We start from the raw sequence: 71,763 nt of genomic DNA, 5'->3' as shown, positions 1-71,763 counted from the left end.
TGTGTCGGGTGGGAGACATGGAGCAGGCCGGAATCCGCTGATCGGAGGGAGCAGCAGGTTGGTAGGGAGTCAGCAGGTCAGAGAGGTAGGAGGGGGCAAGGCCATGGACTTAAAGATGACGACGAGGATCTTGAACTCGATCCTCTGGGGGATGGGGAGCCAGTGGAGTTGGGCGAGGGTGCGAGTGATGGAGTCACGGAGCCTGGTGCCTGAGAGTACACGAGCTGCAGAGTTTTGGATGATCTGCAGGACAATATAACATAATAAGAACATATGAAATGTTTGACGAAAAAGGACCTAGATCCATCTAGTTCGTCTTCCACCTTGCTGGCGGTCACAGGCATATATGTCCCAAACTATGTATGTTCTATATCCTATAAGAACATAAGAAATGCTGGACGAAAAAAGACCAAGGATCATCCCTGGGACAGACAAAAATGGTGGGTCTCCTCGTATCCAGTGCAATACATTATACTTCAGCGTTATATAAGACTAACATATTCTTACTGAGAAAATGCTACTCCTTCGTGTCATATTTATATGCGGTTTTGTTGAAAGGGTATAGCTCATTATAAATTGTTGCAAAGTACCTAATTTGGACATAGCATGTGATACAACAAAACAGAAACAAACTCACAATCTACAGTAAAATAAAGGCCCAGTAAAGTGCTTCATTCACTCATTAGGCACAAACTCACTTTTCATTTCCTACAATCTCCTCAATGCGCTGCTGTGTGTCCTATATATGTACAGACCATGAGTACCTGCGATTCCAAGCAATATAATTTTCAAATGTGCACTTAGTCAATGCTAATTTTAGTCTGCTGGGGAACAGAAAAGCCCAAAATAGCCGCACTATAATTTTTCCAATCTATTTAAGGTGAGAGAGAGAGAGTGTAAAAGACCTCAATTTGCGCTAGCTTCTCTATCATCATTGTTATTGTGAATTTAGTATCCAACCCCTTCCCTCCTCCCTTACTTCCAGCCTCATCACCCAATCGAGAATTGAGGAAATGGGCATGACAGAAAGTTGAGTGAAAGGCTTCAATTGGAATGAGGGGAAGGTAAGCTGGAGTGTGGAACGGGTAAATTGGAGGAGGTCGGGGGAGGGTAATTTTTTTCCGAGCCCAGCAAGAAAAGCTTGATCCTCAGGAAGATACACAACCGTCTCGGAATTCTCAAGTGAAAAAGAAATGTTTTCTCCACTGATATGAAGTCAGTGACTGATTTAAAGAAAGCTTCTTGATCATAGTATCTTTTTACCTGCTCACTGAAAAAGTTTGAAATAAATCATGTAGCCAGGCCTATTCATCACCAGGTCAGTTTCCGTACTGCTGAGCATTTGTACCTGTGTACTGCTGATAAATGCAATTTGTACATATTCACCTTCATTTGGGATTATGAAACAACCTCAGTTATACCCTGAAACCATTTCTGAACAGCTCAAAGCTTTGGAATGTGAGAATCCGAAGGGGAAAAGATCTCAATAGCCTTTGCATCCTCTCCACATTATTAATAATGAGATCCATAAAAAAGCTCAAATGATGTAGGATTAATTTTAATGCCTTTCCCACCCACTTCTTATCTTTATAATGCATTTTAGGCTGTGTGGCATACAGTCTTATGTGGCTAGTACCGCTCATGAATTTAGCAGTAATCTAATATGTTCTGCCCGCAGTTTTCGTTGGATTAAATTAAATCTTTTTTTATATAAAAAGGTGTATATTGCTGTTCTCCAGGCTGTTCTTGTGATTAATTGAAAATACATTTTGGATGCAACGCAGTTTGGACTCCAAATCATAATTCGACCTGTCACTCTCCAAAACTGATTTGGGGCTTTTATGGGTTTAAAAGTGCGAACTGATATCCTTTTGTACATAACTGGAAGAATGTTCAGTCAGGTTGAGGGAGAGGCAAGCGATTATCCATTTTTGCTTGTTATCCAGGCAGTGCTTGGGCCTGTTCACAGCTGTCTTGTAATATTGCTTGAAGCAGCCTCAGTAGATTTTCTCTTATTCCTCTTATAAATTATAAAGTCAAATGACAGTAGAGGAAGCCTCTGGAAGCATGGAACATTCCTTTATTGGCAGAAGGGGTATATGCTCTGCTACGGCCATCTTCACGGAAGGTTTATCCAGATTCTTTCCACTTAACCAACCCATCGCGTTTGATTCAACCATTTTAGGCAGACAGCTGACTGAGGAAGAGCCCTTGGGACCTTCGGTCAGTCATCATTCGCTTCTCATTTCGGAGCCAATGATAAGCTGTCGGTCTGTGTGTAGAGAGACAAGATTCTATCATTTTATGAATGTACTGAATTCTTGTTGCTCCATGTAGCATAGTTGGTCAGACTTCTCTTGATGGGTTCATGGCCCTGTCACTGTGGAAGGGGTGAATCATTTTACTGTATCTCACAGAGATGCTGCACATGGCACAGAAGTAATATAATCATATGTAAAAAAATGATATTCTAATTTTGCCTGATGGCTCAGCACGTTTATTCAGTGAGCAGCTGAGCCATGAACAGTGGAATCATCCCAGCTTCCAGCCATGGTGCTGAGTTAGCTGATCTCAGTGGGCAGCACTAAGAATGCTACAATTGGTCTCAGGCTCCAAGTAAAGAGGGGACAATCAGCCAGGGATGATGCTGGAGGTGAGTGGGTGCAGGTATGGTGAGGGCAGGGTTGAACAAGACAACAAATTTCCTGCAGTTGAAGAGCTTCCCAACACTCACTGTGAAGACTCGCATATAAATAATTTGGCTACTTGAGCCTTTCCTGAAGGGAAAAGCAAAAATTGGCAAGTAAAATATGATACGACAAATAGAAATATTCCACTGGGCCATGGCAGAGAGGTTGGTTGAGAGCAACAGTTTAATAATAATCTGATATAGTGCTCATCAATTCGTTGAGACATATCAAAGCATTTCACAGGATTTTCTGGAAAGTGTAGTGACTGTATTTGTAGGAGAACATGGCAGCCAAAGAATGGCTCCTCGGACACTGCAATGTGCTCCCAGCACTGTACATAGGTAATAGAAAGGGAAATGCTATGCACTACAATGGGAAGGTTAGGGAGGATGGATTGATATAATCAGAACAAGGTGTGCATGTTTGTCACTGTTTAATCTCATTTTTTTTTATCATTGTGCTTTTGCAAAGGATACAGGGAAGCACCTGGGATTCTATTCATACAGAAAAAATAATGGTGACATTTAGATCACTCTTAATTCTATGACTGTAAACAAAAAGACAATATTTTGTTCATCCGTAGCTTGAACACAATCTTTCCATAGATGTTGTCTTTTCCACTACACGTTTCTGTGTACATCCTTTTTGCTTTGCATACTTATGGCCATCTATTGCAAAGCTGCAAAGCAGTATGCTAAACATCAGTCACTTTTCCACCTCCAGGCTTGTTTCTATGTGTCATCTACATTATATTTGCATTTTAAAGTTGACTCCATGTCTCCCACTTAATCAAACGATGAGTATGCATTTACAATTGCTTCTATAGAGTGGATTCTAAGTCAAGCTTTTGTCATGCGTATGCTGACTGGTCTATCGGTGTATTTCGGTATTTGTACTCCAGCCTCCGTCGTCCCTGTTATCCTAGGCCTCCTATTTGTCCCTCGTGCCCTCCATTCCACCATTGGTAACCGTGCCTTCAGCCCCTATGACTCGAAACTCTGGAACTCTCTCCCTCCCTACCTTCAAATCCTGCCTAAAGATCTTCCTTTTTGATCATGCTTACAATCACCTCCGCCTCTCCCTCTCCCCTTGGCGTGTTATCAGACTGTGAAGTTCCGGGACGCTACCCAGCATGAAGGGCGTTGTATAAATGCAAGTTGTTGTTGTAGTTACAAGAGCTTCTTAAACTTTCAAGTCATCTGTCATTGTACAATCCGGTCAAAGGCTGTTTTGCCCACAAAGTACACAGTCACTCCACTTTACAATATATTCCGTTAAGTATATTCCATCTCAACGACGTGATAAGACGCTACATCAAATGAAAGGATTATTATATTAAAGACTATATGTAGAGTTCTCACCCCTTAGAAATCTCTGAGCTTCACAAGAACCCAAACCAATTCAAAAGACCCCTCCCTGTACAATACACCTCCGGAAAGATATTTTGGAAATCTGCACTAACACACAATTCAGCCTGGGGTAGGGATGTGCGGAGAGAATTGTTTTGTATCCACATACAGTACAGCTCGGTGGGTGAGAGGGGGGTACATTACACTCATACACAGTGCAATGTGGGAGGGTATAATTTTACATGTACACACCGTACAGCTCAGTATACTAACTCACTGAATAGGTGGTAAGAGAGGGTTATAGTTCCCTTGCAGGCAGTTAACATGCTCCTGTTGTGTAGCTATATTGCTTGTATTATGCAACATCTTACAGTGACCTGCAGACTATCCTGCTATTGTTGGGTCTGTATAGCCGGAGCTATATCTCCGGCATTGCTGCAGATGCAATGGACAGACACATGGCAGATGAGTTTCAATGTAGAGAAATGCGATGTAATGCATTTTGGTAGAAAGAATGAGGGGAGGCAATACAGGCTGGTAATACAATCTTAAAGGGGGTAAAAGAACAGAGAGACCTGGAGGTGCAGGTAAATGAATCCTTGAAGGTGGCAGGAGAGGTAGATAAGGCTGCAAAAAGGGCAAATGGGATTCTAGGCTTTATAAATAAGGGCATAGAGTACAAGAGTCAGGAGGTTATGATTAACCTCTATAAAACACTGGTTAGGCCTCAGTTAGAATACTGCGCCCAGTTCTGGGCACCACACTATAGGAAGGATGTTAAGGCATTGGAAAGGGTGCAGAGGAGGTTTACGAGGATGGTACCAGGAATGATGGACCTTGATTATGAGGAAAGGCTAGAGAGGCCGGGATTATTCTCATTGGAGCAGAGAAGGTTACGAGGAGACCTAATAGAGGTCTTCAAAATCATGAGGGGATTTGATAGGTTAGAAAGGGAAAAACTGTTTCCACTGGTGGGTGTGTTGGTGACTTGAGGTCACAGATTCNAAAAAAAGTGTCTAAAAGAAGCCGAGGGGAGGTGAGAAGAAATTTTTTCACGCAGCGAGTTGTTCAAATCTGGAACGCATTGCCTGAAAGGGCGATGGAGGCCGATTCGATAACTACTTTTAAAAACACGGTGGACAGGTATTTGAGGAGGACGGGTTTGCAGGGTTATGGGGAAAGGGCTGAGGAGTGGGATTGACATTAATTGCTCTATTCAAAGAGCCGGCACAGAGCCGATGGGCCGAATGGCTTCTTTTTGTGCTGAACAAATCTATGATTCTATGATTCTATGAAAAATATAAATAGGTAGAGTATTTTAAAATAATGAGTCCTAGTGTTCAAATACCTCCCTCATCGCCCCATCTCCCCCATGACCCCCACCATCCCCCCCCGCATCCCCTCCCACCTCCCCATCCCCCCATCTCCCCCCACCCTGGCAAATTCTCTGTAATGTAAAGAACAATGTGTCATCAAATTGCTGACTTTTCTGATGAAAACCACCTTCCATAAATGCTCTTCTGGGTGATGCTAATCCAGCTGTGCTGCGAATAGACAATATTTCTGAGATTTATGGATATAACTTCAATTCATTTGCTGTGCACTGATGGGGAACAATTCCACCTGGGTCTTTACTCTATTAATGTAACATTTTAGAGATCCAGAATTAGTCAAATCTTTTAAGAACTGAAGTAAACTTCTTAGTTGAGATTAAATTGAACAATTTGACAAATTCTGGACATTCCAAAATGCTACCTTTTAGAGTGAATCTAGACAGAACTGGTGCCATTGTAAACGCCTGGCACGCTCGAAGCCTTATGCCATGGACATCTTTGAGACCCTGCAAGAAACCAGCAAGGATCAATAAGTCAATGCTTTCCATTATCATTTCTCAAGTTCCACTTCTTTGCTCAGAACAGTTCAGTGGATCATTTTCTCAATGTCTCCAAAACAGCAACAGAAAACAGAAAATGGAGCCTTGGCTCCCCGGTGTGCTTGGTGCTATCAACTGTACCTATGTACCTATTTGTGCAGCTGCTTGGTTGCAGTTTATCTCTAGGGAAAAGCTTTGATTCAATAAACGTACAGATGGCTTCCTACAGTATGTCTGTATACCGATTTCTCTGCTTCCAACCAGAACTCATTTATCTTTGTCAATTGAGAAGCAGAGGGGATAACTCAAGAAGGGTTTCTGGGCAAGAACCTATCCTACTCCTGTTGGTATCTATGTTCCAAACACTTTTAAGACCATTTTTAGCTGCTCAAGTGACAAGGTGTGATGGTCTGAAAGGTTCATCACATAAGATCTCATAAATTTGACATTTTAAAAATAGAGATTCAGACTGCTCAAGTGGAAGACTGCAGAAAGGTCTATGAATATTTTATTACTTGTTGCATCCTGTACAACATTGGTGGTGTGGTCACATTCAAAGAGGCACAAATAACAGGTGTTTATGGAAGTGTATGACTGAGATGTTATACTGTAAAACTCGCAGAGGGCATCTGTTTATAAATCGTCCAATCGCCCAATTCATACATGCACCTGAATCCCATTCAGGTTCTTACCAAAAAACATTTAGATTTCAATGCACAATCGTATTTGATAAATTGGGTAAACAGCTAAACCTTAATGGTTTCTTGGTCTCAAATAATTCTAAATCCTATGCAAATCATCTCCTGACTCGTAATGCCGCTATCTCATTTACTGGCTGCATTGAAATATGCATACGCAGTGTCTTGACCCGTCTCAAATGGGTCATGATGGTAACAAATTCACAGTAATCTTTATTCACTCATAACCCATCTTTTAATCCTTCCTAAATCTCATTTAATAGCTTCCAGTTAGTCTTCCCTGACTAGTCTCATGATGACCATTTCCCACTTCTATCTCAATTTATTTCTAATTTCCACATCATATCAGTTCTTATGATTCCTCAAATGCTGCTATCTTACCTTTGCCAGAGAACTTTTCTACAGGCTCATTTTTTTTCTCTCAAGAACATCTCAAATGTGCTTGCTGTCTCTCTGGGACTTTAAATGATGTGTGGCTGGAGAAAGGATGGTTCACATGAATCACTGTGCAGTCGATTAATAGGTAGAGATGGCATCCCACTCCTGCTATCCTGGACAATCAAATCTCTTTATCTGCTGCAGTTGGAACTAATTCAGAACCTATGGATTGCTGAAATGACAGATTTTATAAAGTAGTCGTTTGGGGGCAGGCCGTGTTGATGGTGTTGGATTGGTGGGGTGTAAAACCATTGTCACGCTCATCAATCACCCCCGATCTGCTCTGCATCATTTGTAGACCCAAAACTACACCACTCATGCATGCACACAAAAGATTAAAACATATAGGCTAGTGGCTAGGTTATACCATTTGAAAAATCAAGCTGTACTAATATCCCAGTGGAATATATGTCAAATCATTTTTAGAAAAGGTAAGAGAATAAAACCACTTGTGTATATTATAAATAATGTAGCTGACATGTGCAATATTGCAGTGTTTACTTGAAGAATTTATTTTCATGAAGAACTCACTTGGCAAATCAGAGATAATAATAATAATCCTTGCATTTGATATAGTGTGGATAATTGTTGGCTTTCTCTTCAGCAGAAGTCACACAGAATTCTGGGCAAAAGTCACATGGAAAAGATCATCAAATGATCAAAAGGTTAATACGCTTCTTGCAATTCCAAGCTGCTTGGAATAAAGTCATATCTTGGGTGCTCCTGATCTCAAATGCTTGTTGGATAGCTGGAAGGAGCTCGTGACGCACAATTAATTAATTTCCTGCAGTAACAGGTGACATTAGTGAGAGCTCTGGGCAGCTCAGATGTTTGTTCTAAATGTAGCAAATAGCACAATTGAACTGGGAGTCTCCAGAGTAAAAGAATTCCCTCTTGTGTAAAGTCATTCTAGTTGTGCAGCAGCTGCTCACCTTTGTGCATATTGCAGTGTATTGTGAAAGCTCTAACCAGCTCAGATGAAAAAACATGGCCTTCAGAGCTGAGTTCAGGTAACTCTGTCATCATGCCTCTCACTTGAGGTCAGGTGTTCCAAACCAGAAGATCACAAACTCAAGTCTCTGAACTGCCTCCTATTTCATCAGGTCTTATCTAGACTGGAGATGGAACTGTGCATAGCAAAATGGTATTCTCTCAGGTACTTGTGCATGGGGAATAACAGCAGGATTGTAATTGAAAGGCACCAAAACTCTCCTTGCATCCGAAATCCACCCACATTTTGCCAATAAAAAAATAGAATCATATAAGCTCTTAAGAATTCTGTGGAAGGAAAAGGCCAAACAGCTTATTTTCAACCCTACTTTAAATGGCTTGGGAATCTTTCGATATTTTAGTTCAAGTATTTTCACTCTCAGTGTCCATTGGGAAATGGCTCAGCATCTGAGGCTAGGAATCCAGCTCCTGAAAAACTGTTACACAAACTAGGATTGTATCTCTAGATGTCTCAGCATTTTTGGGGGGGAGGGGTGGTCAGCTGGGTATGGTTTAAGAGGTACTGTAAGCTATCCTGAAGGATGACTTTAAGCTCCCCATTTGGATGAGGTCCTCACCTGGTTCTTAGCTGAGTGTTTTGCTCGATAAACTAGCCTCCATGTAAAACAAATAAAATATTGATGAGCAAAAGACCATTTAGTAATTATAATGTGGAACCAATACGGTTTATCTCCTTCCGCTAATGCTTTGACTGCAGATAATGGGTTATTTTTATGTCATAAAATATAATAAGGCTCTGCATTTACATTAAATAATGTCGGTATTACACCATGTCTTCAATTATTGTGTGTCCCGTAATCTGCCCCCACTAGAGAATCCCATTCTATGAGTGGAATAACAACTATACTTCTATTAGCAAACCAGTGTGTGTTAGGCCCCAGCAAAACACTTGTAGCACGTTAACTGTTTACCCTCATATATGCAGCTCTTGTGTTTGAACGTTTTCAATTTGTTGCTCTTTTACAGGAATGCTAGCATTTGGATTTTTTTTTTGCAATTTATACAGTGTCTTATCACATCAAAATGTCTGAAACCCATTTATGGTCATTGCTGTTAACTGTTTTGGTAAGCAAATGTGGTCATCATTTTGCACTCAGCTAAGCTTCACAAACAGCCACGAGGAATTTTTCTGAAGAATTGTTGGCTAGAATACTGGGAGAAATTTCTTTCCCTTTTTGAATAGTACAATAGAAAATTGGATCTTAAATCTCTATCCAAAGGACATGCAGACTGGATCTTAGTTTAATATTAACGAAAAAACAATACTTCTGACAGTGCAGCTCTCTCCCAGTACTGCATTTCAGTGTCGTCCTAGACTAGAAAATCATGTCCTGACATGGATCTTGAACCCACAACCTTCACCCGCGCTCTCTCCATAGGCCTGCAAACTTGGGAAGGACAAGTTTGCAGGGCTATGGGGAAAGCGCGGGGGATAGGATTGATTTGGGTAGCTCTTTTCAAAGAGCTGGCACAGACACAATGGGCTGAATGGCCTCCTTCTGTGCTATGATTCTATAATTAGCTGAGTGTAAATAAGAAGTATGGAGGGGAGAAAATTGCAAGATCCAAGATGAAAGGGAAGGCACTCCATTAAATGTACAGGTAGCTCACACATAAAGAATAGCAATCTAGGTAAGTTCCCAAGGTCACGGTCACCAACATCCCACCATAGGTCATCACCAATAGGACAGATAGCATAAGAGGAGGAATCTGAAGGAACACTAAAGAGCTATGAGTGTCCTAATGTTTGTTTTCTGTTTCCAAGGAGAAGATTCCTAAGTCTGCTTAGCACCTCCCCACTATGGCAGAGCTGAGATACAGCACAGTATGGGTGTGACCATTGCTCTGTATTTCCCTGCACTACAGTTCCGATTTACTAAATCCATGGGTGAGGATCACAACTTCAGTTTTGACTTCTTTATGATTTAAACTCGTTGGAACGCTAATGATTAATGTTTCTGGTTCATATGACACAGAAGCAAGAGAGAAAAATGATCTTGTCAGTAAAAATGCTGTTAAGTCACACAGATAAGATAGGCATGTGTAAAAAATGCACAAATATTTCCAAACCCCAGTGTCTGCAGTTTCACAATGAAAATGCAAGAAACGTACATCAGCTCAGTCGACATCTGCAGGAAAAAGCTATGATAACATTTCAGATTAGAACCTAAACAATTATAAGGTCTGAGCTATTTAAATTACCTTTAAAATATTTTGAAGTATCGGATTATGGGGGGAGGGAGAGAAGAGAGGGGACAATGTACAAAGGTAATTAAAGGTATCATGTGAATCGGTGCTTAAATTCTTGTTGCTGTTTCCATTCATTCTCTCTCTCAGATAAAATAGGAGTGGCAGGAGGGGAATGCATGGATAATTATCTGCGTTAATCTATATTATATTGTTTTGAATGTGCACCATCTAAATTAAATTAAAATTAAAGGAAAGTGGGGAAATAAAAACAGGAAGCAGAGAACATCCTGGAGTTGTCTTGTGAATGATTCTGGGTAGGTTTGGTGATCATGCCCATGTTAAAGGAGAGCTGCTTTTTGCAGAGATTTCTCTCAGCAAGCACTGTGGAAGACATTGTAAAGCAGCCGACGGCACATCTTAATTACACGCAAGCTCCAGAAATGTAAGGCAGCCACTCCCACTGAGTAATGAAGAGAATCAGGAGGAAAAAAAGCTGCAGTTTAAAATGTATATTGTAATTCCCATCTGCTCATTTGAGCATTTTAATGGTTTGATCTCAGCTCAAGATGTATGTACCTTTTAGTATTAACTGGATGTTTAATTGAGTTTACAGATTATTACTCACTAAATTTTAATGCGTTTTCATCAGAAATCCCTTTAAAAGCTTGATTACAATTAAACTGGTACAAGATAAAATATTCTGCTCCTTTAAATATTGGAGTTCAGCCCTGAATGGGACTTGAAACATTTGCAGATAAATGCAAGATATTTCAGGTTCAAACACAGATCCAGTTCAATTAGATGTAATTATTGCACTATGACAAAAACAAACCCACGTGAACAATACTGAAACTGTGCTGGTTTTCTGTGGTCGGCCAGGTGTCTAGTACACCGGTTGACCTATTGCTATAAGAGTCTCCAAGCCAGACAGAATAGAATGGAAGCATTATCTATGCATGGAAATTTCCCTTTGCCTGACATGGAGTGTACACTCTGTCTCTGGAGGAAAACACCCTGCAATCTAAATCTAGAAAGAATTAAGCATAGGTTGGCAAAAGCCAAAACCTGAGGTCCCAGTGTGCATTGGACTTTTAAACTGCTAAAACCATGTAGCTTGCCAATATTTGTCAAGCTTTCTACTCTTTTTCAGCTAAGGATAAAGGTGTACCACTCACAAAGGAGAGAAACCAAGGTATTTAGAACGTCATATCTAGACTGTAACAGGTTATTTCAGAACTCAGATGGATTCAACTGTGATTTGAAAGATTCATAATGAATAATAATTCTTGTTGATACAGCGTCTTTCAGTCAGGAGGATGTCTCAAAGCTGTTCACAGAATATACTGTAAAGTGGAGTGACTGTGCAATCTGTGGGCAAATGCGGCAGCAAATTTACAGACAGCAATATCCCACAAACAACAGTGAAGTGAATGACCACTTTATCTGGAGAATTGATAGCAGCAGAGTGGAAGAAACTCCCTTCTCACTTCGAATAATGCCGTGGAATAATTGAGGTCCACCTGAACAGGCCGACAAGATCTCTCACTTTAATCTCATCCGAAGGACAGCAACCCCAACAATGCAGCACACTCCCAGGACTGCACTGCAGAATCAGCCAAGACTATGAGTTCTACATCCCAACCTGCGACTTGAACTCATACCATCTGACTTAGAGGTGAGAATGCTACTAACTGAGCCAGGCTGACATACTCTTTGTAAAAGATGGACTGTAAACTTGATTTGGTGTTCCATTCTGGGATATGCACTTTCAAATTAAATGTTGTACAATTGGGTGTGTAGGTTGCAGCTTCAGGTAAGGCTTTGCAGCCTGCACACTGAAAATCACCTACTCGAACGTGTTCTTTCCCACAATCTCAAGACTGTGGAACTCTTTGCTTCCTTCTGTCCTGCAACTTTTTCAAACTCAAGCTTGGTGTCACTTAAGTTGAATCCCCATGTGCTTATGAATGAACTTAATGCAATTTTAAACGTATAATTTAAATTTGCATTTGTAATGTCATGCTGTTTATAATTTAAAATTTCATTACATTTGCTTACAAGCCCTCAGGGATAAATTTACTAAACAGGCACAATGCGAGTACCCACAGAATTGCTTTGAATGTGTGCAATGCACAGAGGAAAATGACCTCCAGCAAGAGTGAATGGTGGTGGGTCTCCTCTCCCTCTCTCCCCATTCACTTCATTTCAAGTGTTATCTTCTCTCCCCCCCAACTCCCCCCACCCACCCCCCCCCACACACACGCACGTTTAGCAAACCCAAAGACAAAAAACGGCAGCACCTTCAAATAATAATATTTCGCCAAGCGTTTTGAATGTCTTGACATGCATATAATGTGCTGATGCAAACTGCTTCATTGGAGTGTAATGCTTCTCAGAAAGAAAAGTATCACTAAAACAGGGAGCGTAGCTCTCTCTAGCATAGCTGTGTGTGGAGGTCAATTGTGGAGCCACCCAGAATCATTTTGCTTTTTGTGATGTTCATTTATACCATCAGTTCAAAATCAATATTCAGATTGGGCTACACAGCCTTACAGACTGTGGAACCCCTTTAACAGAGGGTTCAAGAAATCGCCACCGTCTACAAAACGTATCACTTTATTGACTGACAAGTTATGATGGTGATGACACAATTGAGCAATTATTCACCCAGTACACAATGAAAAATGGCTTAAAGGGTGTCAGAAGATGAAGTGTTTTGATGGCTGATAAGCCATGAGCATTTCCACACAGTTGACTAGTCATAGCTGTGTTGGAACTTTGAGCGAGAATCATTAGAGGAGGCCCTCATAAACAAGGAATGTTGATTATCCAACCGCAGCAGTTGGACACGAACCAATCACAATGTAAACAGAATCTTTAGTGAGATAGTGCAACAAGATTCTTTTGACAAAATGACAGATTACTGATTAATAGGACGATTTCTCACAGTACATTTGCATTGAATCTAACTGTCCTTGAATTTCCATTGCCACTCCAGTGACTTCCCAATTCTCCCACATCCTAATCCTGCCCAGTTCTGTTGGTCGAATGTTGAAGCAAACCCACACCTGNAAAAAATACAGGAGGAATGATGGGATTGCAGTTGGATCCCAAATTCAATCATCAATCACTGGATTCTGATCTATTAACCTTAAGCCAATGCCTTGTTGACTTTTCCAGGAAATTACGTTGATTTGCATCAAAACATTAAAAGAACTCTTTGAGGGAATGTCAGTGAGGCTGACGTAAACAGGACAGTAACCGAAGTGCATTGTGTATGATCAAACATTGCATTTATACTTTGTACTGTTACTCGAGTTGCATTGCTGAAATACAAGTGGCAAACTGCCATTGGTAATGTGATGGCCAGCAGCATCCTGCAACCGCCTTCTTTATTGTGAATTACTTTGACTTATCAAGTGAGTTGCACACTTCCATCAACCAGCATTACGCTCAGACCTGAAGTCTGATTTCCTCACTGTGATCAATAGAAGGTGAGCTGTTGTTATTTTCAGCACATCTAGTAACCATTACATCACAACCTACACAGTGGAAATAAAAAAGCAATGAAACAAGAGATGGTTTTCATTCTGCCTGACAATATTCAGCTTCAAGAATATAGGGATACTCCTTACTGGAGATTTCATGTGGTGCAAACTGTTTGTGTGTGTGTTGCAAACTTGCAAACAGCAGTGAAGGGGTTGAGGACTGAGTTAACTATATGGTGATTGTTGTTCTCACAGAGGAGGAAGGTCCTGGGTTCCATCTCCAGTCTGGCAGAGTCAACTGGTCTGATCACCTGAATTTCAACAACAACAACTTGCAATTATATAGCGCCACACAAGGTAGCATCTCAGAGCGCTTAAATTAAGAACAACCGGAGGGTACCCAGGAAGCTAGAAGTGCCATTTAAGGGCATTTGGCTACAGATATAATAGTGAGAGAATGTAAGGCTGAGGAGTTGGATAAACAGGGAGCTTTCTTTAGTGCGTCTTTAGAACCTGATTCACACTGACCCTTCTCAATCCACACTGATTCCCTTCAGTTCCACCACCACTACCGACTACCCCCCCCATTGACACTGATCCCCTCCCCATACCTTATTCACTCTGACCCCTGTCCACTGGCCCATCAACAAAATAACAGTTCACAAAATGTGTTAACAAATTGCTAGTCTCACCAAATGTAGAAGCCAATAAACTGTCTAACAGTACGGTGTATAATTCACTGAACTCCTGCTGAAAACACAAAATTAATCAGCAGCAAATTTACTGCTTCTGACAACTGCTTGTAATTTGGGTCATAAAAGGTACTGTATCATCCTAATTCTGTTCAGTGTGATTCCCATAGGCTATGAATGCTGGACAGTGAAGCTTTTATGCAGTGACATCTAGTGGTTCAAAACAATTCCACATGTAGTTTTCATTTTTACATTTATTTCCCAAAGGGCTGGTGTGGGGGAAAGAGAAAGAAGGTGGAGAAGGAGTAAATTTTGCACTAGCCACAATTTTTTTTGGGGGGGCGAGGGAAGACAGTCCCACCCCTCCACTCAGTATCCGATTCAAGGCTTCCTTGAACAGGTATAGAAATAGATTAGAGGTAGAGGAAAGCTCCACTAATAATGACATGCTGAGCATTCCTCCTAAATCAGGCTTGGCACAGGTTAGAGTCATGGAAAAGCTCCATTAACACTCAGCATTCCTGAGCCAGGTAGGCCACCAGGGCCATTGCTATCGTGCTTGGACGTTTTCAGCTGGTTCCACCAGGTGTGGTGTAAACATCCATGCATTGCCTGCAGGTTAACAGAGCCTCAATAAATACAGGTAAGGACTCTCATCTGTTTGTTAGTTTTGTGTTTGAAACATGGTACTCAGGGGAAATTGTAAATTTGGAAAAGTCCCAGGTTAATGTCCGTTGACTACCTTACAGAATAGCTTGCATGAGTGCAAGAGTCCATCAGGTCATGTTGGAAATATACCAGTGTGAAGGTCTCTGGAGGCCCCATTCTACACACTGACATATACAATTTTAAAGTTATTTTCTCATATTTTCTTTATGCTTCATGTTTAACCTCTGAAGGGAACTACCCTTCATTGGAAAGACATTGTTTTGGTCAGCTGTGCGTCTGGCAAATGTGGAAACCCATTGCTATGCTTAAGAGCATCTAAACCAAGCTGCAAGGTCCACATATGTATGCCACATACACATGGAAAACCCAAGTACATTCCTGAGAATGGAATGCGCAGTCTTTCCCTGGAGGGATGCCCTCTGGTTATGTAATTTTGGAGAGTATTAAGCACATGTTGGGGAGAATGTACGTGGATATACTGCTAAAATTTAACTAGCTTGCTATTGAGAAGTGTTTGGCAAGCTGCTTGTCCAGCTGGGACCATCCCACTTATTAGGACTTTGTCTTGCACATGCAACTCCATCCCACATTCCCTTTGCCTTGCTCCCTCCCTTGCCTCCTTAAAGGCACGTCTCAAGATCCTCCTCTTTGACCGTGCCCTCAGCCACCCTCCTATCCTCTCTGCCCCCCGCACTCCCTGATCAGGTTCAAATCCCTGACTGTCCAGCGCTTTGGGACATGACATGAAATGTAATTTGAATTGCAATTATAATTGTTACAGGAGCTAAGTGGGGCGAAAGAAGGTAAGAAGCTAAACCACAGTGAGTCAGCCATATCGCTTTCAAGAGGAAGTGGTAGATTCCTGAAAGAAAATGTCTGTGGGTTGGAGGGAGATAGAAATTCATGAACTAAAGGAAGGAAATTCCATCAGGGTCTGGATTTACTTTATTTCCTTAGCATTTCAGAGCATTACGGATTTGGTAAATTGTTGAATTCAGTCTCAACTTTGAAGTTGTTTTCTGTAGATCTTAAAAGAATTTCCAGAAAACAGGTTTCAAAATATAACAACTGTATTTAAAAATGTGTTGAATTCTAATCACACTGAAATGCCAAGAAAATAAGAGTAAATCAAGATCCAGATGAAATGCCTCTCCTTAGGAGAGAAATGGTCAAGTGAAGGTTACAAGGGAAATACAACAGAATCTATGAATAACCAAGAACCAATGGTTAGAAGAAAGTGACTCACAAAGCACTGAGGTTCACATACAACTGAGAATTGTAATAAATTAAGAGGCCATTTCAACCAAGTTGTCAGCTTGATCTCTTCCCAATGAGCAATGCACCTATCAAGGGATTAATCATCTGCAATTTGATTCACATGGTCTCTCTAAGTGATTACAATAGAATCTCACTCAAGCAGATGATTGAATTTGTTGAGGTAGTTATTAGGGTTGTTGCCACTTAATAGTCACAGTACTCATCACTCAGTCAGAGACACAAATGTACTCCTCCTCTGTGCTTTCATATTCTGGTGATAAAACCGTTAACTGTGGCCAGCAAGAGCCAGCATCAGTGGGTAGGAATGTTAGATATTCCTATACAATAGTGGTACTGTATAATATCACTAGACCTTTGTAGGCCTATTTTTTCATTGATCTAAAATTGGGTCAAATTGTGTTTCTAATCATGTCAAGCGCTCTGGCATGCCTCCCTGTGTGAGGGGCGCTATATAATTGCAATTTGTTGCTGTTGTCATCACTGCTGTAAATCTGTTGACCGGTTCCTAGAGTAACATGGCAATCCTCTCACAAGCTATGCATCAGTACCTGGAAGTGGCAGTTCAGTGTAGTCTCCCAGTCTGATTTTAATCCGGCAGTCACAGAATAGTGGGTTTGGTGTATCCAGAAGTGGAGAGTGATCAGTAACTAATGATAAGAGGGTGTGTTAGGAAGGGACCTCAGTGGTTAACAGTCAGGAGGACTCCATGGAAAGCAGATTTAAGATACCTCAGAAGCCATTCCTTAAATACTATTCCTCATGTCAAAAAATAATACAGAAACATTATACGAACCTGCTTTAAATGGAGGAAGTAATGCACAATTGTCAAGGAGTTAATCTGCATTCACTGCAATGATTCTGCCCAGTCATTGATGTATAAAGTATTCAAACCAGTTTTCCCTGTGCTTTTGCCACAAAACACTGGAATGTTTCTGTCTAGTTTGAAACTGGGGTGAATTCGAAAAACAGATGAGTGCGGTAAGAATCCAGCTGGACAAGCACATTATCTATCCCTCTTTTACAGTACACCATTGGCAGAGGTTTAGCAGCCAGGGAATGCCATGTGAAAAAACAAGGAAAAGGAAAACTACTAAACAAAAGAAGAAATTATAATGAAAGGAGGATTTTGTGAGGAGATGAGCACAATTAAGTTGGAACAGAGAATAGAAAATGGAGGAAAAGCCAAATGAAAGATTCTAGGGAAACAATAGCAGCGGGGAATAGTGAAAAGTGACAGATACAGTAAGTGCCAGCATGTTGACAGCTGGGAAGGTGGTTTCTGCAGCTCAATCAAGCGTATACTATTCTAAGCACTTGGGCAAGCAGCCGATCAGACCACACCTGCACACGCATTCAGGGGGAGGAACAGCATCAGAATCCATGCTAGATCGACAATTACATCCAGCCACATTAGTTTCTCTGATAGGTCTGACTGTCCCTGACGTTCCACAAGGGTAATTCTCTCTCTCTCATTGCAAATTTTTCCTTTATTTCTCCTGTGCATATGAAGAAAATGTTGTATTCCTTCAGCCCATTCAGAAGAATCCCTTCTTTATTCTGCTCTCGTCATGGGATTTCACAGCAGTTGCAGTTTGTGCAACAATGAAATACGTTCGGTTCCCTGTTGAGCTGATGAAAAACAAGCAGTCAAAGAAAAGGCCCTCATGGAAAATGCGACATGAGCAGCTCGTCTCAACGAGAAAGCTGCCAACTGCCATCCTGCCTTCAAAGGAAATAATGAGCGTGTCGCACAGGCTGATGTGGACAGAATTGTGATATTGAACAGAACACAATCCTAACATTCACATACACTGACGGCAGGAAGGACACAAAAGCCTCACATTCGTGAGATGGCAGAATGAGATTGTGGCAGTGAGACTGAGAACTCGGGGGTGACTGGCCACATAAGGAACCACAGATGCTTTCAGAGGAACTAGCAGACTCGGGCAACAGGCTGATGTGCTTGTGCTACCATTTTATTAAACAATGGAGGATTCTTTTTGTGCTCACTCTGGCACAAATGCTTGCCTCTGGGTCAAGACTTGGAGGTTTAAGCTTCCAAATGAATTTGGTCATGCACCACCTTGATGTCAGTGGGATAGTAAATAGTAATCCTTGCATTTGATATAGCACCTTGTCACATGTGAAGAAAATATAAAACAATATAGATAGAGCCTTTCACGTCAGGAGGACATCTCAAAGCACTTGACACTGCTGGCTGGGGACCCAAACTGGAGCTGGAAGCCAAAAGGGGGTGGAGAGGAGTAAGATGACTGAAAGCCAAACAAATACGTGTCGCAATGGACTTTGAATGATGTGAGGTAGGGAGAGAGTTGGAGGGACTCCGGAATATAGTTGCAGAAACCAGGGACAGAATGATTGAAATGGCTGCCTGCTGTTCGTGTGGCAGAGAGGGCGGAGGATATTAAGCAGTCAGGTCGCTTGCTGATCAAAGGTTTAACTTTAAGACTTGAACTCAAAAAGCTTAACAAAGTTTTTCTTCTTGTGTTCAAACGGTTATTGTGTTTTGCCAACAAATACAGTCACTTCGCTTGATTATTACTTATCTGTTAAATTCTTTGAGATGCTTCCATGTGATAATACATTGTCAAAATACAAGTTCTTTCCTATTTTCCTCTAGTACAGTACTGGGGAAAGAACACTACATTGTTAGACTGGTCGCCCTTTGAATGAGATGCTAAATTAAGGATTCTGTCTGCTGTTTCAGATCGCACTCAGAGGAAGAGCAAAAAATTCTCTTGGTGTCCTGACCAATAATCATTCCTCCAAATTCACACAAAAAACAGATTAATTGGTCAATTGTCTTATTGCTGTTACTGATGCTGATTAACAGTCAAATTTTCCCACATAACTGTCACTGCACTTCAAAGTAACAGAAGATTTTGTGTTCAAGTTCCACTTTGGGACTTTGAACTCATATAATCCAATGGCGTGCTGAGGGTGTGCTGCATTGTTGGAAGTGCTGTTCTTCAGATGAGACATTAAACTGAGATCCTGTCTGTCTCTTTAGGTGGATGTTAAAGATCCCATGGCACTATTCTCTCAATTTTCTGACCAAGAATCCCCCAACCAAAGTTAGTCATTCACTTTATGGCTGAGTTAGAGAATCAATTTAGTTATGCGACATGGGCAGTCCTATACTGGGAACTGAGCTGAAGTGTCCCATTTTGTATCCATTAAAATTAAAGCCAACAGAGACTTTAGTTTCTTCATTCCAAAGGATTTATATGGGACCACTTTTAACGTTTTAACCGGCTCTTTAATAAAGTTACGAAACTTATAATATGTATATATATAAGAAAGATAGCAGATTGAATGGGGTATGGCAATAAGGCAGGACAGTGAGATTCAATGAACTTCCTCTAAAAGCCGGTGCAGAGTCAATGGGCCGAATAGCTTCCCTCTATGCTTAAATTTTGATGTCCCACCCAATATCGGACTTTTGTGCATGAATGCTAATTGTTTTACTACTGTACCTATCACTTCTACTAGCACAAAGAAGCCATTATAGAGACTGGCTAAATTCAGTACCGGGAAACCTGAAGAGGAAGATGGGTCAGTGACTCTAAGTAAGAATGTTTGGTGAACAGCATTGCCAGGGAACTTCAACGAATTTTGACCACTTGGTTGTGTGCAAAACTTGTAGTGTGCAGGATAGCAGCAAATTCCAGGCATGAAACCAAAGCTGATGAGATTTCCAGCTTCTCTTCCTCCCTGCAAAAGGTGGCTAATTATTTAACATTCATTTCCACACCACCCTCCCTTGGTACAAGGTTCAATTATAACACTCTCTTACACCTCTTGTTGCAAAACTTGGTTACATGTCTCTTTGTACAACCTATCAATTATTATAAATCTCTCATTTGTAACATTCACTCTGGTACACTACATCTTTGCTATGAGACTAGTTATAACACTACCTCTGTTGGAAATCCATTAGATGTTGGCTTCTACTTTCCATTCTACGCTTTGTGTTGCAACGATCCTGACAAGATGCATCTCATTAGAGGGTGGAGCAGAGGTCACATCTTATATGAGCTGCTCCTGTAAATTTCCTAGCCGATAATTAGACAGCAGCTTTCTCAAAGATTCCATGCCTGTACTCTCAGCTAGGAAATTCTGGATGATGCAGGACAACCTAAAGTGATGGAGGAAATAAAAATCTGTTAAAGGTGGAGTAGCATTTTCCATTTTATGTACTTGTTTGCATGATCAGGACAACACAAAATCACAATCTCTGCATCCAGTGGAAACTAGACAAGGACAGGACAAGATCATGATCCAAATAATACTGACTCACTAATGTACCAAATAGGGTGGTGATAAACTGCGAGTTTAAAAATGAACGATTATAAGATGATTTGTGATATTAACGGATTGAATCCTCTCAGCCCTTCATTCCATGTACCAGCCTAGAATTTTTGTTGTAGATAAAGTATTTGGGTAAAATATCACTGATGAATAATCATGTTGGAAATCACAAAAGAATAATCTGTTGCAAAAAAAGATCAAAATTAAGAGGAATGCTCCATTATCAAAGATCAGCTGATTATTCCATTTGCCCAAGGCTTTTAAAAGTATTAATGGTGAATTATAATCTTATGACTTTTTTTTTAAATTGATGTGCTCCAGAACTATTGTTTGCTGACTGTAATTGAAATCAGTTGATATAATAATAATCCTTGTATTTGATATAGCCCCTTATCATGTCTTCGAGACGACTCAAAGCGCTTCACTTGTAAAGTGAATTGACTCTATATATTGTGGGCAAAACACGGCAGCCAATTACGCTCAGCAGTATCCAACAAACAGTCGTGGATAGAGCGACCACATTTTTTGTAAGGAATTATTGCTGCTGGAAAAGCAATCCGCCAATCGGCTAACAACCAAGTTCCTACTTACTGCTAGGAAAACAGAGGCATGTGGAATAAGGAAACTTGGCCAACGTTTCGCCTTGCCAGGAATCAAACCCAGGTCTCTCGCTTGTGAGGCGAGTGATCTAACCACTGAGCTATAGGACTCCACAAATATACAAATATGCCCTTTGAGTGCTCCACACAAAGCTCAACCATCACCATCTAGACCTGCACCTGGCTTCCGTGAAAAGAGTTCATCGCAGCTTGGACAAGAAACAGTGTCAAAATGGAGTTTTGGCCAATCGCCAGATTACAGCACACCAATACAAGTTTCTCACTCGCCAAAGTTCATTGATTTCCAGATCACCAGGGAACCCCTTACTAGATGGTTCCTTCCATGTAAACCATGGTGAGATGTTAAAGATTCCTCATCAGTTTTGTCTTTGGAGACTTATTAGGATGCTGTTGCCCACTGGTGACCAATTCTATACTGAATCACATTTACATTCTCTTCTGACCTTCACTCGTTTGCTGGAGATCCTTGTTAGTTCCTTATTATTTTAGTGGGTTAGAGGCCACTCATTATTTCCGAGGCAGCTGACATTTTCTTTCCCGTCACTGTGCTCACTGTAACCCAGAAGCTCGCCACTTCAAATAATAGGCTTGGAATCATTTCAGTTTTGTTCCATTCTGCGAATTGTGAAACAATCTTTGCTGCTGCTGTTACTCACTCCTGTGAGCCTGCTCCACTAGAGCAAGGGTTAGATTTGTAACAGATTCAGTTATGTGTATGCTATCTGACAAGCCACATACATTAGACATTGTGAAAGCTGCAACAGCCACTTAAGAGGGTTCATCCGAGGAAGCTTCAGCGTCCTTTCACTTGATGAATACCATATTAACTGTATTAAATCCATAGCCTCCAAAAATGATTATACAAATACAATTTGCATTTATATAGCGCCCCTCATGCAGGGTAGCGTCCCAGAGCAAATGCAAAAGTGACTTACTGTAAACATTTTAGTAAATAGTATTAGGGAATAGAACAAGAAAGGATACTAATAATGTCAGACCATGTAAGGTTTCCAGACTAAAACAATGCAGGTTTCGCAGTCAATTGCCATGTTTCGATGAATTGCTGGGGTCCCTATGTTAGTTCCTTGGCATCATAGGCTGTGATCTTTCTACAAGTTGGATTTTGACACATGACTGCCCAATTGTCAAAGGCTTTGAATCAATAATTTATTACAAATGTATTTTTTTCAACCTTCTGAAATTCATGCGCTATTCAATCCACTGACAAGACAGATAACGTTTCTGCACCAAACTGTTGGATTAAACAGTCGAAGACATGCACAGGGATATTTCTCAGGTAAGAAATGTCTGTGGCCTCTAAGAGCAGGGATCTTGAGAAAGTGGAATCTTAATTGGAAAAGATTAAATCACTTAACAGGAAGAGGAATTTCACCCTCCCAACTATCATTAGCACCAGAGTACATGCTTTATCTGGCAACACTTTGTATCAGCTCTTGCACACTCCCTTTCCTCTGATTTCTCGTAGGTAAGAAACGTATCAGTGCAATTCTTTGACATTTTCCTACAGCACTTTCTCTTTAACACCCTTCAAATTCTTATCACATCCTTCTATATAACTCGTACTCCATTCTATATCACAACCCCATTCTGCTATATCCACATTCCCTATTCTATATCACACCTTTATTTTAACACTCACTCCAATCCATATCAAAATCCTCTCTAACACACTTCCAATACGTCATTGGTAAAACCTGGCTCAAGCAAATATAGAGCCAGTACAGTATTAACCCAATTGGGGCTAGTTTCAAATTATATTTGTTTACTGCCTTTCAGGACATCCCAAGGTGCTGGACAACCAGTGTTTCTGACCTGAGCTGGAGGTCGGGACCGGGAAGGTGGAGGGCAGGTGAGGGGGGGGAGGAGGGTGACCAAAGGCATAGTCGAAGAGGAGAATCTTGAGACGGGTCTTGAAGGAGTTAAGGGAGGGGGTGAGGCAGACGAACTGTGGGATGGAGTATCAGAGGGTGGGGGCAGAGTGGCTGAAGGCCCGCCCGCCAATGGTGGGGTGGGCGAGGGACATGAAGCAGACTGGAGCCCATTGAGCGGAGGGAGCGGGCAGGTTGGTAGGGGTTTAGGAGCTTGCAGAGGTAGGGGGGAGCAAGGCCATGGAAGTGAGGACCAGGATCTTGAATGGAGTCCTATGTGTGACGGGAAACCAGTGGAGTCGAGCGAGGATGGGGGTGATAGGGTCACGGAGCCTGGTGCAGGATACAGGCTGCAGAGTTCTGGATAATCCGCAGCCTACGAAGGGAGGAGTTGGAGAGGCTGACAAGCAGGGAGTTTGCAGTCAAGCCTGGATGTTATGAATGTTTGTATGAGGATCTCGGTGGCCTGCCTTGTGAGACAGTGACGGAGCCGGGCAATGTTGTGGAGGTGGGGAAGGTAAAGTGGGTCATGGCACGGATGTGGGGTAGAAAGGACAGTTGAGGGTCAAACAAGATGCCAAGGTTCTGGACTAGCTAAGTGAGGTGGTGTGTGCATCCTTGGATGTTGATGCTTTCAGCACCTGAGGTGTGGAGGCTCTGATGGGAGCCAATCGGGAGAGCCTCGGTCTTGTTGAAGTTCAACTGAAGGAAGTTAGCTCTTCTCCAGGACTTGATGTCTGACAGACATTCTGTCAGGAAGAGCAGTGGTCCTGGAGCCAAGGGTGTAGGCAGAGAGATAGTTGGGTGTCATCCCCATACATGTGGAAGTTGATCCCATGTCTGTCGATGATGTCACCAAGAGGGAGCATATAGATATTGAATAAGAGGGGACCAAGAAGAGCTATGCGGAATGCCGCACAAGATGGTGTGGGGGCTAGAGAAGCCATTTATGGAGATGCAAGTTCAGAGTTGCAAGTTGACATGAGACTGAGAAAGATGGCAAAATGGAATCGACAGAGGCGGATGCAAAGGAAAGGCAGATGAAAGATAAAGGGAAATCAGGTGTTGGATAAGCACATCAGGGAATTAGGTGGAGGGTCCAAGGAATTGGGACTGGTCACAATAAAGACCAAGGGCAGATACCTAGTACAGTTCATTAAAGTTCGCACCCGCTTCCAGTTGAACAGAGATTGCTCTTGCATCTGATCAAATGTTTATTGGAGAAGCAATATAATGATTCACAACTCGATTCTGAGCCAATACTTTAGGGACTCAAACTGCAGATGTTCAGATATTATCTGGTGTCAGTGACTGACACCTATGGAGTAAGATACAACAACATCTTAGAAAACAAAAACTCAAAGTCTGCAAATGTCTATGTATCAAAAGGTGTGTTTGAGAATTTTTGTCCGACTGTGGAAGTGCGTTTGAAGCTTAGCATGTTTGTTGGTTAGGGATTGTATACGTGTTGCAGTGTGCCGGCATCTTGTGTGTGCTTGTGCATTGACATGCAGTGTCTGTTTCTGTACGTAGCTTTGGTATGCCAGCACTCACATTTGTGTAAGCGTGAGTGGAAATGCATGAGAGCAAGGTTTTTTAGTGTGTCTGATATGTATGTGTTTAACAATGTGTTTAGTGTTAGTGCTATGATAGATCAATGGAGAAGCATAACTAAAACTGTATTATGGGAAATGACAAAGGAATGAATAGAAGGAAACAAATGTTAAATTGAATTATTTTGTTGAGACAGTTAATACAAAAAGGCCATTTGCGTTAGTAATGTACAATTCCCATCAATAATTAATACCTAATATGCACATGAATCAATTATTATTGATCATTATAAAATATTACTGCTAACATTTGTACATTTGGATTGAAATGTCTCAATCATGTGTGGTTCTTTAATGGGAAACCTGATTGTATTCAGTGTATTTTATTGATTCAGTCTGGAATCTCGTAAAAGATTGTGACTGCTATACTTTACAGAATGTTTAATGAATGGGTTCAAGCAATAATAACAATGTGTCTCTTGGGGAAGGGATGTCAAAGATACAGTACCCAGTAACCCATACAGCTTGTAAAACAAACCAAAATACCTGGACAATTATTTCTTTTGGAGGTTGTATTGTAGCCAAACACGAAGCTTCTCTGAACACACTGGCATAATGCTGTTTTTTTTAAACACTGGATATTCTGGGTGATTGCCATGATTTTCCCAGTGATTTAGCACCGAACCTGCCTGAATCATTATCCTCCATCTGAGCCAGAGGCACCAAGGCCAGTTGCTATGCTCCAATCAACACCCTCACTGAAATCAGATAACTCAGGGCAGACGAGGATCAAACCTAAGGTACCTCCTGGTTTGAATGGAAAATTCTACTACATTGCTCAATTCCTTTACCAGCTGAGTATCAGAACAGCTTTCTTTCATCCCTTCAAAAAAAAGTCCCCAATCCACGACTGTTTGTAGGACGCTGCTCTGTGCAATTGGCTGCCGCATTTCGCCTACAATATATACGTCAATTCACTTTACAGTATATTCTGCGAAGCGCTTTGAGACGTCTCGAAGACGTGATAAGGTGCTATATCAAATGCAAGGATTATTATTCTCAGTTCACTGTCCCGTTTACTATGCTAACTGTTGCAAATATTATTGTTGTAACTCTGTTAATCAGTTAAAATTTGTACCATCTGCCGTCCACGTTCTTGTTCTCTGCACTTTCCCTCTGCTGTCAGTTCCTTTGGGCTTCGTCACTTTTTATTTGCAGGATATGCATACAGGCAATAAGCTACCAGGTGACAACAGTACAACCCAATGGTCCTGATGTGTATCATTCTCTTTGCACCAGGGATACCAAATCTAAGTGGTTGAAGGCTACCAGTTTTAGACTAATTTATTTGAAACGGAAGCACGTATTGTAGCTGAATCATCTGTCAATACTACAGACAATTTGGCAACATTATCCATTTGATGTCACAGGCTGAATCTCAGCATGGCTCACAGGTCCCTGACCACATACTCCCCAGATGAAAAGACGAAAAGAATAAGTATAAGGAAATACATAAAAATTGGCTATTTTCTTTTCAAATCCCTCGGGAGGATGCAATGGGACTGTGAAGCAGTTAAAAAGTAGCATGAAAGCAAATCTATCCTCCCACCATGGATAGCATGAATGCATGAAAAAGCACATCAGTATCACACTCTTCAGTGTTGATTCTCCTGTAGATTGTCCATCCAAGATGCAGGTTAAATTTCCATCACTCATTCAAAAAGAAACTTTGTCGCTCCAGCTCTTTTGACAACAGAGCAATAAACTAGATGTCAGCATTTGTCTGTAGAATCCTGGGAAAGAAATCAGTAAACTAGGAGTATTACCATTCTATGCAGAGCACAGGTCAAAAAGTTCCACGAGGTAGAATACCTTCGTTTCAGAGTCTCCAACGCATATTGACCAGATCAGAAGCCACCTGGTTCATTCCTCATTGGTGGTCGGTCACCCAATTTCCCTGCCTTTCTTAAACACTACCTTATTCAATAATTGGAAGTTGCATACTCCCAAATGTTTTGACCTCATAATGGGAGGGCTGTGTAGTCAATGTAATTTCTGATTAAACTGAAATTACCAGTCCCCAATCTCAAAAAAACTCTTACAGATTAGAGCATTTAAAAAAAACACATTAGGTCAGAGTTGAGTTAACTCCTGTAATGGATTTGGTCGTTGCCCTTTCACGTCTATAACTCCAGAGACCTGTCCACTCCTTCCGCTCAGCGAGCACCAGCCTTCTCCATGTCCTCCACCTAGCTTGCCGCTCCATCAGAGGTCGGACCTTCAGTCCCCACCTTTGGAACTCCATCCCTCAGTCCCTTTGTCTCGAACCCACCCTTGCTCCTTCAAGACTCGTCTCAAGACTCTTCTTCAACTGCACTTTCGGTCACCTTTCAACAACAACAACAACAACATTTGTATAGCGCCTTTCACGTCGGGAGGACGTCCCAAGGCGCTGGACAGAGTACATCATTTCAGACCTGAGCTGGGGTCAGGGAAGGGAAGGGGGGGTGGCCGAGGGCATGGTTGAAGAAAAGAAAACGAAAAAATAAAAGCCCTACCCTCCACCAATCCTGATCCCAACCCCAGCTGGGTTACAAATCCCTGACTGTCCAGCACCTTGGGTGTCCTCCAGAAACTCCATGAAAGGAGCTATAGAAATGTAATTTGTAGTTATTGTGTTAATTTTAAAATACTTTCTTAAAAATGTTTTAAAACAATTCACAGCAGTACTACATAGAGCAACAAATGTGAACTACAGACACCCATAAATTACACAAGCAAATGGATTCTCAGAATAACTGCTAATGTGTCCCAACAAATCTGCAGTTGGAACAATGAAGAGGTAAAGATTCTGAAGAGATGGCATTTGTGGGGTTTAAGAGATACAGTACTTGTACTAACACAGCATGATCTGCACATCTTGGACTGCAAATCATTAAAGGAAAAATTGATGCATAACTGACATGAAAACATTACCATATAAAGTTATATGACAACAGGGTAAAGTTATTATTCAGAATATAAATGGCTTTGAAGAGTTTAAACATACAGAAGGAAGTCAACTCCCCTCAACTTACTCCAGTCAAACCGTAAAAAGACAATTAAAAAGGCAATTGCTCAGACAGAATAATTCACTTTCGCAAGGGCAGATAATATACATTTCATATGCTCCCAGACACCTTTCAGCTTCTCATCATAGTATAAAATATAGTAGTTCCTTTTCTTATATGCACTCGTCTCCCACTTAATCATTTGAGATGTTCAGTAATTTCTCTGCAATTCCAATAAGTTCATTCTCCTCCAAAGCTGCGATTAGCCGGCTCATGAAAGCTTTCTTCCCTTCGCACTGAATGAACTTGAGCAGCATCTGATACGCCTGCTCATACAATCCTTCCCGCTCAAATTCATAGGCTATGTTGTCAATGGCAGAGTACCGGAGACCTCGGCAGTTTGCTTGTAAAGAGCGACCGACCTGCTTCCAGTTCCTGCCCACGTATTTGGCAAATGAGCAATGATCATTGTGATTCAGCACATGGTCCTCTGAGGGGAAAAGCAATGAAAAGTTAACTATAAACTGTACTGTGTACAGTTCTGGTTGCCATATTACTGGAAGGATATTTGAGCATTGGAGAAAGCACAGCATTGAGATTTACAAAGATGTTACCAGGGATGAATGGATACAGCCATCAAGAAAGACCGGACAGGTTGCAGTTTTTCTGTCCAGAGTTGAGATGTTGAGGTCGAGATCTGATGGAGGTGTTTTAAGATTTGATTAATATGGACAATGATAGGCTGTTTCCACTTCATTCATGAGGGAGAAGGTAATAGAGAGATACAGAACGAGGCTTGTGTGGAGCATAAACACAAACACAGACTAGTTTGGACCAATGGTCTGTTTCCTTCATTTCAGTTTATGTAACTCAATGCAAAACCTCTTTATCAATCTTCCCCACTTACTAAATAGTGAAGTCACCATTCAGCCTTCCCTGGCTGATTCCCTGTGGAGTCCTGTAGCTCAGTGGGTAGAGCACTCACCTTGCAAGCGAGACAACTGGGTTAAATTCCAGGCAGGGCGAAACCTTGGGCAAGTTTCGTTACTCCACACGCCTAATAATAATCCCTCCAAAATCCAAAAAACAATAATAAGTTGGTCATTTTCAAACCACGACTGTTTGTGGGACACTGCTGTCGCAATTGGCTGCCGCGTTTCGTCCACTAATATACGGTCAATTCACTTTACAGCATATTCTGTGAAGAGCTTTGAGACGTCTAGAAGACGTGAAAAGTGCTTTATCAAATGCAAGGATTATTATTAATCTTCCCCCTTCTTACAAATCCCAGACCTTGAGTTTTTTAAAATGAAAAATCAGATTAGTCTGTATATAATGTCACCTCAAATACACCCGCGACTCCAATAATCTCAACTTCCGGTGGCAGCTGTACAGCAATGCCCTAGAATTGGCTTCCATTAGATGACATGTTAATATTCACATGGAAGGGCTACAAGCTTCTCTCTCACCCCCATTGTAATGTTGCTGCTCTCATTCTGTCCAGGTTCCCAGTATGATTCAGGCGTTCCCAGATCAATACAGCAGGTGGATAAACTTTTCCCAGGTTCCTGCCAATTCCATTCAAGCTGGTCTGAATACCCCACAGAAACAGCATGGACTGACTTTCCCTCGTGCCATTGAGAACTGGCTTAGATGGGGAATTAATTGCATGCGGATCAGCGAGAGTTCAAATGGGAAACTCCCTGCTGCAGCACACATCAGCATTTCCACACGCTGTGCCAAATGGCTCTCAAGAATAAGGGAAGTTCTGCTTTCTCGTTAGCACTACAAAAATACAGACCAGCATGCTCAACATTCAAGGACAAACATCCAGTCCACTAATATTCAAGTACATCAACATTCAGACCACTGATATTCAAGTACGGAACGATCCTAGACACTAATATTCAAATACACCAAAGAAGCACCAAAACCCAGTCAGTGGCCACTCACTCACCAAATAAAGTATCATGAAATTCAAAGTGATTTGGCAAGCACAACGGACTTCCATTTCCTTGACTGGGAGAGGATGAAGATGAAGACAAACATGATGGAGACATTGGTGAAGGTGTTTCTGCCGGTACGACACTATGTTGCGCTGCAATACTCGAGTAGCTTGTATTGCAGAGTACAAGACGCTTGAGATCCTCCTCCAGTTCGCTGATTTTATCATCTCGGAGGTGGTTCGGCTGAAAACGATAAAGAAAACTGATCCTGAAATGATTCAAAGTGTGAGTAAATCTGGTCAGAACAGAAACCAGGCAAGCCAGCTTAGTAACATTAAGTTCACAGTACTTTGTAGGCACTCAGGATACTGAATCCTGTATACTCCTTGGCAGTGACACAGAATGCTGGAACGTGGATACTGTTCCTTACAAAACAAATTACATTCATTAGCATCTTTTCAGTAAACAGACTTCCCCAATCTTTGCAAATAGAACTCTGATGATCAAAGGGAATGTTGCTCTTTTCCTCCAGTTAAGACTCGCCCCTCTTCCCCCATCTTACATACCATGTTCTCTTTTATATGTCTTATGCAAATCTCCTCTTGGTCCAGGAATTCATCCAGCTTCATTGTGCCAGCTTTGAGCTCTGTGCTGAAGGTTGTCATAGGTATGGACAGCTTTTCAAAATGACTCTGCAGAGCCTGCTGCAGAGCTTTATTTTTATAGCTGTGCAGGAACTTCAGACACCTGTCTTCCTTAGTAAACTTCAGCTGCATTCCAAAGGTACTTTCGTAAACTTTCAAGATTTCACAGCCTCCCCCGCTTCCCGTAGCGTCTGTAAAATGGAGAAGAAATGACACCAACCGCTCTTCATTTGCACAGCATGATGCAAATATCTGATCAAGATGAACATTTTGAGTCTTAAACCAGTCATGCTAGCCTGTAAAACCGCTCCTGGAAGCAAAGTGGATTCATTGTGTTAAGAATAAAAAGAAAGCCTGTGCATTTTAGAAATTTAAACCTAAAAATAGAAACCACATAGCAAGCTGATGGGTTTCTAACAAAGATATTGACACTTATTGAAACTGCTTTGCAATGCCCTGTGTTTTGATGTTCTGGGGGAGGGGTTGAAAGAAGCAACAGTAGCTCTTTAACAGATGATTAAAGCTTGGCTTATTCTGAAAATAGCTTGCAGCAAATCAAGACTATGGGAAGTGATTCAGCCGACCTGATCTTGATCTGAAAGCTCACTGTACTTGGATGGACACCAGCTCTACATCAGGCTTCAGCTGATTTGGATCAAAGGTGGACTCCCTGACAAGTTAAATGATGGGTTTAGGAATAGCTAATGGATTTCAACAAAGATAAATGTAAAAGACAATGCAGATTGGAAGAGGAAATGTGACATTTTTCTTTAAAACAAGGATAAATTAGGACTTTTTTTAAAAAAATGCAGTAGTTGCTGATCAGTGTTCAACCAGGTGTATCTTCTCAATAGGATTTTAAAAGTTTCAATAAATATCTCAATATTGTGAGGGCTACTGCTTCCTCAAAGAAAATTGGAGCTTTCCTCTCAGTTCCCCTGGCTTATATTCCCCCTTGATTCAAGTTCATCCCAAAATTTCTTATGAGTTGTCTACTGATTGTCACTTGTAAGATTTCACTGGCTCAAAGTAATAATAATAATTATAATACAATAATCCTTGCATTTGGTATAGCGTTTTATCATTTTGGAAGGACGTCTCAAAGCGCATCACAGAAATCAGGCAAACGCGGTAGCCCAATTGTGCCCAGCATTGACCCAAAAACAGCCATGAAATAAATTACCTATTTTATTTGGGGGATTGTTGACCAGGACACCAGGAGGAACTCTGTCTCTTTTTGAATAGCGCAATGGGATCTTTAAACAGGCAGACGGGACCTCGGTTTAATGTCTCTTCTGAAGGATAGCACCTTTGACAATGCAGCACTACGTTGGAGTGTCAGCTTGGACCATGTGAGTTCAAGTCCCGATATGGGATTTGAACCCATAAACTGAGTGTTAGTCCCTGAGATTCAATCAATTTCAGAGGCGAGAGGATACTGAGTCAAGCGGACATGCTGTTAATTAGATGTCAAATTTGCCTACATTGTAACAATCACTTAATTTCTAATTAATTGCATTCTGTGAAGTACTTTGAATCAATTTATTTAGATGAAAAGCACTGTAAAAATGTAAGTTGTTGATGTTTGGGCTGCAAAGACGTCCATTCATTGCTGTAAGAATTGAGCGTCTATCATAAACATAATGTTCTTTAACTTCCATCCAGGGCTGTGTACATGTTTCTTACTGATGTAAAACCATTATTCAGTATTTAAATGTTGATATATTGATAATAAATGAAAATATTCAGATTATACACCATCGACAGCCTTGGAGGGGGGAACTTGGACCTTCATAGTCAAACATACAATGCCGGAATAAACTGAGAGCATCTTATAGCGAGAGAAACCGAGTTGGAACATACCTGCAAGGGCAATTTTCAAAGCTTTGTAAACCTTGAGCTGCGTCTTTTCATTTTGGAAGAGAGAGGACAGGTCCACATCATCTGATTTGATGAAGAGAAACGCACTGCCCACCCAGGATGGAGCCACTGAGTCCATGCTTAGCACCTGCAAACAAGCAAAACAAGAACACTGCCTTGTATCAATATGAGCAACAGCAGACAAAATCAAAATCAAATATTGGCAAGAGGCTTTCGTGTGTTATAGAGAGACAAGTGTTGATGTTTTTTTTCTATATCAGGACAGTCAACCAAGATAACAATAAAAAGACTGGTGAAATGAGTAAGTTCTGCCGCTAGCACATTCACCCACAAAATACAGTCAATTCACTTTACAATATATTCTATGAAGTGCTTTGAGACATCTCGAAGACGTGATAAGGCGCTATATCAAATACAAGGATTACTATTATTATTCAATAAATTCTACATGGTCTATTATAAGCTGATGCAGCAATCCATTGGTGGTTTATAACAGGAAAATATAAACAAGATTGCTATTTTTTTAAGACTATGTTTTCTGCAATTCAATGCACGTGAAATGTCAGGACATCATTTCTCGCGATTCAATGCAGCAGTAAATTCAGGAGTAATGGAGGATAAGTGCATAGCATTGTGAGTTAGAGGATGATTAATATGACTAGTGCAAAGAAATCTAAGTGGTTTTGATAGGAAACTTAAAAAAGCAACCATTTCCACTGCAATATCTGCTATTGCCAAAATGTCGCCCACACCCATTTGTGTGTATTTTGTCTTTTCGAGTAGTAGATATTCTAGCTCTAGGGGGTGGAAAACTTTTTCTTTTTTAATCACCCCCATGTCTGCATCATCCAGTTAGATTCAGAGCCAAATTCTCATTAAAGCATTCTTTCAATAGGTGGTGTTCCTCAACATTCTGAATGTTAGTCCTCTTATCGTGAAAAGCACTATACCAAATGCAATGATGTTTTAACACTCCCCACCCCACAGGTATGAATTTTACCACTTTGCCAAATTGTATATAATTCATTGAAAGATAAATCCACACTTACAAAAAATTGTAACTGAGAACCTGCAGTCAAGCCTTTTAATCCTCCTGCGGTCCATTGTTCCAGAGAAACTCAGGGAGCAGAAGGCAACTTCTTTATCAAACTGTACATAACTTTGAGTGAACTTGAAAAAAAGCTTGGCAAATACTGTAGTAAAATTGATTGGCTCAATCAGTCTGTCTCAAAGCTCCATAGCTTCCTCATCCCTGATGTTATTACAGGCCCTTCCTGCAATGCGTTCATCCGGTAACCAAAGAGAATGAGCTTCCTCATGGCGCCTCAGGCAGTCAGCCCTCCTTTCAGTTTTCAAATGGAGCACTGGTCTTAACAAGCTGCTTGTAAATCACTATTCCCCTCTCGATTGTAAATGTTTGGACATGTTCTTAAAAAAATTATTTACCTTAATTCTTCCTGTACCTTTTAAAAGCTTTCTCTAGTTAGTCCCCAGCCTCCTTTAAGGGACTTATCTCCAATCCTCACAGGTCAGATGGGGTTGCCAATACAATTGGTCTACAACAAACTGCTGAGGAAGTGTGCAATATCAGCTAACGGTGACGCATTCACTAATGCGACTTCTGGTGGGTAATCACCTAGTCTCCGCTCAGTGCCTGTTCTGATAGTCCATTTGAGATGTGGAACTCTCTATGGGCAGATCGCACTAACCACTCGGCCCATAGTACTCAAACATTCTGCTCTTTTTGCAGGGAATTGTTATTCTATAGAGCCCTGTAGCTTAGTGGTTAGAGCACTCGCTTTGCAAACTAAGAGGACCTGGGTTTGTTTCCCGGCAGGCAAAATGTTGGGCAAGTTTCCTTACTCCACATGCCTGTTTACCTTGCAGTAAGTAGGAACCCGTTTGTTAGTCGATTGGCGGATCGCTTTTCCAGGGGTAATAATTCCTTCAAAATAATTAAAAATAATTTGGTCACTCAATCCATGACTGTTTGTGGGACACTGCTGTGTGCAATTGGCTGCTGCGATTTGCCCACAAAATAGTCAATTCACTTTACAGTATAATCTGTGAAGTACTTTGAGACATCTCGAAGATATGATAAGGCGCTATATCAAATGCAAGGATTATTATTATTCTTCACTAATTTTATTGAAGGTATTTTGATTTTTTTTCCTTATACTGGTATTGGGCATCCTATAGAACCTTCCCCCAGTAACCATCATTAACCGGTGAGCCTTGACAATAACCGTGTATCGCCCAAATTGCTATCCAACTGACTCAGGACAGAGTCCTGCGAACAGTAATCAGCTGAACGTTGACAAGACGGAAGCCATAATCTTTGGCTCTCGTCAACGTCTAAAATCTCATGGCTCTCACCTCCTCCACCTACCCGACCTCCCCCTAAAACTCGCCGAACCCGTACGCAACCTGGACGTCAGGTTTGACCCCGAATTATCCTTCCTCCCCCACATCCGGTCCCTCACCAGCACCGTCTTCTGCCACCTCCGACGCATCGCCCGTCTCCGCCAATATCTCTCCCCAAAAGCCGCTGAAACCCTGGTCCATGGCTTTGTCACCTCTCGGCTGGACTACTCCAACGCCCTCCTCGCCAGTCTCCCATCCACTACCATCCATAAAATCCAAATCATTCAAAACTCTGCCGCCCACATTCTCACCCGCACGAAACTCCGCTCCCCAATCACCCCAGTCCTTGCCAGACTGCACTGGCTGCCTAACCCAGAGAGGATCGATTCCAAGATCCTCATCCTTGTAATAATAATAATAATATTATAATAATAATAATAATAATAATCCTTGCATTTGATATAGCGCTTTTCACGTCGGGAGGACGTCCCAAAGCGCTTCACAGAATAGACTGTAAAGTGAATTGACTGTATATTTGTGGGCGAACGCGGCAGCCAATTGCGCACAGCAATGTCCCACAAACAGTCCCTGTATTCAAGTCCCTGCACTCCTCTGCACCCCCCTACCTCTCTGACGTCCTCTCTCCTCAAAACAGTACCCGTTGTCTTTGTTCTTCCGGGTCTGGCCTCCTCCGCGTCCCCCAAGTCCTCCGCTCCACCCTCGGCGGCCATGCCGTCAGCCACTATGCCCAAGGCTCTGGAACTGCCTTCCTCACTCCCTTCGTCTCGCTCCCTCCCTTCCCATTTTCAGGTCTCTGCTGAAGACCTTTCTTTTCGACCGCGCCTTTGGTCACCTTCCTCCCTCTCCCCCTGGTTCATTCCCAAGATTCGTTACTGTAAAGCGCTCTGAGACGCTGTCCGGCGTGGAGGGCGCTATATAAATCCAAGATGTTATTGTTGTTGTTGTTGTAATAATGTCCAGCACTGAGAGATGTGTTACCCACTTGGTGAGCAAGGAGGCTGTGATGGGATTTTTTAAATATATATATTAATATATTTATAGTACCAAAACCTCAATCACAGTACATTCAGCCATTTTATATGTGATCTCCAGCTCAGATGCAACATCAAGACTCTAACCTGTTGCCATTGCCTCTCTGCCTCCCACCACCCCCTCACAATTCACACCCACACTGTCTGGGAAAAGGGACCAGCCCACACAGCTAAAGAGAATCTTGGCTTTTAACATTGTCCCCATCTCACCAAACAGTAAAACAATTTTTAGAGAGATATTCTGGTTGATCCCTTGTTTATTGCTTGTCTGGTGTGACACAAAGAACCACCCAACAACAACACTGCATCAGCTGCAAGGCTGCAAATATTCCATTTTTTTCTATCATCCACTGAAATATACCAAAGGCCCCATTTATCAGGGACCTGAGCCAGAGTGAGTCTCCGATCTGTGGCAATGTGCATTTTCTTAAAAAAATTGAATTACAGCAGCAATTTTAATGCTGCAGATGGAGCATTGTTCCCATCAGGAGATTAATACGCCTTGAAATTTGCCCAGGAAAGTCGCAGCCTTCATTACACTGTGCACTATTGCACTGTGCAAGTGTCTTTACAATTGAGTTTAAAATCATAGTAAGGATGATGTGTAAAGCAAGATGTATTTGTTTAAAACCCCATCAGGGTTTTAAAAAAAACATTTTTGAGTCTTTTCGCAATAAGGCGGTTCAACTGAGCTTCTACATCACCAACAGGTTCCCTCATTAAAGAAGGCACACAACCCATAAAATTGACTTCAGGTGAGAACATTTCTAACAATTATATTCAAACATTATTAAAATAATGGACCTGTGACTTACATGGGGCACATGAGCTATTTTCAGGCATAAAAGAATCAACAATTAATTATTGCTCAAGTGCCTTTACACAGAGCCACAGCATCACTTGCTGGCATAAAGTGAGGAGTACAACCAACAGGCACAGCTCTCTTTAAACGTCATCCTGCACTTGCATCTCCTTAAAAGAGTGACAATTCAGCCTCTGCTCCTCATCCCTACTAAGAATAGATAGAATCATAGAATTTACTGCAAACAATAAGAGCCTATGCTGTTGCTTACTCCTCTGCTGGACCCATCTACTCTAATCCTTAATTACCTACTCTTCCCTTCCTCAGTATTTTTTTAAAAATTATCTTCAAATATTTACTCAATTCTCTTTTATACGTTGCTTACGATCTTAGCTTCAACAGCAACAGGAGCTGCAATCTCAATATGTGTTACAGCCTCATTAAGAAAGTAATATTTATTTAACTGTATAAAGTGGCAATTGCACAGTTGGCAATGCCATTCACTAGATATTACTGCCCATCAACTGTGCAATTGTGAATCGTATTTCATATGTGATATCTATCTGGCAATCGGTTTAATATTTCACTACCAGGGTATCAATGCAATTTGTCCTGAGCACATTACAAATTCGGCCAATGAATAGACCAGGGGAAAAGCAGAGCAATTCTTTCCAGAGTGGAATTTTTCTACTTGCACCTTTTAAACAACAACAAGTTGCATTTATATTGTACATTATTGCTGCCAATAATAAAGTGAGACACAATTTTCAATTGAACCGTGCATGCATATTTTACATTATTATTAATTTCTCTTCTGGGCAGTTATAAGGGTTGCTTTTCCTACAGTTTCTTTCAAGTCAAAGCACTTTGCAGGATATATTGTAAAGTGTTGTGATTTTTGTATTTTGTATGCAAACATTCCTGCCAACTTTCACATAACAGTGTCCCACAAACAACCATGAAATGAATGATCAATTTTATTTGGGGGGAAGTTGGCCAGGACAGCAGAACAAACATCACGGGATCTTCAAAAAAAAGAGAGCTGGGAAAACTCAGCAGGTCAGGCAGCATCTATAGAGAAAGGAAAGTGAGTCCACGACCCTTTGTCAGATCTTCAATGTCCACCTGAAGAGACACCTGAACTTCAGCTTAATGTTTCATCCAAAGCATCTCCAACAATGTAGCATCCCACCAGCACTGCATTAGCCTAGACTAAATAAGTTCAAAGTCCCCAAATAGGTCTGAACCAACAATCTTCTGACTCAGAGGTAGTACCACCTAAGCCAGTCTCTCACACGGCTTGTCTATAAGGAAGGAAATGAAAGCAATTTCCCAAATTTGTATTGTTCTCCGTTGAGGTCTAAATTTAATATTAAATTCATATTTGAAATATAAATTAATTGATTGCGTCAGTGTGTTAAACTTCCTCATATTTTCCTTTTGCTGATGTTAGACAGAAAGGAAACAGTCTCCATTGCGCATAAATTAAATGGTAAAATGTAATTCCCTACATCAAGCTAAACTAAAAGTTCTTCAGTTTTTGTCAGCAATCATACACTATAGAGAGGCACATCAGTAGGGGAAAGAAGGAAAAGGACAAAGAACTGGAGTGGCATCATGGCAATTCCCCACAAGATCAATTCCCAATCCCAACCAAACTGTGGTGAGAAAGCACACTGCTTTCTCCCAAGGTTGGGGAGAAAGATCAGAAGGAGCTTCAATACACTCATCTCTTTACTACCTTAAAACCAGGAAATAAATGACTTTGAAAAGGACATTCAAGTAGCGCATTGCATTAGAGATTTCCAGATCTATTATTCTACATACAAACTATCAGAAGCTGTTGATTAGTTTCCAAACTATAATACACTCCTGGGAATCCATTATTCTATATCCAAACCTCTCAATCAGATCCTAGTCTGGAATACAGTCGAGGGGATCCATTTTATGTATATAAACCATCATTTAACCTCAATCAGATTCAATCCTGTGAATCACACCCAGTTATTCATTATTCTCTGAATGGTAGCAGCAAAGTAAGCAAAACAAGTTCCAACAGCCTTCTTGTAATACCATGGAGTGACTCACTGTGGACTGACTGGGTAGGAACACATAAACTTTCTCGGACCACTTTCTGGCAAAATAATTCTTCATTGGATAACAATCAACAGCAGGAATCAAGAGCTACTGATAAGCTAGAAGCTCCCGGGCAGCCTGGTTGAGTTCAGCAGTTAATTTTTCTCTCTTTTTCTGCAATCCCAATGGGCTATAGAAAAGAATCAACTGAACCATCTTTCTACCTGGCAGTCAAGCCTACTATCCAACTCCAAATCTCTTCAGCTCAACTTCAATCATTTCAAGAAATATATCATGATGAAGGACCACACAACATGGTTGGATGCTCAATGCCTCAGAAATGAGTAATTTTCAAAACTATCTGGTATTGTAAGTATACATACTCACCATCTGTGTACATTAATGCTCAGCTAACATTAAACTGAAAAGATGACTGGCTTGGCCTATTTGAACAAAGTACATAAGAGGGGAGGGGGGTCCGATTTTCTTTTAATGTAAACATTTAGTTTTATTTTTAAAGAGCTGCATCATCAAAGTGGGATAACTTTAACACCCAGAAGTATCCTCACCTCTCCTAATCTAAACCCTGGCTGCATCAACTGCACTCCGGGTAGCTTCAGAGACAGGCAAGAGTACAACTACTGCAGTTATCAACGAATCACATGCTGCCTGGGAAAAATAGTATATGTGCAAGTAGGTTGCACTTCTTCACCAACAGGATATGATGGCATGGAATCCACTCCACTTCAAAAAATTCCTTTTAGAAAATTTGTAACTGCCTAACTGTAGAATAATGAAATAAGGGGATATCACCAAGCCAGAGTGGGAGGAATACAAACGCTCAGTCTAAAACAAGGGCATTAGTGCATTATTATTAGTGCATTGTATTAGAAATCTTTGTTATTTATTTCCTTGCCAGCAGCTTGCCTCTCTGAATCCCGTAGCCTTGTGGTTAGCGCGCTCGCCTCGCAAGAGATAGGACCCGGGTTCAATTCCCGGGCGGAGCAAAACCTTAGGCAAACTTTCTTACTCCACCTGCCATTGTTTTACCTAGTAAGAAGGAACCCGATTGTTAGTTGATAGATCACTTTCTGAGGGGTAATAATGTCTCNAAAAAAAATTGATCGCTCAATCCATGACTGTTTGTGGGCAACAAGTTGCATTTATGTAGCGCCTTTCACACTGCTGTGAGCAATTGGATGTCGCGTTTCGCCCACAAAGTACAGTCAAACCACTTTACAATATATTCTGTGAAGTGCTTTGAGACATCTCAACGAGGTGATAAGACTCTATATCAAATCCAGGGATTATTGTTAGTTTTTTTTAAATTACATTTTATACGATTTAAGGAAGTTTGCCTGTAACTCATACTTTGAGTAAATCATATTAAATGTTAAGGTTCCTGACTGATGCAATTTATGTTATGTGAGCACTCAATGGTCTCGCCCCACCCTATCTCTGTGACTTCCTAACCCCCTACCAACCCGCCCGCTCCCTCCATTCAGCCGGCTCTGGCCTGCTCCACAACCCGACCCACCCGCCCCACCATTCACGGGAGAGCCTTCAGCCACTCTGCCCCCAACCTCTGGAACTCTATCCCCTAATTACTCCGCCTCGCCCCCTCCTTAGCCTCCTTCAGCGCCTTGGGACGTCCTCCCGACGTGAAAGGCGCTCTAAAAATGGAATTGTTGTTGTTGTTCCAGTCCCGCCTCAAAACCCTCCTCGTCGACCATGCTATTGGTCACCCCCTTGACCCCCCCCCCCCGACCAGGTCTGAAAAGCTGTGCCCTGTCCAGCGCCTTGAGACGCCCTCCCGACGTGAAAGGCGCTATGCAAACGTAATCTTGCTGTTGCTTACTGTACAAAACTCTGCATTCCTATCACCACAATCCTTGAGACGGCCTCTGCCGACTCCCAGCGGTTCGATTCCGAGGTCTTCAGGCTCTTCTAGGAATTGCTTCGTACCCTAAGCAGCCCTCTGCGATCTCCAGCCCAACCCTTCTGGTCGCCCCCACTCCGCTCAACAAGTTCAGGCCTGCCCTGCGTTACCTGTCCCTTCTGCCCCATCGTTGGTGGCCGAGTCTTGAGCAGCTGAGCCCCAGCCTCTGGGGCTCCCTCCCTGTCTTGCCCTTTCTCTCTCTTCAAATCCCACCTAAAACGCCTCACTTCTTCAACTGCGCCTCGTCACCCCCTCCCTCCCCCCCTCCTCGCTTGGTGGCTGAGACCTTCCCTCAGCCCATCAAGAGGTTCTCCATCCCAGGCGAATGCCCAAAGCCCACCAAGTAGCCCAATATTTACACCAAGTAGCCCAAAACGGAGCCCGATATTATGCCGTCGTCTCCAACATGGGGGAGCAGAGTGGCCCCTTTGGTGTTGGTGCTTTTGAAACAGTGTAAGAAAAGGGTCTTCAATGGTGTGTGTGTGTGGGGGGGGGGGGGGGAGGAGGGGGGGGGGGAGACGGTTTGCAGGTTGAATGTAAAAAAAATGAGGCACTCGCCCACAATCACTCCAGTACAAATTTTTTTTTTTAAAAAAACGCCCAATTGGGCGTGAAGCCGCCCCAAATCTGGCCGCAACTGACCAGGAGCCGCCTGTTTGTTGTCACGTGGCGGAGCTGCGACGGTTGGAAAGTGACGGTTGGTGGTTGGGAAACCGCCCGGAGACAGGAAACCTAACTTGTGCTCTGTGCGTCTCGCCACTCGGCTCCCAATCCCTGCCCACCTCTCAGCGGCTCAGTCAAACTCCCCGGGGAAGTGAAGTTGTTGTTCAAACCGGTGGAGTTAGCGAGCGCTGAGCTGTGACCCCCTCCCCTCCCCACCCCTCGCGCGGGGCTCGGGGCTCACTGCCGTTTACCTGCCGGAGACTCTCGCTGGCGGTTCCCTCGCGCCCTCCTCCCTCCTGAACTTCCGCGCCTGCGCGATGCAGCTCCCACTTAAAGCGGTACCGTCCGAGCATCCGCCTGGAATGCTGCAGTGGTGGGGAGGAGGGGAGGGGAGGGGGAGAGAACAGGGGGGGGGGAACCGTAGTGTGGGGGGCGGGTTCTTTTTTTAAAAAAACAGTAAGCAGAAGATCCACCCAATGTTTACCGTGTCCGCGCGCGTGGGTACGCGTACGAGATCGCGCAGTGCGAGTCCTGGTATCGAAAGTCCCGCGTGGCTCTCGGTGTGGTCCCAGGCGAGGAGGGTGGGTGGTGGTGTGGGGAGCGTACCCGCTTTAAGAGGAGCCGAGGCCCTCAGCTCGGGTCGAGCCGCCGCCGCCGCCGCCGCCGCCGCCGCTCCTCCTCACTTTCCCTCAGAACTCCGGTCTCTGTAAGAGAGCCGCGAGGAGTTCAAACCGAACTCCGCCAACCCGGGCCCGGGCCCGGCCTCCACCCCCCCCCCCCCTCCACCCCTCACCCCGACTGCTTCAAACCAGTGTGAGTCACCCGGGCTCTGCCACCCACCTGTTTCCTGTGTGGCCCTTCACCCTCTCCGTCGGCTCCACCGCCTTTATTATTATTATTATTATTAATAATAATATTATGACAGTCGTAAACCATAATAATAATCCTGGCGTTTGATGCACACACCGCGCCTGATCGCGTCGTCGAGACGCCGCAAAGCGCTTCCCGGGACACACGGAGAAAGGAAAGCGAGTCGACGTTTCGGGTCCACGACCCCTTCGGCGGTTTATTGTGTTGTTGCTGCTGTTGTTGTTGTTAAGATCCTCCNTTTTTTTTAATGTGTCTTCAAGTGCCTCCGCGCCTCTGCCCCGCCCGTCCCCGCCCCCTGCGATGGCTCGCGCCCGGCCCTTCATCCTCGGCTCGGGAACGCTGATGGTCCTCCCGACGTGAAAGGCGCTGTTTTGCTGCTGTTGTTGTTGTTGTTGCTGCTGTTGCTGCTGCTGTTGTTGTCGCTGCTCATAAGAACACGGGGGTATGCGCTCGCAGAAACCAGACCAAAATCCATCGAGGTCACCTTCCACCAACCATCCCAGTCGTCGCTTGACATGTCCTGTCCCAAAACTACACACGATACTGCACCCCCCAAGATATTATTTTTCTAGCAGAAATCTATCTGATTTGTTCTCCCAACGAATAACATTTTCTGCGCCCCACTGTCTGCCTTGTCGCTCCGCCAGCTCGAGCCTCTTCTTACCCCCAACCCCTCCCCTTTGCCTGACCATTTGTGTCAGCCCGGCTCAGTTGGTAGCACTCGTGTCTAACGTCTCTGAAGTCAGAAGGTTGTGGATTCAAGCTCATCCAGTCCGTGTTGACCCTCCAGTGTCCTAGGGATATGCTGCGTTGTCGACGGGATAAGACGTTAAAACTGAGGTCACATGAATATCCCATGGGTACTATTCAAAAAAGAAAAGGAAGTTTCTCCCAATGTCTTGGCCAAAACACCCCCCCCCCCCCCCGCCCCGATACAATTGACATTCATTTCATGACTTTGTGGAACATTACTGTGTGCAAATTGCCTGCAAAATATACAGTCACTACATTTTCAGTGAAATCCTGTGAAGCACTTTGAGATACCCTACTGGTGTGAAAGGTACTATATCAAATGCAGCATTGTTATTTTTATCATTGGTAGCTGAAATTTCAGACACTTTCAAAACCTGTCTGAATCCTATCACTTTAACTGTTCTTTCACTAATCCCTGCCAACCAACAGTTCTTCAGTTACTGCTTTTGTATATCCTTTAGTTCCATGCTTATGTTATACTGTATTTAATTAATCATTTTGCTGCTCACATGTGTTGGGTTGCATGTTCAGCCGTGCGTCCGAACCAGATACAGTACTTGTATCAGGAGTGGAGATTTCATGTTGAATTATTAACTAATATTGCACTCCCACAGTGAAGATATCCGTGCATTAGCTCATTTAGTGCACAATATAAATGAAAGCACTGAGAGATCAGTCTACTTTGTAAATTACGTTAAATCAGTCTTCCTGCCTTTTCACTGAGGTATATAGTAATCTCCTTCATCGATATCCTCAATGCCTCCAGTACCATCAGACTCCATCCTCAAGACAAGCCCACATTGGCCCCAAACTGCAATTTAACTCAAATTGAATCCAAACAATGTTCTTATAAAGAATCTAATACAATTAATAATCTTTCAGAGTTTAATGCAAAAGGAAGAACAAACATAAAACTCCCAGATCTAACGCACATCTTTGTTTCACCAAACTAAATATCCACAGCTTCCCACCTCACAGTGCAGAACACTTATAATTCAAACCAGCACAAACAAAATCTCAACCCATCCATAATTCCAATGTGATATTGATTTCATGTAATTGATCAAATCTAGAAATTTAGGCACAGCTCTGCTTGATTGCATCTCCAATGAAACATTTTAGAGACACTGCAGACACACTGAAACTCTTGTTTGCATTTCAGTGCACGGATAATGTATAAGGCGAATTAATGAAGATCCCTGAGGAGATTCTGGCTTTAATATTTTCATATCTGTCTCTGAGAGAGAGGCACATCGCTTCTCAGGTCTGTAGACGATGGGCAGAGGCTGTCTCTTTTCCTGCTGTATGGCACTACACAGAGATCAGGCAAGTATTACATTTTGTCACCGTTTCCCTTGTGTATTTAGGAGGCACTGCACACAATATCATCAACTTGCAATTACTATATATCATGTATTTCATGTAGCCCTACTGTCTTCCCATTTGCAGCCTAAAATTGTTCTAAAGTGAGTGTAACCTTTTGGCTGCCAGCAGACCCCCCCCCCCCCCCCCCCCATAACTTGTTAATTACCCTCTGTTTAAGGAATTACTTCCTGTTGTTTATCATGAAATTGCCCATCAACCTCTGAACCAGAGCGTCCTGTCTTTGCTTTATCTGAAAGTATTGTTCATACAATGAACTAGACTAATCCTCGCCCTTAAACAACATTGCTGTACATGAAAAACAGATACGTGGTATGAATTCTTATTGAGACACAATTTCCTTCTGGTTTATATTGATACAATCATTTTGTGAACCAAATCCAGCCACTATTCTCTCTTCTCGATTCTCTCTTGTTTCTGAGATATTTTGATTCTAACAGCTCCATTTGTCTTCGGAACAGTTGTAACTCCGGAAACGAAGATGACTACAACATCTGTGCATCATGCCAGTTCCAACGAAAAATAAAATACCTTAAGATCCTTTGCAACCAATCTTCAGAAGTAAATCGGAAGAATGTCATAAAGGTTCTGAACAACATGGCCAACTCTCAGATAGAGCTGTTAAGCCTCTCCATCATTTGTACTGGAGAAAACCCTTACTTCTATTCTGGCCAAGACCTTTTGCAAAGCATTGGGAGTTTATTGAAAGCACGAACACGACAGAATACTTGTTTGCAACTCCGCCACGTTGACTTCCGGGGAATGCCATTCACCTTGGATGACTGCATAGTTCAAACTCTTACCAATAGATGCCCACATCTGGAGAGCCTGTTCATTAATAATCGGACATTTGTGTGTAAAGTGACTGCAGGAACCATCATAGAAGCACTGAAGCTTTGCCCAAAACTGTCTACTTTGGGATTGTTCCATGCCAGTCTGACTGAAGCTGTCTTCACTGAATTATTAAGGATTGAACGCTCACCGCTCAAACTCCTCCAGCTGTACTGTGAACGCATGGACAAATATATTCCAACTATCTCTTCTGAGATGTGGAAAGCTGTGGCAAAGAGACATCCATCTCTCGCAGTGGACATTGAGCTAGATAGTTCAGTTCCTGTTAAGAAAGTTCCCCATATCCTGCAGCCAGGAATACCGATCGTGAATATACAGCTAAACACATACACAAATATGGTCCAACAGGTCAATTTTATCTCTCAGAATTACTGCAGCACTTTGAAAAAGCTGGTCTTGCAGACAACTTCCTCTGATGATTTGGACAGGGCTTTGTTGGACCTGGCATGTTGCTGCCTGTGCTTGGAGGAGATCCACTGCTACTGCATGGTATCTGCAGAGGTTCTGAATGCTTTCCCCCTCCATTGTCCTAGGTTGCGCCAATACACGTTGAAAACATCCAGAGAACCACATCCCTGGCTTCCAGCAATTCTAAAATAAGTTGTGGAACAAAGCTCAGGCCAAGCTGCACTAGTCACAGTAACTTCTGGCACATACAGCTCTGTCCTCATTGTGTTCCATACTGGTATAAAATCAGGGTGGTCCGGCTGGTAGCCCAAAGCCGCATCCTCTACTCGCCATTTCATCTGGCCCATCCGCTCCCTCCATAACCTGTAAATGTTATGTTATGCCAACTCCCTGCTTGTCGGCCTTCACAACTCTTCCCTTCACAAGCTATAGATCATCCAGATCTCTATAGCTTGTGTCCTCCTGCGCCAGGCTCCGTGACCCCATCCCCCTCATCCGACTCCACTGGCTCCCCATCCCCCATAGGATTGAGTTCAAAATCCTCATCCTCGCCTTCAAGCCCCTCCATGGCTTTGCTCCTTCCTACCTCTTGTGACCTGCTGACCGGATACCAACATGTCCGCTCCCTCCACTCAGCAGATTCTGGCCTGCCCCATGTACCCCGGCTGGCCCAGCTCCACCATCGACGGTTGGACCTGCAGCTTCTCTGCCCCCACCTGTTAGAACTCCATCCCATAAACCCTTTGTCTTGCTCCCTTCCTTGCCTCCTTCAAAACACATGTCAAGACCCTCCTTTTCAACCGCGCATTCAGCTACCCTCCTGCCCCTACCCTCCCTGCCCTCCACCACCCTTGATCCTAATTCCCTGTTCGGGTCCGAATCCCTGACTATCCAGTGCCTTGGGACGTACTCCCGACGTGAAAGCCACTACACAAATATAATTTGTTGTCATGTTTCTGGAAGGGAAACTCAGTATTACTTATATGGCCCGTGGACATTTCTCAAATAGGGCATCTGGCCCTCAGCAGCCAAAAAGTTGGACCACCCTGTATGGCTGATGACTTGTCCAATAGTTCAGAGATATTTTAGCAACTTGCAGAATCATGTATGTACATAAAATATTTACCCATTGCAGAATGTATACAAGCAAAATATTATGGCATATCATAAAAATCAGTGTCACCCTCCACAACGTGTTCTTCCCACTCACCATAGAAATCTCTGATTTTATCGTTCTAGTTATCTTGTGTTTATTATATACATCTTACAGTTGAAACTGTTTCGGAACAACTGCATAAAAAATATCTACTGGGATTTAGCATACAAACATTGTTCGCAATGTTTTTGGGTACATAACGCTGCTGAAGGATTTACCTAGACAGTTTGAAACACTTATTCTTTCACTTGGTTTCCAGATATTTGGAGATATTGTACACAGTACTGTACCACGAGTCCATTGTTTGTAGCTTTGCTATTAAAAGATTCCCCACTGGGGGGCACTGAACTGTCTTTTATTGATTTAGGATTGACACATTTAACTGAGTAAAAGGTGGGATTCACACTAAGAGATCCGCAAACAATATATAATAATAATCCTTGCATTTGATATAGCACCTGATCACGTCGTCGAGACATTTCAAAGTACTTCACAGAATATAGGGTAGAGTGAATTGACTATATTTTGCAGGCAAAATGCAGCAGCCCACTGCACACAGCAGTGTTCCACAAACAGTCGCGGATTGAGTGAAAAATTATTATTTTTCTTTGAAGGGATTATTACCTCTGGAAAGCGATCTGCCAATCGACTTAACAACTGGGTTCCTACTTACTGGTAGGTAAACAGGTGTGTGGAGTAAGGAAACTTGCCCTCGCAAGCAGGAGGACCTGGGTTCAATTTCTGAGCAGGGGATAAACTACACGACTCCATACTGACCATTTTAACAGCATCTAAGCATCTACGTAAAGAAGATCAAGGTAACGTCACTTTGGTTATGAAGATAGAAGTACTGAATTCTGCCTATCGTCTATTGAATATAAACATAAAAATGTGAGAAGCAACAGTTTAAGAAAGCGAGTAGTGCTAGTTGCAGTGTAATGTGAAAGGAGATCTGGCAGTGACGGGACTTTTGGATTAATATTTGCCGAGATATTAATCTCCTAACTGAACCATTCTCAGTGTTGGAAATCATTCTCTACAGGTTGGGGTAGCTGAGGCCGCCCTGCAGTGACAACATTATTTTAGGGGGTGGGGGGAGGAGGATAAATGCTGACGAGCTTTAGTTCTTTTCTCCTTCTGTTTGCAATAGCTTCCATAAAGGGGAAACTGCACATCAGAGAAGTGCATTTGCTACACTCCTTGCTACAATCCAAAGCCATGATGTCATGTTTGTTGGTTCCTATCCAAATCTGCCCCACGCAGCTGTTAACACCATGAGGACCGAAATACTTTGATGTATAAAAAAAATTCAGGCAAAAACGATTCACCTTTTCACTTCCTCAGGTGATAAAGGCCTTTCTTAGGCTTGGAGTTAAATAGAATAAACAAGATATTTGATCAACATAGCAGTTTAAGGTGCAATAAGCCAAGAACCTATAATTGTGGGATAAGATGGTGTTTCTCAATCCTTATTTGCCTATATTCGCCTATATTCTTATGGCAGTTTTCACTACTATGGTCCATGGGTGCTTCCAACCAACAATCCTTACAACTGCTGTACTTCAATCATTATATTCAATCAAAAGTTGTACACATAAGTACAATACTGTAGCAACATGTTGCTGTTCTTGGTGGAACATGCATGGTTAATATAATAGACACTGGAAGCAGTGTATGTTTAACTGAATTGAGGAACACTGATTCAGCCAAAGTACAAACTAAGTATGTATCATGGAGATTGAGCTGGTCTTCATCTCTCTCTCTGTTGGTGGAATGGGAATCTCAAAAAGAGCCCAGGATCCCTCTCGGCATTGGACTAAACCTTTCTCAAAGTCCAGCCATCTGATTGAAAGATTTGTTTCATATCCAATCACATAGTCAACATGTTGAGTTGCCCACCATAACTCCATTCCAGAGTCCATCTGCCTCACCTGCCTGCCTCACTTCCCTCCGTCACTCCCTTCTACCCCATCTTTAAAGACCAACTTGAGGCCTTTCATTTTGACTACGCCATTGGCCTTCCCCCCGACTACCTCAGCTCCCCATCCGCAGCTCAAACGCTCCTAATTCTATGGAACGCTTTGAGATGTCCCCTCCCAACATGAAAGATCCTCCATAAATGTAAAATTATTGTCAGATTATATATCAGAGACAGATAACATTTTAAATGGGATTGAAAACTTAAACCCAGAACAATACTTTTAGCTGCACAAGACAATTGGACAATATGACGGAGGTTTAGAGTTTCAAAGGGCAATTTCAGGACAGAAGCCAGCCAGGAAGTATTTATTTACCGAGAGCATAATTAATGACTCGAGGACAGGAGATTGGAGTCCTTTAAAAAAAACAGCTCGATACTCTGACGGAAAGAAGGTTAGGAATTCTGGAAGGATAATAATAATGCTTGCATTTGATATTACTCCTTATCATTGGAACATCTCAAAGCGCTTCATAGGAATTACTGTAAAGTATAGTAACTGTATTGCGTGGACAAACATGGCAACCAACTTGTGCACAGCAATGTCCCACAAACAGCCATGAAGTGAATGACCGATTTTATCTGGGGAACTGTTGGCCAGGACATCAGGACAAGCTCCCTTCTCTTTTTGAAAAGTAGTTTGGGATCTTTAACATGGGTTGGTATGAGGTGGCATGTGGTGGGTCATGTGTCAATATCCTACTTCCCAAATGTAAAAGGTTTGTTGTGTGCTCATATTTTAGCAGTCACACGGTAACAGTTTACTGCAGAGTATTGTATTTGAAGACCTCTGCTGCCTATTGTTCTGAGCCTACAGTGGATCCGGCCTGAGCTGAAACAGAACATTTTGACGGTAATTGTTTTTGGAGCTGGTATTTTGTGAAGTCTCTGCGTATAGATGGGCCATTGTTCCAGTTCAGTGACTGTGCGCAGGGGATGATGGCTTGCTGTTGTCACACTGGGGTCGGTGTGAGGTGGCATGTGGTGGGTCAGTGTCAGGTGGCATTGTGCTGGAGGTCAGTGTTAAATGGCATTGTGCTGGCGGTCAGTGTCAGATGGTGTTCCACTGCTGATGGCTCAGTGTCATGCGTTGGGTCAGTATTGGAGCCAGCTGATTGAGAGTTGATGTGATGAACCCAGAGACGGCATTGTGTTTCGATCTGCGTGTTGGGTTATGGATGGGTACAGCAGTAACGTGCCGGCTTTCCTCACCAAGCTCTGGACTTTGGTGGAAGATCCGGAGACTAATGATCTGATCTGCTGGAGTGCGGTGAGTGCCTGACACGGGAAGATTAGGGAGAGGGGGATACGTGTGAGACAATGTTTGTCGCTGATATAGAGGTGCCGCCTGTCACAGCTAATCAGCCTGGAGTGAAACAGATTGCAACCCACCATCAATATCTAGACAAGGGAGAGAGGGTTACACTTGATATCCACACTAAACTTGCTTTTAATATATAAAGTGACATTTGTTTCGCAAAAACCTCTTTAAAACTATTAACAATCAAGTCAAACCAGGCACAAACCAATTCCCATTTTATGGAGGTGGGTATATACAATATTTCCTTAAAAATACAAAGCCATCAAAATCAAAAGTAGCCCAATTCGGCTGTTTGAAAATATCTATAGTACTTTCTATAATACTTTTACTGATACAGTATTTCTTTATTTGTTTGTTCACTAAATAAAATGAGAAGCGTTGAGAAATATTTATATGGCTTTTAATTGTGCCTTCAGAATACTTTTGGCTGATAGTTTCATATACCAATGTTTAGTTAGATTTTTCTGGAGTTAGTTACTAACTTATTGATCTAGAAGCTCACATATTGTGGGCTGTAACAAATGAAGTAAAAGACTATCATTTTTGTCATGGTAAGCTTAAGGGGACAAAAAAAGGAAGTCTGGATAAAAACCATGAAATATCACATATTTTGGTATGTTTGTGGTTAGCAGTACCTTTAGTTTACAATATTTGTATTACTTGTTATTTGAATTACTTTAATTTTTTTGTTTCACCCACACAATACAGTCAATTCACTTTACAGTATATTCTGTGAAGCGCTTTGAGACTTATCAAAGATGTGATAAGGCACTATATCAAATGCAAGGATTATTATTGTTATTACTTTTTATTTGAGTGTGTGGAGGCATCACATACACGAGGGAAAAGGGAATGGGGGCCATGAACTAGTTGGGCTAAATGGTCTATTTCAATCCTGTATTGTCTTTGTAGTCTATGTAATTCTATGTGATCCAGGTTCAACTGCTAAACAGTAAACATTCATGAAATATTTTGGTCATTTCAAACTATAGGGTAGAATAAGGTGCTTTTCGGTACTGAAATGGTTAAAAACCCACGCCACTGGGACGAAAGGAATTTCTATTATGTGATGCATGTGTTGTTGGCCTAAAGGCCATTGAAAATAGTCAAATTGAAACGTTTAACCTGACTACATTTTGACTTGGATTAGGTGCAGGAAGAATAAATCATTTAAAACTTGCAACCGTTAAACTACAGCACAATACTGCAATCACAAGCTGATTGGCAATTGATTCTTCTAGCAGGATATTTTTTGGGACTCATCCGACTCATTATCCAGAGAACACAGAATTGGAGATTGAATGAAATCTCTGAGATGGAGAGAAAATTGCACAAGGAGGCTAATGTATAAGATTGCAACAATGATATTTTTGGAGATAATCTTGTGGTGGAGGGGGTTAAATGCAGTATTCATAACAGGAGTTGCACCATGCTGGGGGGAGGAATGGGGGGGTGGGGTATCTATCTCTGGAATTTCCATGTCTAGGTGGGATGCGTGCAATTCTCAGCTTGGTTTGGATACTCTTAAGCATAGTCATGGGTCTCCGCAAGTGTCAAACACCTGGCTGCCCCCCAAAAAACACCACCCTGGGGCGAATTCAGACAAGAGTTTAAACCAGCATCTGGTTACTGGCAGGCATTGATCTTTGTAACTCCTGTCCGGGACACTGTGATTTCTTCCCCCAATGCATACTCACACTTCACTGCTTCCACAACATGACCATCAGTGGCATAGGCTTAATTACACTCTATATCTGCTAAAATAGTTGGAGTGAGCCTATCTCTTACTTAACCAACTAGTCTTTCCACTTCTACATAAGTAACTGGAGACCTGAGCATAGGAATTTGCATTGCATTTTCGGGAGAATTACCTCCACGCCCCCAAATCAAGTCCCCAACCAGTATAGAGGAAGTAACCCCTCTGCTCTCAATAATTTCGCCCACTCCAGCCGAGGGGGACTTTATGAGACCCTAAAACTTCCCAAATGCTGTCCCCCCAGCCCCCGTCTACCCTTAAAAAAATAATAATTTGCTCACTCAATCCACGACTGTTTCTTGGGACACTGCTGTGCGCAATTGGTTGCCGCGTTTTGCCCACAACATATACAGTCAATTCACTTTACAGTATATTACGTGAAGCACTTTGAGACATCTCAATGTCTTGATAAAGCGCTATATCAAATGCAAGGATTATTATTATATATTAGCCACAGCTAAGATCAGCTAACTTGGCAGAGATCAGAAATCGATCTACCATATGAAAGTTCTGAAAATACTGCAGCTTTTAACTATGAGACATCGATCTATTTGTCTGTGTGAGTAATGAGGTGGAGTTGAAGGAGCTTTACCATGCTTCTAGCCTATACAGTATCTATGACGTGTCAATGCTGGTGCTGAGACTGGGATTAAAACTGCATTGACATCCTCAAGTTAGATACAAAATTCACCAAATGACACATTCTATTGGCCTGGTACTGGAGATTAATGAACCGTAAACTCTCTTAAGATTTGTAAAGTTGAGGAGTGAACTTATAGAATCAGAGAATATTACAGCACAGGAGGCCATTCGGCCCAAATATTATTATTATATTATTATTATTGTGCCTGCGCCAGCACTTTGGAAGAGCTACCCAATCAGTCCCACTTCCCGCTCTTTCCCCACATCCTTGAAAAAAATTCCTTTTCAGGTACCTATCCAATTCCCTTTGAAGGATGTTAGTGAATCAGTTTCCACTGTCCTTTCAGGCAGTGCATTCCAGACCGTAACAACTGTTTTGAAATAAAACTAAAACAATTAATAACAGGCTTCTGAACTCTTTTAGAGCTAATGGCTGTCTTATTAAAGTTGACTTTTCACAGGTTTTGAATCTGCATCTTTAATATAATTGACAAAATTATTTTTTTCCTCTATTTTACTTTCATTTTTTATTTTGCTCTATTTTTTTTTACCTCAGGTGAATGTTAAATTCCTGAACCACTATTTCAAAGAGTACCAGGAGTTCCCCCAGTGTCCTGGCTAATCATTCTCCCTCAATTATTCCTGATTCTGTGAAGCACTTTGAGCCAAAATTACAGCTTAAAGTCCCCAAATTCTACCTAGTCTTGTCTCACAATATTGCAATAATTTAAGATTGCACAGAATTGTGGAAAGCTCTTAAATTCTGTCTTAATTTCTGATTCTGTGAGGGCACTTTGAGATGTCCTCCCGGTGTGAAAGGCACTATATGAATATATTTGTTGTTTTATCGTTGTGATTTGGAGGTTGTTTTTCCATAGTTGATTAAACTACTGATTCCAATTTAAGCTAAATTTAAGAATTTTCCACCAAACTGGACATTTAAATTGTTAAGGAATTTCAGCCATTAAATTTGGTCATTGGTGTTTATAGAATGTGATTAGTGCAGATTAGCTACCATGCTTTTTGCCCACCTAACAACAATCACAATACATCAAAGAAACTATTTGGCTAAAGTGAGTTGATGCATTTAGATGTGGTGAGATTTGCACTAATTTATTTTATGAATGCAGCCTGATTTATTATACCCTTACGTTGGGAAGCTGCATGGCCATCTGATTTCAGTCCCAAAAGAAAATGGTTGAGCCTTTGCTACTAGACAGGACTTGCACAGCACGCCTTTGGGAATAGTTTATTATTACTTGCAAGGTTGAGCCCAGTACCAAAAGGTTTGTGTCCTTTCCAATCTATCAAGATAAGATGTTTGTGGGTTCCTCCTTCACTTTAGGTTAAAGATTTCACAATAAGACTATAAACAGCAGCCCCTACTGGAACTTACATTCCGTGCTGCTAACATATTAACATATTGCATGAGTTGAGCATAGTTCCATTGGTTTTGTATTAATTTATTTCTTCCACAAAATATACAGTCAATTCACTCTACAGTATATTCTATGAAGTGCGTTGAGATAACATGATAAGGAGCTATATCAAATGCAAGGATTATTATTAAAATTATTATTTTGGCCGAGTGCCTGGGGAAATTTACATTTTGCATGGTAAGTTTTTAATTTGAACTTATTCCAGTTAGGTTTCCATGTAGCATTTTATGACCAACCTCAGCTTGCACTGAAGCCTGCCATCCCTTAACATTTCATTCTGAATTTAACCTTTGCAGTTCCATGTCATCACGATCCAGTGGGTGTAGTCATCAACTTCTTCCCATCCCTGGAAGAAGGATGGGTATTAAAAATCATTAGTAACTCGCCAGAAGAATTGTGACAAGTCTACCACAAAATCACTAATTAACATAAAGAATGCAAGGACAGGAACAGGCCATTCAGTTTCACTTGCCATTGAGAACCAGGCAGACGCTGTTGGAAAAAAAAGTACTACAGATGCTGAAATCCGGTGTAAACATAGAAGTTGCTGGGAACACACAGCAGATCAGGCAGCATTCATGGAGAGAGGAAAATTAGTTAACATTTCAGGTCTATTGACCTTTCGTCAGTGTTCCCAGTGATTTCTGTGTTTATACCAGATGCTGTTGAAATGTGGATTCCATTCTTGTGATTCCCCATGTGCTGAATACTTGAGCTAAGAATTAATGAATGTTCCCTCCTGATCAATGAGTGAACCCCTAGTCAGTTTCTGAAATATCTTCCCAGTGGCTCGTTATATAAGCTACAGTCAAACACAAGAGAACCTTGTAAAGGGCAGTAAATAGTACTGTATTGCTACCCGGTTAGAATTGCTGCATCACAGGAGAGAAAGGACAGTAATTAGTTTGTACATGAATTATATGCTTGGATTAGATGACTGCGTTTTGTGCCTGCTCTGTAATTTAGATGTTCAGTGAAGTGACAAGTTGTCTCTTTTATTTTATTTCCAGAGCGGGACCAGTTTCCATGTCTTTGACCAGGGCAGATTTGCTAAGGAGGTGCTGCCCAAATACTTCAAGCACAACAATATGGCAAGCTTTGTGCGGCAGTTAAACATGTGTAAGTCATACCGCTCCCTTCTCGGACTTGTTTAACGGCTGCTCTGTTGACTCGATAAAGTCTTTCTGGTGAGGATTAATGCAGTTGGAAGGGGACAACAAGAAAACACAGTTAGTAAATTGAAACTGAAAATTCAATGTGTGCAAAACTGAAAGGACAGCATAAAGTTAACAAAGTCACTTGCTGGGCAACCCAGTTACACTGGGTGCTGAAACACCATTGGGAAATCACAGTCACACACACACATACACACGCAGTGGCCTTCCAATTTGACCCCGAGTAATCACGATAAGGAAATCACTTGAAACATGTTCATATATTAACTTAAGTTGGCATTGTACCTTAATGCATTAGAGATGTTTCAATTTAGATGTAGAATTATCACAAGCAGCAAACAATGTGCTCAGGAAGCTTTTGATTGTTTACCAGAATTTATCAGCATTTCGTGTATGATAAATGACATTCAGCGTAAGCAATCATCAGACATCGAGTTTTCATAAACATAGCTGCTATAACATCCCAATAACTCAAAGAGCTTCCCAGGTTATTTTCTGTCAAGTATAATGACTGTTTTATAGTAATAATTCTTGCACTTGATATAGCGCCTTATCATGTCGTACTCCACTGAGACCTCTCAAAGTGCTTCATAGAATATGCTGAATATTTTGTGGGCAAATCAATGGAATATTTTTGTTATCAATGGAATGAAGTCAATGATTGTTGATAGCAGCTCCTTTGTAATGGATGTTAATATGACTGAGAGAGATTTGACAATAGTTGCAGCTTTTTTTGAATCATGTTGGAACTGATCGCCAGACTAGTTTAACCAGGTATATTTTAAATGTTGAATTAAAAAGGTGGAAAGAAACCAAGCAAAGTGGCAGAAAATGTTAAATGACTCAAGCTGTTGAGAGGCCCGTATGACTCAAGTTCCGGGAAGGACATTTTATATTGTGATACTTGATTGATCAGAAGCTTAAAATTAAACTACTGAACCATATAAATTTACAGCACAGAAAATAACCATTTGGCCCATCGTGTCTGTTATAATAATCCTTGCATTTGATATAGCGCTTTTCACGTCGGGAGGACGTCCCAAAGCGCTTCACAGAACACTGTAAAGTCAATTGACTGTATATCTGTGGGCGAACGCGGCAGCCAATTGCGCACAGCAATGTCTCACAAACAGTCGTAGATTGAAAATGACCAATTCATTATTGTTTGGGGTTTTGGAGGGATTATTATTAGGCTCTGTGTGGAGTAAGGAAACTTGTCCAAGGTTTCGCCCTCTGCCTGGAATTGAACTCAGGTCTCTCGCTTGCAAAGCGAGTGCTCTAACCACTGAGCTACAGGACTCCATGTCCTGTTCTGACTTTTTGAAAGTGCAATCTATTCAGTCCCATTTATCTGCTTTGCACTTTTTCCCCTGCAAGTTACTCCTTTTCAGATATCTATAATAATAATCCTTGCATTTGATATAGCACCTTACCACGTCTATCTAGTTCCCCTTGAAAACCAATACGGCTTCCGGCTGAACCACCACACAAAGCATTCCACATTCTAATAACTACAGTACTGGCTAAAAGTTATTTTTCCTTTTTTTAAAAAATTCTGTGATCTTTTGTTCAATCATCCTGTTAATCTGGTGTCAGAAACTGACAATGTGAACAACAACTTGTGTTTGTAAAGCACCCTTCACGCAATATAGCTTCCAGTAGCCATCCCATGTCAATAATAACAACCAGTTGTAATACAAAGAGCCTTGCTGATACAAATCAGTACACTCGGGTCCAAGGTCTCAGAGATCCTTTGGACAATCAGAAAAGTTTACTTTTGAGAAAATCATTTGGCAGGAGTCAAGTTTGATTGATGAGTTTTCCCCCCGAATATTGAGAGAATTGAAGCTAGTGTACATTTTATATGATATTGACAAGCATTTCCTGTTCTATTTGAGTGGATTGGGACCCACGTTGAGAAGGTTGGCATTGTTGTGCTTCTCTTCAATCCAATAATTCAGCAATTGTACTTCAGCCCTCACGCTTACCACAATAATTACAGACAACTGTCCAGACAGAATACACGTGTACATTTGTTGCAGAGACAGCTGTCATTGGGACGTCCTCCCGATGTGAAAGGCGCTATACAAATGTAATCTTGTTGTTGTTGTTGTCATTACAGGCGGTACAATCCATTGTTACTCTGACATTTTTGTGTTGTAAAGTTTATTTATTTCTCTGAAACTGGGCAATAAAATTATTCCCTTGAATTCAGAAGGTTGAGGGGTGATCTGATTGAGGTGTTTAAAATGATAAAGGGATTTGATAGGGTAGATACAGAGAAACTACTTCCTCTGGTGGAGGAATTCAGAACAAGGGGGTATAATCTTGCGATTAGAGCTAGGCCACTTAGAAGTGAAATCAGGAAGCATTTTTTCACACAAAGGGTAGTGGAAATCTGGAACTCTCTTTCCCAACAGGCTGTGGATCCATTCAAATTTTCAAGACTGAGGCGGATAGGTTTTTGTTAGGTCAGGGTATCGAGGGATATGGGGCAACGCCGGGTAATTAGAGTTGAGGTACAGATCAGCCGTGATCTAATAAAATGGCGGAACAGGCTCAAGAACTCCTGTTATTGAGTTCCTATTAAGAATTGGGGATAAATAACTATTTGTCTCCTATGTCATCTCACAAATAAAATACAACCATTTGTGTGCTGAATACATTTTCCTGTTGAAGGAAGCTTTGACTGGATTCAGACTTGGCAAAAATCACTAAATTCCAAAGTCAGAATAACCTGCTTTCCAGCTTTGACAAACGGACACAAAACAACTGGCTCACACACCCATTACCCCCGTTTTTCTTTGTCGAACTCTATTAGTCCTGTCTTTTAGCAGATTGACTTCAAGATCCCCATTCGTTTTCAAATCCCTCCGCAATCTAAATCCACCTATCAATCTAATCTTCTCCAGCTATACCAAGACCTTACTCTCCTAATGTTTAACTCTAGTTTATTGCTCAGCTCTCGTATCCCTCAGTGCCAGTGTTGAGGTCAAGCTTTCAGACACCACAATCCTGGCCTCTAGAACTCACTTTTGAAACTACTCTGCTTTGCTGCTTTGCACCCTACAGTCAAAACTCATCTAAAGACCCATCTCATCGAATGTGCCTTTGGTCACCTTTACATTTTTATTCAGTTCCAGATGAAAATAACATAGAATTGAGGACTAATTCCAGCTCTCCTTCACTTTCTCTTGTACATCAGCTTTTCTCTGCTACAGAAGTATCTATAACTGACACAAACCTTTTGCAATCAACCCGTCTTCCTGCGAGGTGTAGCATATATTATTCAAGATAAAGTTACATTTGTGTAGCACCTTTTATGTCGGGAGGACATCCCAAGGTGCTGGACAGTCAGGGATTTGGAACCCGAGCCGGGGGTCAGGAGCAGGGAGGGTGGAGGGCAGGGAGGGTAGCAGAAGGCTCGGTTGAAGAGGAGAGTTTTGAGACATTGCCTTGAAGGACGTAAGGGAGGGAGCGAGGTAAAGGGAATGTGGAATGGAGTTCCATAGGGTGAGGCAGACAGGCTGAAGGCCCGACCGCTGATGGTGAAGCAGGCCGGGTGAGGGACATGGAGCAGGCCACAGCCTGCTGAGTGGAGGGAGTGGACAGGTTAATATGGGGTCAACAGGTTGCAGGGGTAAGAAGGGAATAAGGTCAAGGAAGGCCTTGAAGGTGAGGACGAGGAGTTTTGGCGGCCTGAGGGGTGAGGCAGTAGTGGAGCCGGGCGATGGTGGGAGAAGGCAGAGCAGGTCATGGCATGGGTGGGGGCTATATGTATAAATTATATATATGTATACCATTTATACATCTATACATGGTATAAAATCATCAAGAAAGAGGGAAAAATTGCATTTTATAGTGGCTATAACATGCCAACATCTCAAAGTGCTTCACAGGTCATTTACTGTCAAGTATAATGATTATTTTATAATAATCCTCACTTGACAGCACTTTAGCCCATCACCTCTACATTTTTCCTACTTTGGGGGTTACTTAGTAACTACCTCTCCAATTGTTAAATGATTTGAGAGATCCTCTTGTACAATAAATGCGACATAAAAGCAAGCTTTTATTGTTGTTCACTGTGTCTCTGTTTTTCTGCTGCATCTGATCATTTATGGCCTATTGAGCTGTTTCCACCTCCCTCACGAGCCAGGTGGTCATCAATACTTAAATAGCTTTATCCCTTTATAGGATTACTTTTTTCATTAATTTCAGACAAGTTCAGAGTTCTGAGGTTCTACTTGCTAATCTCCAATTAAATAATTGTTAAAGGGTTTTTGACTAGAATTGACACGGTCAAAAAGCCCAGTCTCCTTCCCTTGTTATTTCTGAGATAGTCTGTATCAAATCAACTGGAAACCCAGATGGTGCTCACACCATCTCACACCATCTGGTGCTATGAGGCAGGTTCATGCTTATGATTATTCTCCATACACAGTGTTTGATGAATCAGTGGAAGGCATTCTGCAGCGTTTCAGTGCTCACAGGGAGGAAGATCAGAACTAGTGGGCAAAATAGCTCTGGTCACTCATGTAATAATAATAATCCTATTTTTTGACATAGCACCTTATCACATTGTTGAGACATTTCAAAGCACTTCACAGGATACATTGTAAAGTGGATTGACTATGTATTTTGTGGGCAAAACATGACAGCCAATTGCGCACAGCAGTGTCCCACAAACATGGATCAAGTGGTCAAATTATTATTTTTTGACCCCCGGAAAGTGATCTGACAATTAATTGACAAACAATTGGGTTCCTACTTACTGCTAGGTAAACAGAACCGTGTGGAGTAAGGGAATTAGCCTAAGGTTCCACTCCTCATGGGATTCGAACCCAGGTCCTCTCGCTTGCAAGGCGAGTGTGCTAACCACTAGTGAATTTTTTAGTAACCGATTACAACCTGCAAAACCAGTGGGGGAAGGGAGAGAGGGCATGGAAAGGGGGAAGGATACCTGTCCTCTCAAATAGATAAAGCCGATATTCTTATAGCCATTGGACACTTTAAAATGTAATTTTTTTTTCCCTTTTTGACATTTGTCCAGATGGTTTCCGTAAAGTAGTGAACATAGAACAGAGTGGCTTGGTGAAGCCAGAACGAGATGACACTGAATTCCAGCACCTATACTTCCTGCGGGGCCAGGAGCATCTGCTGGAGCACATCAAGAGAAAGGTGCGATCTCACCCACACGTGCTTATCTATACAATAGGTAGACACTTGGGTTTCACAGAATATACTATAAAGTGAATTGACTGTATATTTTGTGGGCGAAATCACTCAAACCGGAATGGAAAGTTTAAGGAAGTCACAAAGGTAGGGTGGGGGAGAGACCACGGAAAGATTTTAAGGTTTAAAATTTTTTTTTGTTACTTCAAGATGGGACGAAGGAAATTGTCATCTGTTTTCTGAGTTGTTCTTGTCACAATCTTGCAGTAAACTCTCCACATTGATTACTCGTATGATCTTGCCCACCCTCTCCCTCCACCCTTCCTTATTCAGGTGTCGGTCGTGAAGAATGAAGAAACAAAGATGAGGCAGGAAGATGTCAGCAAGCTGTTGTACGACATGCAGCTGATGAGAGGTCACCAAGAGAGCATGGATTGCCGACTAAAGGACATGAAACAGTCAGTAATAATAATCCTTGCATTTGATACTTTTTGCATTCAGGACGTCCTCCTGACATTGAAAGGCGCTATACAAAAAATTAAATTGTTGATATAGCACCTTATCATGTCTTTGAGACGTCTCAAAGCGCTTCACAGAATATACTGTAAAGTGAATTGACTGTATATTTTGTGGGCGAAACACAGTAGCCAATTGCACACAGCAGTGTCCCACAAACAGTCTTGTGCCTCACAGCAGCCTTGCTTGTGGCCTTTCTGAGGGAGATTTCCAATTTGGGCAAAATGTCAGGCAAGTTTCCTTACTCCACACAACTCTGTTTACCTAGCAGTAAGTAGGAACCCGGTTGTTAGTTGATTGGCAGATCGCTTTTCCGGGGGACATTATCCCTTAAAAAAATAATAAAAATTTGGTTACTCAATTCACGACTGTATCCTTGAATCATCTGAATGCAGGTTTTATAAAAGCATCTGTTCAACTCTCTCTCTCTGTTTTCCTTCAGTCAGAATGAAGTGTTGTGGCGAGAAGTCATCTCTCTTCGACAGAAACATACCCAGCAACAGAAGGTGATCAACAAGGTGAGGTTTCCTACTGAGGGCAACGAGGAGAATCCACAGTGTTTGAGGAATGAGTCGTGAGGAAGGTCCACATAAGTTAGGTCTCTTCAGCCATGAAATGATGGAAATTAGGAACAGGAGTAGGCCATTAAGCCTCTCGAGCCTGTTCTGCCATTCTATTAGATCATGGCTGATCTGTACCTCAACTCCATTTACTGGCCTTTGCTCCAATATTGCTAGATTCTCTTACCTAATAAAAATCCATCGACCTCAGTCTTGAAAATGACTTNAAAAAACCCTACAGAAATAAATAAGGTGCTGAATGGGACAGAGAAAGTACACATACAATATTATCTGCAGATACACCAGGCAAGGCAGTAGGACAAGAAAGCACAAGTTTATGCTTACCTCGCTTGTAATTTTATGATCTATTTTTCTCCCAGCTCCTTATGCCAAACAACATCTAGGGCTGAGAAGGCTGTTCCCTGCTTGGGTGAATGAGTGAATGTTGACCCAAGACCAAAGTTCCCTGCATGGAGAATGCCTTAGCTCAGGGAGGAGAGGGAGGGAAGTATTTTGCTTAATCATCTTTAAGGATAGGTTTGAATTTAGCCAGAGGTGACCAAGGCTAAAGTGTGTACTCAGGGAACACGACAGAGACAACATATAGACAGCATTTAAAAGATGCCATTGTAGCTGATAACATTGCCAACAGTTGGTGTTCAATGTATTCTGAATGATCAATGTTGAACGATAGGAGTGATTTGGTGGGAGTCCCAGATGACCAGCCCTACAATGGGGGCCGTTGTGATCTGCTGACTCACTGAGCTAACACCTGACTCTGATCTCTGTTAACAGCTGATTCAGTTCCTGCTCAGCCAGCTCCAATCGAACCACAACAGCATCGGGCTGAAGAGAAAGCTGTAAGTACTGAGAGCAGCAGAGTGTGACTGATCCCCATTCACCAGGCAAGCTTGACTCCGATCAATCAGGTGACCTGTTACCATGCGAACATTGAATGAATAGGTTCAGATCCGCTGAGTAAGACCTGATGACCTGGTTCATTCAGCCCTCTCTGCTGAGATGAGCAGTTATCAGACCATGCCATACAATGAACCTTGCCAACTCAGGCCCCATTGTTCTGGGGACCTGGACCTGAGGCGAAAAGCAATATTTGTTTCCCATTAAACTCAGTCAAGAGTGTGAGAGAGACGAGGATGATGATCATTAAAATACAGTAGCTGAGAATTACAGCCTGAATATTTTGTTTGATAAGGATAGAAAATGTTACTGTTTGAGAAATCCCAGCTGTTAAAAGGCTTGAAACATATTTCATTCCACCCCCCCTGCCCTTGGGCCAGTCCATTATTAATTATTAATACATAACAAATGGAATATTAATGCAATGCATGCTGAAATACCGCACACTAAAACTCCTTCTTATAAGTCTTTGCATGTCCCCATCTCTTGAGTATGTGCAGCACGTTGGCAGTTGCCGTAAATCAGAAACCAGTTGAAACACTTAAAGGGAGCTAAAACGGAATAAATTTATCTTTAACCCTTTTTCTTATACACGCTGATAGGCAACTGTATATGTTATAAAGGAAATCAGCAAGGGATCTCAGAGATGTAAATTAATAATAATAATCTTTGCATTTGATATAGCGCCTTATCACTTTGTTGAGACGCCTCAATGTGCTTCACAGGATATACTGTATATTTTGTGTATATTTTGTGGGCAAAATGGGTTCAGATGCTTGCTACAGAGACTACAAGCTTTGAACCTGAGGTTTATGACAATGTCTGCAAGCCTCAATTACATTGTAATCTGTAATTATATTATAGTTAATGAACCAGCTAAATCTGTGCATCACATTCCAGCCTTTAACTCTTTCTCAAGTATCCTTTATTCTATCATCTAACCACCTGAACCTTTTGATAATATTACAGGTAAATAAACCACAACGATTGCCCAAACTATCAGAAAAAATTGTGACTTTACTGCTCTTTATTTTTGTGTTTAGCTCACGGCTAAGTTGTACTAGACCAAACCTGATGAACAATCCTCTATTCATTTCAAATAGTTTTGAACCTTTCTTCCAAACACTGCCGTGCACAGGTTACAATGCCTGTCCATACAGGATTCCTCAAGAGTTGGGCACAATTCTGCAATGCAATAATACTCACATAAGTCTGATGTGTATAAATCCACAACAACAACTTATATAACCCCCTTCACGGTGGCGTCTCAGAGCGCTTAAATCGTATAATTGTCTAAGTCGTACATCTGCCCAAGTCCTGTTCAATAATTTATATTCTATGTAAGCTTAACATTACTCATACTTTGCACAAGTCACAGTAAATATATGGTTCCTATACTGATATGACTTATGTGAGGTTTACTGTATTCTGAAAGCTTTAGTTCAGTGTTAGCACAGAGCTAACACCACCAGTTCAGGACAGATTTTATGGGGGTTTGATTACCAGTCTCGAATCTGCTGCTCCATTTTACTTTCCAGACCTCTCATGTTGGATGATGGCAGTTCTGTTCCTTCTGAACCAAAGTATAGCAGGCATCTATCAATAGAACCCCTACAGGATACCTACTTCATCCAGTCGGTGAGTGAAAAGCCTGTTGGCATTTATATAAATTATGCTATTCAAAGGCTTTGGTGTTCAAAATAATTTTCCTGTTAGCACCAATAAACCCAGACTAGAGATGAGGTAGCTGTCACAAATCTCCTTTTAATAATAATAATCCTTGCATTTGATATAGCGCTTTATCAAATCTTCGAGACGACTCAGAAGGGAGTTCTTTTGGTTAATTATTTGTTTAATTGTTTGTTTTATCTGTAACAGCCATCAACAGAAGCCGCCTCCTGTTCCAATAACTTTTCCAAAAATCCTGTCCCTGGTGGGCCAATCATATCAGATGTTACAGAGCTGCCGCCTCCAAATAGTGCCACTGTTCAGGCAGGAACAGAGGAACAGAGGTGGGTGAATGACAAGATGTGTCAGACAGAAGCCATTATAGCTCATTGAGAATGGATGGGTCAAATTAACTTCATTCGTATTATTGACAGTAATATCCATCCTTGCATTTGATGAAGCACTTCTAATGTCAAGACATCCCAAAACATTTCAGAGATAATTGCTGTCAAGTGAACTGAGTGTGTTATTTTCAGACCAGATAACTAACCATCAAGTGATGATATGATAATCAAAAACAGAGGCATGGCTCCTAATACATTGGTGTGGCTTGAAAACCCAGTCAAGCCAAGTTCCATGCAGTTTAAATGCACTTTGTACAACTGGGAAACGGAAATCAGGATTCTTTCCCACTCTCGCAGTCCATTTTAACACAAGTATATCTTGTTTAAAATTATGCATAAACTTGGCAAAACTAATTTACTGTAGCCAAGGGGAATATAGGCATCTTAAGTATTTCAGGAGGTTATCTTGAGAGTGAAATATTTAGAACGTTGAGCTTGCTTCGACTTAGTGACTACGAACCTCCTGAGGTTTGACTTTGCAATCACATCCTTCTGTTGCTGTCAACCAACTGGAAACAGCATCTCCTTTTGTAAGGCCAACCAGCAGTTTTTGCTGTTATAATAATCTTTACATTTGGTGTAAAGCTTTATCGCGTCCTTTGAGACACCTCAAAGCCCTTCACAGAATATATTGTAAATTCTATCGACTGTATTTTGGGGGCAAAACTTGGCAGCCAATTGCACACAGCAGTGTCCCACTAACACTCATGGATTGTGTGACCTGTTCGAGCGAAAGGAAAACAAATCGAATTATGCCTTTGTGAAGGAGACAGCACTGGAATTAGAGCCGAGTCTAAAGTGGACCCTAGGGAAGCCCGTGATTCTGTACAATATTGAATACGATGGTTATGGATTATGATGTTTCAGGGACATAGTCAAGCAACACAATTTGTTGTTATAACAGGGCAATTGTAGTGTGGCAAACATGTAGTAACAAAAAAAATCATATGATGTAGTTGCTATCCAGCTGGTATCTAGATGATAAATTGCTCCAAAATATCTTGGATCACCTCACTGTGTGTGGATGGCTTAAGAAATGAGATGGTTTTTCCACGTTTCAAGAGATCTTGAGCAAGCTTTGATTCTCTTGATGTACAGGGAGAAATGCCTGATGGTAATTAAGGAGGAACCAGCTAGCCCTGGGGTTGGAGTTCGAGTCCAAGCAGACGGAATGGTTCCAGGCAACTCATGCGGTGCATGTATGGAGCCACCTGTATTGCCAATATCAGTCGTAGAGTCTGTCCTGGAGGGCAGGTCCCCCTGCATTGCAGCGGACAACACAGATAGGAGGGGGAGGAGGATTGCTTTAGAAAGGTGAGCGTTCGCATAGAAATGGGGATCCTCTCAAAGTGGTACATTATTTACAATGATCACAGTCACAGAACGATAATGATATATTGGATGCAGGAATGTGTTGTCCCAATAATTTATGCTTTTGACCCCAGGAAAAGAAGAGCATGCAGTAATTTAAAGTAGTCATTTTAAGTCATTGTAAATTACTTTGGAAATTGGAAATTCTTCAGATTGTTGTTGCTTTTTATGGAAGCCACAAATTATACATTAAGATTAACCCCATTTCTACTATGACTCTGTTATTCTCAAAGCTTGTCCCAAACACAGTTTTCCTCTTTCAAAAACACACTTTAAAATTTTCAAGTTAATGCCTGCAAACTGCTACAACAACAAATTGCATTTATGTAGTGCCTTTCACTTTGAGAGGACATCCCAAGGCGCTACAAATAACCAAACAGAGAGCATTTGGCAATCTTCTTGCCTTTTAATTGCCTTTTAATCTGAAAAGCACCACAGAAGTACAGAAGCACCAATTGAGAAAAGATTTACAAATATTTTGCGGTATATATTTTAATATTGAGTACTCCCCTATCTCTCCAAAACAGGAGGGCTTGATTTTGATGGCCGTTTACAGCTTTTTGCAAGGCTTTATCAAAACTGGTCATACGAGTTTACAAAATAATTTGAACCATCTAATATCCCCCAATGTGTTACAGTTTTAACCTAATAGTGTTATGTTTTAAGACCTCTTCGATGCTCTGCCTGAGATCCGATAGCAGTCAACAGAAAGCAGCAGATAGCCCCTGCAGTGACATTTGAAGCAGATATCAGCTGGGTGGTTGGCTGGGCCTTGCTAGACCCAGCTCTCTGTTTGTAAAGAGCTCTTTTGGATTTACAGGACTGAACTGCCTAACCACATGGAGAACATTGAGATGAGCCTGGATGGTTTGCATTCCCTGCTCGGAGGCCAGCAATATAGCCTGGAGCACTCCACCATCATGGACGTAAGTACTGGGCCCAGCCGGCCACTCTGTATAGATTCAGAAACATGTGTAAGCAGGGAAGGTAAAGGAGAGCTTAAACACACTTTCTGGGAGGAAAGTCTACTTTATCCCGACTTCATTCTTACCTGGATCCTCAAGGAAATTTCATACACCTGTGTTGGCCTGTATGAATGAGGTTAATCTGGTTAAATTGCACAGGTGAAGTTTTTTGATTTAAAGGATCTCTGGAATTTGTTCTCTGTGAAACCATTTTTGTACACAGGGAAGGGAGATGCTGAGGAAACTATATCTAAATGACACTTTGCCATAATGTGATTCATATCTGAGCAACAAGACTTCAGTACAACTCCAATAAATGTCCTATTTCTGATATTATCTTTGGGCCACAGAGGACAATAGTCGTGGTCGATCACCTCAGTCGTTGGTTGGACTGTGCAACACCGTTAGTTGTGGGGGATGGGCTTTGACCCAACACTGGAGAAAAAGGTTCATCCCTACTCAGTCATTAGCAATAGACTACACATTGAATACTTCTGCCCAAAAGTCCTGCCAGATCAGACCTTTAATGATTTACATTCACTTTATGTATGGTCGTCATGTTTCTACATGACTTCATATAATCATCATCCTTGATTTTGATATTGCACCTCATCATGTCTTCGAGACATCTCAAAGCGCTTTACATAATGTACTGTAAAGTGAATTGACTGTATATTTTGTGGGCGAAACGTGGCAGCCAATTGCGCACAGCAATGTTCCACAAATAGTCGTGGATTGAAGTGACCATTATTTTTAAAAGGGATTATTACCCCTGGAATGGTTTTGTGAGTCATCAGAATGGTAGTGGCCCTCTGCTTGTCCTTAGTTTAGGATCAGTGTCTCTCTGAGGACCATAAGCTGTGACGGATCCTACGGGCTGCTCAGGCTTTCACATCACATACCCTGCTCTTCAGTATTGCTTCCTGCGAGACTAAATGTGTGAAATTAAAAAAAAATGACTCTGTCCTCTAAATTTGTGATGTTATCTCACAGATCTTTAACCCGAATCTTCCTCTCAATGAACTGAATCTAACTGACATGGAGGCAAACCTTGCATCGGTAAGGAAGTGAATATCTTACAGGTCAGGATTTATGACATAATTAAAGCTGTGGAACTTTTTTTTACACTAGTTCCTTATTGTGTAGTTTTGTATTCCAGTTTCTCATTCAGAATTTGTAGACAGTATGAAGTTTGTTAATGTTGTATGGTCATACTACAACTTGAATATTTCTATACAATATTTGAAAGTGACAAACTGGCCTCTGCAAACTACAGCTGAAACGAGGGGGAAGAGGGGAATTCTCAGCAATTAAGAAAATCTTTCCAAATCTCTTCTTGTTTCAGAAGAGAATGTGCTTGATTTATGGAGCTAGAATGAAATCTCAAGTCAATAGCGCCACGTGAAGATATATTAAATGCTAAAAGTTGAAGTTCAGCCGCAATTTTATATTAATTTTAGGCTTCTTGTTTTCTGATCTCACACAAGACAGTGGCAAGGCAACCTCATACCAGGCCTCAGTCAATACTGCTTGGAAACCCAGCACTGGGAAGTGCCATGGGTTGTCTCTCTCTTTGATCCCCCCACCCTTACCTCCATGTGATAGTAGCTGTGGGATAGCAGCAAGTCAGCCCAGCAATGTGGCAGAATCGCTAATACCTGTCATGTCTTCCCACACTGGCTCCAATGGGTTCTTATCAAGTCCAGGAATGGAAGCATAGTGTATTTAGTTGTTGTGGAATATACAGATGATGGAACAAACACATTGATCCGTATCAGGATTGTGGTCTCACTAAAAAAAACAGCAATGACCTGGTTACATTCTTTTGATGAGGTAATGATGACCACAATTCCTTTGTGTGTCTATCATAGCTGCAAAGATCAGTAACCATGCGGATGGATCCATTCAATTGGAAATATTTCTTTTATTCTGCTATGTCCTTTGTTTTCTCAGATTCAGAAACTGATAGTGGACCCAGAGATGAGATCGATCGAACCGTCCAACAAAGCCCTGAAAACAGGAGCTAGCTCAGGTAAATCAGCTTCGCATGGAAACTCTGCTTCACATTCTGTTTAAGTGAGGGTTCTAGGTGGTTGCTGAGTGGGTTCCTGTCTCCAACTGGGTCAAAGCTGCACTGAAAACCTTTAACCAGCACTTCCAATAAGTGACATTTTCAAGTACAGAAAGACTGAACAAAGGCAGTGATATAGAAAAGGCAATGTGCCATTGAAGGAGGGAGTAAATTCAAAACAAATCTGTGGAAATACGATTTCAATTAGTGAGTAGTAAATGTATGAAACAGGCTCCCTAGTGAGACGGTGGAAGCAGAAAGTATCGATTCTTTCAAAAGCAAATTAGATAAGATTTATTTTAGGTAATAACATCTTGGGATATAGTATATTGTTTGGGATATGACATGTGCATACCACTGCCAGGATGGTGGAAGGCGAACTGGATGGACCTTGGACTTCTTTCATCGAGCAATTCTTATGTTTGTGCGTGTGTGTATGTGAGCGAAAGAGATGGAAACAGTGAGGCTATGAGTGAAACAAAGGCTGAACAGAGGGAAAGATATAGGTGAGAAATATATAGACCCATAGCATTTAGGACAATGGCAATGCTATAAGATCTAATCCCTAGGAGGAGGCCCAAAGATGAAGCAAATTCCTCTTTCTTTGGAGCAAATGCTTCAGAGAAAAGCAGCCTCGTTACCTGTGCCAGACAGAAAATAATTGGCCAACAGGGAAGTTTTCATAAATATTATAATATTGTATCACATCACTGAGTCGTCTCAACCACTTCACAGGATTTATTGCAAAGTCAGGTGACTGTACTTTGTAGGCGAACATGACAGCCAATTTATGCACAGCAATGCTCCACAAACAGCCGTGAAGTGAATGACCAATTTAATCTGAAGGAGTTTTGGTCACGACACAGATGGAAACTCTTTTCTAATAGTGTGGAGTCCTGTAAATCAGTGGTTAGAGCACTCGCCTTGAAAGCGAGAGACCTGGGTTCAATTCCCAGCAGTGCGAAACCTTGGGCAAGTTTCCTACACATGCCTGATAATAATCTTTCAAGAGAAAAAAAAACAATAATAATTTAGTCACTCAACCCCCAACTGTTTGTGCTGTGCACTGCAGTCCCACTGGCTGTCGCGTTTCGCCCACAAATAGTCAATTCACTTTACAGTATATTCTGTGAATCGCTTTGAGACATCCAGAAGATGTAAAAAGCACTATATCAAATGCAAGGATTATTATTATTATAGTGCCCCAGGATCTTTGTCTGCCGTTGGGACTTTGGTTTAATGTCTCATTTGAAGGATGACACCTCCAATAATGTAGTGCTCCCCTAGTATACCGGAGTGACAGCCTAGACTGCGAGTTCAATTGATCTCTCAGCTAAAATTCAATCAAAGTCACTCTCAAATTTCAACCACACCTTTAAGTCTGGAGGTGGTAAGGGTCAGCTGTGACACTTCTTTGCTGCCAAACATTCTTTATTGGCTATTGTTGGCTTGTACGTATCCTCTTGCTTGAGGACTTGGACAAGTCTGGAGATGGGAAATTCTTTGCAGTCAGTTTTAAGGTGTCACACGGTCAAAATAATTTGAGGTCAGGTTTTATTGGAACAGTTCTCCCACTGGGTTTGTTCTCAGAGAAAGCTGTATTGTTACACCTCCAACTGGGAGGTTTGTTATGGGATTTGTTTTATAATGAGCCACTCCCATGTTCTCGTGCCACTGTGAATTAAGTACCACGATCCTCTGATCTAATTCAGGAAAGCCACTCCTTCAGGAAACTCCACAGCATCTCCTCCCAGAGCCCCATCTTTCTATCAGTCACGAACTCTCCAACCTGGACCATGACACAGCTCTGTATGAGCTCACAGAGGGCACAGGTGCCTATTTTCCAGATCCTGAAGTGGGACAGGAGGAATTCTAAGACTGGATCAAAGTACCAGGACCTGCAAGGCCTGATCATCATAACCCTGGCACCAGCTGATACATCTGCATGAAGTAGATGTCCTTCCAGAAGTGGCTTTTGGAGGATCCTGTGTATTTTCGAAATTCTGGAGTTCCACTGATCTGGGCAGGGGCTGGTGGTGGCTCGACAGTACTGCATGAAGGGACGCACTTTCTTTTTTATATACATAAATATGGCTTTCTTTATTACCCGGGTAATGTGCTGCTATTCCAAGAGACTGAAAATGAATTCTTGCACTTCTACAGGCTGGGAAATGTAGATACTGCTGGTATCTACTCCTCAGTTGGCCAGGGTTTCCCTCAAATTCTCCAGCCGTTCAGCTGGAGAAGCGGAGCCTCCAGGTGCTGTACTCCAGCACACTGATCTCGTCCACAATCTTTCTTTTGCCTTGTGTGTAATTTGAACTTGATAAGGGTCTGTTTCATGAATCCTTGTTTGTGTGTTTTCCATTTTAAATATGGACAAAGAGCGGAAATAATTTCTGTCTGTGTATATTTACGGCACATTACTAAAAGCAGTTTTTTTCTTTACCATTCTATCAAGACCTTGTGCTGGATTTGACAGGGTTGGGTTTGATGTATTGATATTGCACTTGGATTATTTTTGACCATGCTTGTGATAAAACTTTACACATTCAATAAAAGTTGTAGCGGCCTCTTTAATATTTTGGAATGATTCCTGCACTAAACACAATTAGGCAAATAGCAACTATGAGAAAAACAAGGTAACAAAACTGGATAATGTACAACGGCACAATAGGATATTCATAGCATTAACCGCAGAACTGGTGTGCCATAAAAACACGAACAACTGTGGCATAAGACTGTTCATCACGGGGTTAGTTTGGAAGTTTCCTGTCTTTCATTCTCTTCTGGAAATCGCCTGCTCTGTCTTGCCCTTCACCATCTCTCTAAATCCCATTTTAAAACCTGCCTCTTTGACCACACCTATAGTCATCTCTCCCACTCCTTTGCCATTGTGAAGCATTCAGAGATGTTACACTACACGAAGGGAACAATATAAAGACAAGTTGTTGTTCGAACACTAACTTTTACAGCCTTCCCACTTCAACAAGCAGCTTGTTAAATGAGCCCTTTATCCCAGTCATAGCTACCCCTGCTGACACCATTCACTGTTGAAGCTGTACCAACCCAGGCACTCCCTTCACTCAGGAACCTGCTTCATGCCATCCCTATTCCACCACCATCCACTATCTGCTCCCACTCACTGGAACTCCATCCCAGAGTCCTTCCAACTCGCTCCCACTCACCCCTTTC

At 41.8% G+C, this 71,763-nt stretch overlaps 3 protein-coding genes across 9 annotated transcripts; 2 read left to right on the top strand and 1 right to left on the bottom strand.

The window, feature by feature from the left end:
• Positions 1-27,398: 27,398 nt before the first annotated feature.
• Positions 27,399-41,495, bottom strand: tradd (tnfrsf1a-associated via death domain). 5 transcript variants are annotated; one of them, XM_042340455.1, is made up of 5 exons: positions 41,439-41,495; positions 32,274-32,418; positions 30,333-30,601; positions 29,778-30,009; positions 27,399-28,310 (listed from the first exon to the last, which is right to left on the bottom strand). In XM_042340455.1, exons 2-5 carry the CDS (start codon positions 32,407-32,409, stop codon positions 28,015-28,017), a joined length of 933 nt encoding a protein of 310 aa, XP_042196389.1. In that variant the 5' UTR covers positions 32,410-32,418; positions 41,439-41,495; the 3' UTR covers positions 27,399-28,014. The 5 variants fall into 5 exon arrangements, with proteins under 5 accessions (XP_042196389.1, XP_042196390.1, XP_042196391.1 ...); XM_042340456.1 differs by lacking the exon at positions 41,439-41,495 and adding an exon at positions 33,755-33,815; XM_042340457.1 differs by lacking the exon at positions 41,439-41,495 and adding an exon at positions 33,738-33,793.
• Positions 41,496-41,622: 127 nt separating this feature from the next.
• Positions 41,623-45,834, top strand: fbxl8 (F-box and leucine-rich repeat protein 8). Of its 3 annotated transcripts, none has more exons than XM_042340454.1 (3): positions 41,623-41,643; positions 43,973-44,136; positions 44,655-45,834. In XM_042340454.1, exons 2-3 carry the CDS (start codon positions 44,000-44,002, stop codon positions 45,643-45,645), a joined length of 1,128 nt encoding a protein of 375 aa, XP_042196388.1. In that variant the 5' UTR covers positions 41,623-41,643; positions 43,973-43,999; the 3' UTR covers positions 45,646-45,834. The 3 variants fall into 3 exon arrangements, with proteins under 3 accessions (XP_042196388.1, XP_007902884.2, XP_007902883.2); XM_007904693.2 differs by lacking the exon at positions 41,623-41,643 and adding an exon at positions 41,878-42,000; XM_007904692.2 differs by lacking the exon at positions 41,623-41,643 and adding an exon at positions 43,088-43,117.
• Positions 45,835-49,755: 3,921 nt separating this feature from the next.
• hsf4 (heat shock transcription factor 4) lies at positions 49,756-71,138 on the top strand. The gene is made up of 13 exons (XM_007904696.2): positions 49,756-49,857; positions 54,756-54,864; positions 59,974-60,101; positions 60,429-60,553; positions 61,054-61,129; positions 61,967-62,031; positions 63,628-63,727; positions 63,968-64,101; positions 65,260-65,475; positions 66,353-66,458; positions 67,491-67,556; positions 68,451-68,529; positions 70,281-71,138. The coding sequence occupies exons 1-13, from the start codon at positions 49,762-49,764 to the stop codon at positions 70,442-70,444; spliced, it is 1,464 nt and encodes a 487-aa protein (XP_007902887.1). The 5' UTR covers positions 49,756-49,761; the 3' UTR covers positions 70,445-71,138.
• The last annotated feature ends 625 nt before the right edge of the window (positions 71,139-71,763 follow it).

This window comes from Callorhinchus milii, unplaced genomic scaffold (genome assembly GCF_018977255.1).
Source record: "Callorhinchus milii isolate IMCB2004 unplaced genomic scaffold, IMCB_Cmil_1.0 Scaffold14, whole genome shotgun sequence".
NCBI classification, from domain to species: domain Eukaryota; kingdom Metazoa; phylum Chordata; class Chondrichthyes; order Chimaeriformes; family Callorhinchidae; genus Callorhinchus; species Callorhinchus milii.
This window is presented reverse-complemented; position numbering and strand designations above follow the sequence as displayed.

What these genes read in the sequence shown, in the direction of transcription:
- fbxl8 (XM_042340454.1), top strand. Translation starts at nt 44,000, where the DNA reads ATGAAGATCCCTGAGGAGATTCTGGCTTTAATATTTTCATATCTGTCT. An exon ending in TGGCACTACACAGAGATCAG is followed by an intron (nt 44,137 to 44,654) that starts GCAAGTATTACA and finishes TCTTCGGAACAG; the next exon opens with TTGTAACTCCGGAAACGAAG.
- hsf4 (XM_007904696.2), top strand. Translation starts at nt 49,762, where the DNA reads ATGGATGGGTACAGCAGTAACGTGCCGGCTTTCCTCACCAAGCTCTGG. An exon ending in AACAGAAGGTGATCAACAAG is followed by an intron (nt 61,130 to 61,966) that starts GTGAGGTTTCCT and finishes CTCTGTTAACAG; the next exon opens with CTGATTCAGTTCCTGCTCAG. An exon ending in TGGAGGCAAACCTTGCATCG is followed by an intron (nt 67,557 to 68,450) that starts GTAAGGAAGTGA and finishes TTGTTTTCTCAG; the next exon opens with ATTCAGAAACTGATAGTGGA.
- tradd (XM_042340455.1), bottom strand. Translation starts at nt 32,409, where the DNA reads ATGGACTCAGTGGCTCCATCCTGGGTGGGCAGTGCGTTTCTCTTCATC. An exon ending in GACATATAAAAGAGAACATG is followed by an intron (nt 30,010 to 30,332) that starts GTATGTAAGATG and finishes TATCGTTTTCAG; the next exon opens with CCGAACCACCTCCGAGATGA. An exon ending in ATTTCATGATACTTTATTTG is followed by an intron (nt 28,311 to 29,777) that starts GTGAGTGAGTGG and finishes TTTTCCCCTCAG; the next exon opens with AGGACCATGTGCTGAATCAC.